The sequence below is a fragment of the Nicotiana tabacum genome, chromosome 7 (assembly GCF_000715075.1).
Source record: "Nicotiana tabacum cultivar K326 chromosome 7, ASM71507v2, whole genome shotgun sequence".
In the NCBI taxonomy this organism is placed as follows: Eukaryota; Viridiplantae; Streptophyta; class Magnoliopsida; order Solanales; family Solanaceae; genus Nicotiana; species Nicotiana tabacum.
The window spans coordinates 30,987,614-31,059,702 of NC_134086.1; the positions used below are offsets into that span (position 1 = coordinate 30,987,614).

The 72,089-nt window shown below is 38.6% G+C and overlaps 1 protein-coding gene and 1 non-coding gene across 4 annotated transcripts; both read right to left on the reverse strand.

The window, feature by feature from the left end:
- Positions 1 to 16,109: 16,109 nt before the first annotated feature.
- On the reverse strand, positions 16,110 to 23,650 carry LOC107766110 (PHD finger protein ING1). Of its 3 annotated transcripts, none has more exons than XM_075257034.1 (7): positions 23,504 to 23,650; positions 21,551 to 21,622; positions 20,752 to 20,943; positions 19,802 to 19,861; positions 19,617 to 19,694; positions 16,530 to 16,689; positions 16,110 to 16,443 (listed from the first exon to the last, which is right to left on the reverse strand). In XM_075257034.1, the coding sequence occupies exons 1-7, from the start codon at positions 23,529 to 23,531 to the stop codon at positions 16,434 to 16,436; spliced, it is 600 nt and encodes a 199-aa protein (XP_075113135.1). In that variant the 5' UTR covers positions 23,532 to 23,650; the 3' UTR covers positions 16,110 to 16,433. The 3 variants fall into 3 exon arrangements, with proteins under 3 accessions (XP_075113135.1, XP_075113133.1, XP_075113134.1); XM_075257032.1 differs by having other exon boundaries at positions 19,598 to 19,694; XM_075257033.1 differs by lacking the exon at positions 21,551 to 21,622 and having other exon boundaries at positions 19,598 to 19,694; positions 23,504 to 23,634.
- Positions 23,651 to 58,748: 35,098 nt separating this feature from the next.
- On the reverse strand, positions 58,749 to 58,820 carry TRNAN-GUU (transfer RNA asparagine (anticodon GUU)). Its single transcript has one exon. It is a non-coding gene; the product is annotated as a tRNA-Asn (tRNA).
- Positions 58,821 to 72,089: the final 13,269 nt, after the last annotated feature.

Below are 72,089 nucleotides of genomic sequence, written 5' to 3' on the forward strand. Positions count from 1 at the left end.
GGGATTCTGTAGCAAAATGAGAGGGGCAGGAGGCAATGATGAGCTTTTGATAGCTTATTTCGGCCAAAGTCTGAGCGGATCTGCACTGGAATGGTATACCAGGCAGGATTTCAGCAGGTGGTACACGTGGGATGATCTGGCGCAGGCTTTTGCAGGTCATTTCCAGTACAATCTAGAGATAGTCCCTGACCGTCTCACGTTATTGAGAACTGGGAAGAAACCCGGGGAAAGTTTTCGCGAGTTCGGGTTCCGCTGGAGAGAACAAGCAGCTAGAGTTGATCCTCCCATGAGAGAGGGAGAGATGGTGGACTATTTTTTGCAGACATTGGATCCAACCTACTTTGGTCACTTGGTGACGACGGTTGGAAAATCTTTCAACGAGGTGGTCAAAATTGGGGTCATGATAGAAGAAGGTTTGAGGTCGGACAAGATCTTGAACTATTCGGCGCTTAAGGCCACAACCCAGGCTATTCAAAGCGACACGGGAGGTGCGCTGAGAAGAAAGAAAGAAGAGGTTGCCACGATCGAGGCAGGCAGTTGGTCCAGGGCTGGCAGGCCGCACTACAACCAACCCAGGCCTCACAGGTCAAGCTACCCATACAACCCACCACAAAATTTCTATCCACCTCGAGAACCACATTGTTCCGTACACCAAGCCCAGGTATACACTCAGCCTCCGGTTCGCCCATAATGGCGCGCACCGGCTCCCCAGAACATATATGCACCACCACAAAACACCTACCCTCCACCAAGGGCATATAGAAACCCTTCAGGGGCAGGTTTCCGGGGAAATCCAGATGCTAGGAATGACAGGTTGCGGAAGCAAAGAACCTTCACCGAACTGGGAGAAACCTACACCGCTGTGTTCCACAAGCTGCGGCAATTGGGTTTGGTTAGTCCTGTCCATACTCGGGAACCAAATCCCCCGCCTCAGAATTTGGATCGTTCAATCAGTTGTGAATACTGTTCAGGGATGCTCGGGCACGATACCGAGAAGTGCTGGAAGTTAAGGCATGCCATACAGGATCTTATTGACACCAATAAGATCGAGGTCTAGACACCGGAGGCTCCTAACATCAACCAAAACCCACTGCCAGCGCACCACGAAACTCACATGATTGAGTTGGTGTGTGAGGGAGGAGAATTAAGAAAACCCTCACAAACAGTGATGATGATCCAAGCTGCCCCGAAAGAAGTCTTAACCAGTAGAGGAACAAGTGTACAGTCGCAGGGAGAAGGCGTCAAGCCGGTAGTAATATTGGGGAAGAGCCCGTCCGTCATAGCAAGCAAACCCGAGCCAAGCAAGTTGGTAATACCAGGGATCCTGCCCACACCGGCAGTCATGTTGAAAGGGGTATGTAGAGAACGGGTGACCATAAAGCCGGTGGTCCAACTGCCAATGCTTGACAGCAGGGCTGTGCCCTGGAAATATGAAAAAGCAGTGGTGACGTACCAAGGAAAACAGGTGGAAGAAGTCAGTTGTGAAGCGCAAGGGCTGACTCGATCAGGTCGATGTTTTGCTCCGGTGGAGTTAAGAAAAACCAACCCAGTGGCAACCAAGAAGCCAGTGTCAGAAGAAGAGGCTGAAGAATTCCTGAGGAAGATGAAAGTACAAGACTATTCTGTGGTTGAGCAGCTGAGAAAAACACCTGCCCAGATCTCACTATTGTCATTACTCCTCCATTCCGAGGAACATCGTCGGGCCCTGTTAAAGATATTGAACGAGGCCCATGTACCCAGTGAGATTTCTGTAAACCACCTGGAAACCATCGCCAGCAAGATTTTCGAGGTGAACAGAGTGACATTCTCAGATGATGACCTGCCGGTGGAAGGAACGGAGCACAATAAAGCTTTATACCTAGTTGTCAAATATGAAGACTCGGTGGTAACCCGAGTATTGGTGGATAACGGCTCAAGCGCCAATATTTGTCCATTATCCACCCTGGACCAGTTAAAGATTGACCGTGGAAGAATCCGGGAGAATAGCATCTGTGTCCGGGGGTTTGACGGAAACGGAACAGCCACTGTGGGGGACGTTGTACTTGAACTGACCATTGGTCCGGTCCTGTTTACCATGGAATTCCAAGTATTGGACGCCACGGTATCTTACAACTTGCTGTTAGGACGACCTTGGATTCATGCAGCTAAAGCGGTGCCTTCCACCCTACATCAGACAGTGAAGTTCGAGTGGGAAAGACAAGAGGTCGTGTTGCACGGCGAGGATACAACATGCACCATGAGCGGAACCATTGTGCCTTTCATAGAGACCACTGATGACAAAGGTCCTTGGGTCTACCAGATTTTCAATACAGGGTCGGCCAACAAAATTTCTGAAGGAGAAATCATCCCGCGCCCTAGGGTAGCTGCCGCAACAGTCATGATGGTATCAGAAATGCTGGGTAATGGATTTGTGCCGGGAAAAGGCCTGGGAGTTGAACTTCAAGGGATAGTCCAACCTGTTTCCCTTCCTAAGAATCTGGAAACCTTCGGGTTGGGGTTCAAACCAACCGCAGCAGACAGGAAGGAGGCGCGAAGAATGAAGAAGAGGGTCTGGTTTCTGCCTAAACCAGTGCCACGCCTCTCAAGGTCTTTTGTTAAAGCAAGTGCCAAGGGGTCAGCGATCCCAAAGATTCGAGGACCTTTGATCGGTATAAATGAAGACCTGAATCAGAGTTTTGAGAGGCTATTCACAGATGTCAGTATGGTGGAAGCTGGAGAAGGTTCCAGCAAAGCAGAGATACAATTTGTGGGGCCTGAGGCCAAGACCAACAATTGGACGGTTACTCCTCTTCCTGTCCGAGGTGAGTCTTGGTAGTAGGCTTTGATTAATGTTTTGTTTGTTTGTTTGTTTGATCGGATTATTCAAGGGTGTAATCCAAATTTTACTTTCGTTTTGTAAAAGTGTGAACCCTTTTATCCCGCAAATTTAATAAAGTTCTCTTCTTTTGTCTCATTTTAATTTTTGTCTTGTTCTTTTTCTTTCTGAACAGTTCTCTTTTTACTGGTTCTAATGACATGGCATGCACAGCGGATCTTCGACCTAGTCTAATAAATCAATCTGAAACCGACTCAATGATGCAAAAGGTCGTTTGTGACGATGAATCTGAATGTGACGAAGGTGAAGCCTTCGAAGAAATAAACAGAGAACTGTGCCAATTTGAAGAGAAACCCAAGCCTAACTTAAATGACACCGAGGCTGTGAATCTAGGAGACGCTAATAACGTCCAAGAGACCAAAATTAGCATCCACATTGAGCCGAATGTCAGAGCAGAATTGATCAAAACTCTCAGGGAATTCAAAGACGTTTTTGCCTGGTCATATGATGATATGCCTGGATTAAGCACCAATTTAGTGGTTCACAAATTACCCACTGACCCGGCATACCCTCCGGTCAAGCAAAAACTAAGGAAATTTAAAACAGAAATGAGCGTGAAGATCAAAGAAGAAGTGATTAAGCAATTGCAATCGAAGGTCATTCGGGTCACTCGGTATCCCGAGTGGTTGGCCAATGTGGTGCCAGTCCCAAAGAAGGATGGAAAAATTAGGGTGTGCGTTGATTACCGCAACCTCAACAAAGCAAGTCCCAAGGACAATTTTCCGCTTCCCAACATTCATATCCTGATCGACAATTGCGCTGGGCGCGAGATCGGATCCTTTGTGGATTGTTATGCGGGTTATCATCAGATCCTAATGGACGAGGAGGATGCTGAGAAGACAGCATTTATTACGCCATGGGGCACCTACTTCTATCGGGTGATGCCGTTCGGGTTAAAGAACGCTGGGGCAACATACATGCGAGCAATGACTGTGGTGTTTCATGACATGATACACAAGGAAATTGAGGTGTACGTCGATGATGTGATTATCAAATCTTAGCGTCAGGAGGACCATGTAGCAGACCTAAGGAGATTTTTCCAAAGACTCCGGAGGTATGATATCAAGCTTAACCCGGCCAAATGCGCATTCGGGGTTCCATCAGGAAAGTTGCTAGGATTCATCGTCAGTCGACGGGGGATTGAGTTAGACCCATCCAAAATTGAATCCATCCGAGATTTGCCACCGCCAAGGAACAAAACAGAGGTAATGAGTTTGCTGGGTAGACTCAATTATATCAGCAGGTTCATCGCTCAACTCACAGCAACTTGTGAGCCCATATTTCGGCTGCTGAGAAAAGACGCTGCAGTAGGTTGGACAGCAGAGTGTCAGGAGGCTTTCGACCAAATCAAAGGGTATCTGTCTAATCCACCCGTATTGGTCCCACCTAAGCCCGGGAAACCCCTAATCCTTTACCTGACGGTCTTGGAAAATTCATTTGGTTATGTGTTGGGGCAACATGACGACACAGGAAGGAAGGAGCAAGCCATCTACTATCTTAGCAAGAAATTCACAGTACATGAGGTCAAGTACACTCAACTCGAGAAAACGTGATGCGCCCTAACTTGGGTAGCTCAGAAGTTGAAGCACTACCTGTCTTCATATACTACTTATCTCATATCCCGCTTGGACCCATTGAAGTATATCTTTCAGAAACCTATGCCCACGGGAAGGTTGGCAAAATGGCAAATTCTGCTCACAGAGTTTGATATCATCTATGTGACGAGGACGGCCATGAAAGCCCAGGCGCTGGCAGACCATTTGGCAGAGAATCCCGTTGATGAAAAATACGAGCCCTTAAGAACGTATTTTCCTGACGAAGAGGTAATGCATACAAATGAGTTGGAATTTCCTGAGGAACCGGGTTGGAAGCTTTTCTTCGATGGAGCTGCAAACGCAAAAGGGGTTGGAATAGGAGCAGTACTCATTTCTGAAACAGGACGACATTATCCTGTTACGGCTCAACTCCGTTTTTATTGCACCAACAATATGGCCGAGTATGAGGCTTGCATTCTGGGTCTGCGCTTGGCTGCTAACATGGATGTCCAAGACGTCTTGGTCTTGGGAGACTCGGACCTCTTGGTACATCAAATTCAGGGTGAATGGGAAATACGAGATCTAAAGCTCATACCATACCGACAATGCTTGCATGATCTAAGCAAGCAATTTCGATCAGTAAAGTTCAAACACATCCCGAGAGTTCACAATGAGGTTGCGGATGCCTTGGCCACCTTGGCATCAATGTTGCACCACCCTGACAAAATGTATGTTGATCCTCTACACATCTAGGTCCGTGATCAGCATGCCTATTGCAATGCCATAGAAGAGGAAGCAGATGGCGAACCCTGGTTTCATGATATCAAGGAATACCTCAGGATGAGGATATATCCAGAGCATGCCTCTGGAGACCAAAAAAGAGCCCTCCGGCGGTTGTCGAATGGTTTCTTCCTCAGTGGGGGAATATTGTACAAAAGAACCCCGGATCTGGGATTGTTGAGATGCATAGATGCCAGGCAGGCAACAACGGCTATGGCAGAAGTACATGCCGGAGTTTGTGGGCCGCACATGAGCGGATATGTATTGGCAAGAAAGATCCTTCGAACAGGGTGTTATTGGATAACCATGGAACACGACTGTATCACTTTCGTGAGGAAATGCCATCAGTGCCAGATACATGGAGATTTGATTCATTCTCCGCCAACAGAGTTACATACGATGTCAGCACCCTGGCCGTTTGTAGCATGGGGCATGGATGTCATTGGGCCCATCGAGCCAGCAGCGTCCAACGGTCATAGGTTCATTCTAGTGACCATTGATTACTTCACCAAATGGGTTGAGGCTAAAACCTTCAAATCAGTAACCAAGAAGGCAGTGGTGGACTTTGTTCACTCCCATATCATCTGCAGATTTGGGATCCCAAAAGTGATCATCACGGATAACGGTGCGAATCTTAATAGCAGCTTGATGAGAGAGGTATGCCAACAATTCAAGATTACACACCGCAATTCCACCCCATATCGTCCTAAGGCAAATGGAGCAGTCGAAGCAGCCAATAAGAATATCAAGAAGATACTGCGAAAAATGGTGGAAGGGTCCAGACAATGGCACGAGAAATTACCCTTTGCTTTGTTGGGTTACCGCACTACCGTCCGGACTTCCATAGGCACAACTCCTTATTTGTTGGTGTATGGAACTGAGGCCGTGATACCAGCGGAGGTCGAAATTCCATCCCTCCGAATTGTCGCTGAAGCCGGAATTGATGATGATGAATGGATCAAAGCTCGCTTGGAACAGTTGAGCCTGATAGATGAGAAAAGATTGGCAGCAGTGTGCCATGGTCAGCTGTACCAGAAGAGAATGGCAAGAGCGTATAATAAAAAGGTGCGCCCCAGGAAGTTTGAAGTAGGGCAGCAGGTATTGAAGAAGATCCTCCCACATCAGGTCGAGGCAAAAGGCAAATTCGCCCCAAATTGGCAAGGGCCTTATATCGTGACCAGAGTCTTGGCCAATGGTGCTTTGTGTTTGACAGATGTCGAAGGTAGATGTGTCGACATGGCTATCAATTCAGATGCAGTCAAGAGATATTATGCGTAATTTCTTTAAATTATGGCAATTTTGGTTTATTTGTTTGTATTTGGCATTTGTTGAATAATGAGATGACGGAGGCAATTCTTTCTTCTATCCAAACACTTTTAACCCTCGCTTCCCCCTTTGAGCCTTAAGCAAATTCTTTCAATACCCCTCTTTTGGAATCACTAATGGGAAAGATACGAAAAAAAAGAAAAGAAAGGAAAAGAAAAGAAAAAGAAAAAGAAAAGGAAAAGAAAATGAAAAGAAAGAAAAGAAAAATCAAGGAATATAAAACCGTGGGAACTACGTTTGACCTGATTCCTCAAAGAGGATACGTAGGCGCCTCACGGCTCGGTCATAGTGTGCATCATAATAAATATAGGATGCATAATGTACATAGTATGCATCATAGCAAATATAGGATGCATAATGTACATAGTGTGCACAATATAGCACAATGTGCGTAACGCACGTAGCTCAACATAAGCATAAAAGATAAATTCCCCAAGCAAGAAAACTGGGGCAGAGGTTATGTTTTAAGTTCCAACAAAGGTTTGATTCCAAAAGTTGTAGCACATCACCCTTCAAATTGTTTTCGTTTTTATAGCCTTTCTTCAAACCCACACCAAAACCAACATCAACCTCCAAAAGGCCTCCCGATCAATGTTCGAGAGATGCCAAGTCCGGCGAATAAGGCCGAGAATAATACACTGATCCCCAGCAAAGAAGAGGATCGTAAGACTGGAAATGAGTTGATGGTCAAGGGAATCTCCAGAAAGGAGGGACGTATCTACAACACCCCGATTTCCCTAAAGAAATAAAAATGAGAGAGTCTTATCAGTGAAAACCTTCACAGGCACCGAGAGGCGATGTAAGATGAGGGATATGAAATGAGAGAGTCTTATTGGTGAAAACCTTCACATGCACCATGAGGCGCCGGGAGATGAGAGAAAAGAGAGAGTCTCATTAGTGAAAACCCCTCGAAGGGCACTATGAGGCGACGAGACAGATCAGCAAAGGTACCACATTCGAAACGAAATGAACACTCCTTTATCATCCCCAGCAAGTCAGACCATCGGGCAAAGCGATTGATACAAATAGACTGGGTCGGGAATCTATGGTGCACGTCATGATCACGGGGACCAGTTGTGTCCTCCAGATAAGTTCTTTTGATTGTCTCCTCCCACAAAAATATTGGTTCAGAAAGATTTTCTCCTTTCCATATCTTTTATTCTTTTCCTAAAATGTGTCTTGAAAGGATTTTTCAAAGCTTACTTCCAGAAACCGAAGGGGAATTCATCCCAATGCAGGATAATACAAACAGTCTTAAAGGCTGGTCCCAGGCAATGCAGTGATTGTGCCCGGAAATTTTGGAAGAAGTAAGCTCCAAAAGGGAGTGGTTTCGGGAGTTAGAAGCAGACTCCCACATCATGTGTTTAAAGAGAAAGCAGAAAGGGGGATAAATTGAAAACCAATCCCCAGCAGGCTAGAGACCCCCAACAGGCAACTTTGCCCGCCAACCAATTATGGGGACAAAGAGCAAGAAAAGGGGAAGAGAGAAAAATGGCTCGCCAGAAAGGCACCCTCTACCACCACGATTAAAACTGACTAAATCCTTTTGTCTGTTGCAGGAGAGCAAAGAATTGATGATGGCAGCAAGATGCAACGCCATGGAAGTCACCAAAAACCGGGGCAGAAAATTTTCTGCCGATTGTCGAAAATTTTCTCGAAAAAAACGGGGAAACAATTTGAATACATTTAAGTTCTAGGTCGCCCACCAGTATAATGCGGGAATACTTTTAAGTTCTAGGTCGCCCACCAGTATAATGCGGGAATACATTTAAGTTCTAGGTCGCCCACCAGTATAATGCGGGAATACATTTTAAGTTCTAGGTCGCCCACCAGTATAATGCGGGAATACATTTTAAGTTCTAGGTCGCCCACCAGTATAATGCGGGAATACTTTTAAGTTCTAGGTCGCCCACCAGTATAATGCGGGAATACTTTTAAGTTCTAGGTCGCCCACCAGTATAATGCGGGAATACATTTAAGTTCTAGGTCGCCCACCAGTATAATGCGGGAATATATTTTAAGTTCTAGGTCGCCCACCAGTATAATGCGGGAATACTTTTAAGTTCTAGGTCGCCCACCAGTATAATGCGGGAATACATTTTAAGTTCTAGGTCGCCCACCAGTATAATGCGGGAATACTTTTAAGTTCTAGGTCGCCCACCAGTATAATGCGGGAATACATTTTAAGTTCTAGGTCGCCCACCAGTATAATGCGGGAATACTTTTAAGTTCTAGGTCGCCCACCAGTATAATGCGGGAATACTTTTAAGTTCTAGGTCGCCCACCAGTATAATGCGGGAATACATTTAAGTTCTAGGTCGCCCACCAGTATAATGCGGGAATACATTTAAGTTCTAGGTCGCCCACCAGTATAATGCGGGAATACATTTAAGTTCTAGGTCGCCCACCAGTATAATGCGGGAATACATTTAAGTTCTAGGTCGCCCACCAGTATAATGCGGGAATACATTTAAGTTCTAGGTCGCCCACCAGTATAATGCGGGAATACATTTAAGTTCTAGGTCGCCCACCAGTATAATGCGGGAATACATTTAAGTTCTAGGTCGCCCACCAGTATAATGCGGGAATACATTTAAGTTCTAGGTCGCCCACCAGTATAATGCGGGAATACATTTAAGTTCTAGGTCGCCCACCAGTATAATGCGGGAATACATTTTAAGTTCTAGGTCGCCCACCAGTATAATGCGGGAATACATTTAAGTTCTAGGTCGCCCACCAGTATAATGCGGGAATACATTTAAGTTCTAGGTCGCCCACCAGTATAATGCGGGAATGCATTTTAAGTTCTAGGTCGCCCACCAGTATAATGCGGGAATAAATTTTAGCTCTAGAGTTTGGAATCAGTAGCCCCACCTGAAGACGGAAGGTTACAACAGAGATCCCCAAACGGGAAACAATAAAATCCCCAGCACCAAGAAACAGACAACTGCAGAGGCAAGCGCGCAATTTAAAAGGAAAAGGGAATGCGTCTCAAAAGAAGCGTCTCAAAAGAAGCAGTTTGGGAACGCTATGGCATGCCCAACATAACAATTCTGATGAAAAGCCATACCGCTGAAGAAACCATTGAAAGATTTAAGGAAGAAAGCCATGTTCCCAGCAAATCAAGCAAAGTGATGAGAACTGACATTCAGAAAAGGTGAAGGACCAGCATCATCTCCAAGTTCACAAAATAAAGGCGTCAGAGGAAAGCATTAGCCGACAAGAAAGCAAGACAACAAGAACAAGCGGGAGATAGATGAGATCTCATACTCTAGCTTAACTTCTTGTTTTTCCTTTTAGAGCGATGTAACAGGGAGATCGGTTGAGCAGTAGCATCCTACAGCAGCATACAACAGCGCACAACAGCAGCAAGCATTACAGTCACATGGTAGTCCCAGCTACCAAAATTTCCCGAACTGCATTGACCTGATTCCTGTTCAGCCCAGGATATGTAGGAAACCTCTGAAGCAAAGGTTCGGTCAAATCTTTTTCAAAAAATGCTTCACACGGAGTATTCGGACGGGCAAAAATCGTTCGCTTTATCTTTGCGCGAAAACCCTTCGTGTCTTCGTGCAAAGAGGGGCAGCTGTAAGCACGTGATTTTTGCTTCACGAACAATCGCTCCAAAAGAAAATAAAAATAGTGGCAAAAGGCTTCGCTGTACAATTTTTCGATCTTTCCGTGACATGTGTTGTTAGTCGTTTGTGAGTCTGTCCATTTTGCATCTAGTCATTATCAAACAAAAATACAAAAAATATATGTGGCGTTGAAAGAAAATTCAAAAATATAAATATATGTGCGTCGTTCGTTTTAGGTTGTGATTTAACTTACTTAAACATTTTTATTTGGTATGATAATTATGTTGAAGTGCTATATTGTTATTTGTTTTAATTTCATTTGTTTTATTAGTTATTTTTATTTTTCTTTAAATTGGAAAACAAAAGAAAGTTGAAATCAATTTGGGCCCAAAAAATAAGACAAAAACAGGCCCAAACCAACGATCTGACCCGGTCCAAACCAGGCCTGCCCTGACCACCTCCCGAAACGACGCCGCATCATGCGTCTGATCTGGGCCGTTCAAACTCTCGATCCAACGGCTCAGGACCTCTATTAGTAACCCGTTTCAAAACCCGACCCAGGAACCAATCCGATCCAACCCCTCACTTAAACCAAACGACCCCGTTTAACTACCAAACGACCCCGTCTCATTTCTCAGCATCAGATCCAAGCCGTTGAGATCATCTGATCTAACGGCTCAGATCCAATCCCTTCCCCATATATAAACTCAACCCTTCACCCCACGCCCCCTATCCGAACCCCACCCCTCACTCGTCTCCTTCCCCAAGCTGAAACCCCAAACCCTAGCAAGCCGCCCTGGTTTCCCTTCCACCAAAACCCGGCGGCATGAACGCCGGTGGCTACCTCCCGAACACCCTAAGACCCCCTCACTCCCCTGAACACGAATCCACTAACGACGAACCTCGAATCACCTCCTATCGTCTCGAATCTGGATTTGAAGATTCGAGACAAAACTCGATCTATGCCAAACCACCCCATCTTCATACCAGACACTCCCCTGACCTTCCTCGCGACCAAGCTTGGTTTGGTCCGAATCTACCCACAACTCCTAAAAATCCAGATCTGAAAATCCAGAACTTGAAACACATGCACCTGGGGAATCCGGCCGGTCTTGACAAGGGTTTGAGGTCTAATAGACCTTAATCAAGGTGTTCTCACGTGAGAACACCCTGATTAAAGTTTGTTCGGCCTCAAGAGTTCGAAGTTGAGTCAGATTTGGGTCATTTTGATTTCAAACTCTTTTGGTAAGTTTTCCTTTCTTTTGTTTTAGTTCTAATTAAGTTGTCAGCATATTTCGTTGTGTTTGTTTGTCATTTTGTTATTTTTCAGTCGGATTTCTTCCATCTCTGTTAAAGGCCTTTTTATTTGGTCAATTGTCTTCTGTTTGTGTTCTGAATATACCCTGTGATATACGTGCTCATCAATTAGATTAGTCGTCAAACGAGTTTAATTCATATAAGTTCCCAGTGTTTGAACAAATTTGTCTGAAGTCATTCGGGACTCTATACGTGTTGTTTATATGAACGATTGATTGTTATGTGTTACGATTAATATAGTCGAGTCGATATATGTCGTCAATTAGTTTCAATCGTTAATGGTAACAACTTGATTCGTATTGCTTATTTCTGCTGTGATCGTATTTGAGTCCCATTAGAAACTGAATTGTATTGCCTATTGATTTTGTTCAAATCGAATTAAAGAACATCTAGGGGAAAGGTTATAATGGCAGATTCAGACTTTGATTTTAAAACACGATGCCATTTGGTTTAGACCGTGGGCAGCATGTGTATGGTTAGCTTTAAGGAATTAAAATAATTGGACAGCATGTGCTGTCAGATTATATTCCTACTGCCCATACTTTGGTTAAATAAACAAGTGATTAGTACATTTTAATATCAAAAGAGAGAGGGGCTGTCAGGGATTTGATGGGAGTTTTGTTTATTTAAAAGAAGTGAGTGGAAAAACAACGAGGGGTGGGGGCAATTTTGAGTTGTAAAACAGACTGTAAAGTGTTAAGGTTAGGCTATAAAAGAGGCAGACCTTCCATTAGAAAGGGGGTTCATTTTTTTTGAGTCTTGAGAGATTCTGTGAGTAAGAAAACTGAAAAAGGAAAAACAGGAATAAATTTCAGAACATTGTGAATGAGTATTGTCTAGAAGAAACTGTGTAAGAGTCCAGTTTGATCAGGTTGTCTTTGTGGTTTTGCTTTTCTGTCGTTTGCCAAGCTTTCTTGTGGTCATTGGATTTCTGTTGCTGTTACATTCAACATTCTGGGCTGTTATTTCCTACTCTGTTTTTTCTGGGATTGTTTATTTGTTGCTCGACTCCTTGCTGAGCTTCATCATTGTTGGCTGGTCGTTGTTGCTGTGTTGTTGCTGTGAATCTGCTGTGCTGTTGTTTGCTGTGTACTATTCAGCTGATCCTTTTCCTTCTTCTTTTGTTCCTCTATACCAGGTACACAACTAATACTGTCCATGTAATTTGAAAGTCGAGCATGAATACAAAAGGGAAGATTTGAAGACATCTATGTCCACATGTAGTTGCTATATAGATGATTATATAGTGTGTAATGGTTTACAATCTTGTTTGGGTATTGGAGTTGGTCCTTTCATATAGTGAATACAAAAAATGTAGTATGGTTTAATATCATATGTTGGTTAGGTTAACAGACAAAAGGATTGGCAGTATACTAGGCTATGTCTTGGAAATTAGTTGTGTCTTGTAATTAGCATTCTCTTTTAATGCATGTCAAAGAATAAAACTATCCGCCTTAGTTAATTTTCATTCTCTTTTGATAAACTGCCTCGTTATAATTATCAAACCACACCCTTATAACAATTAGCACAAGTCCGCGCCCCTCAACCTTATGAAGGTCGAGCCCAGGTCAAAACAGACCAAACAGACCCGCCTCGGATAAACAGTGGCCCAGGTCTGACCCATCCCGCATGAGCTGGATTTGGGCCCATAATGTTCGATCAGCTGTCCGTATGCATGGTCATGTTTCCTTATTCTGTAAAAGCATTTCGGATCCTGCTGTAAATAATCTGCAAGCATGTAAATAATTAAGAGATTTTCTTTTATTTTAGAGACGAACTTAATAGGAAATATAGTCATTATAGGTTTATCCTTTAAAATAAAAATGAGACGAGCCCCGACAAACAAAAATGTAGAAGCTGCGGGTCCCTCTAAATGTATATATTAAATACTTAGATTCCGGGACGGGCCGTTTAGCAAATTTCACGGCCCTTCCCAAAATAATAACGCGATAGTCTCTTTAGGTGCGTGTTTAATAATCTACTTTCTTAAAACTTGGGATGTGCATTTCATGCGACCCAGATCCAAATCCCAAAACATCAAATAAAATATGTTCCAGATCGTGGGTGCATTTCATGTGACGCAGTCCAAGGACATGTTTTAAGCGATGTTCACATCCTTTTGAAATAATAACAATAAAGCGGTAAAAAGTTAAAATTGGCACATTGGTTCATAATGGTATTTAAAATCAGATAAATAAGCCGAATATGACAGTTGAGCGACCGTGCTAGAACCACGGAACTCGGGAATGCCTAACACCTTCTCCCGGGTTAACAGAATTCCTTATCCGGATTTCTGGTGCGCAGACTGTAATATGGAGTCATTCTTTTCCTCGATTCGGGATTAAAATTGGTGACTTGGGACACCCTAAATCTCCCAAGTGGCGACTCTGAAATTAATAAACCAATCCCATTTCGTTTGTCCTTTGATTGGAAAAACTCCCTTGCACCCTTTCTGGTGCGGAGAAAGGAGGTGTGACAATGGCAAGACATAGAAATTTTATCACTTTGGGTGGTTATAATTTCTTTCAAACTCCATTAGAATTACAATCAAAATTTATCGTCTTTACTTGTATTTAAAATCAAATTATAAACTTTCAAGAATTTAAAAGAGAAAAATAAGATAAAATACTTACCTTAAATTCAGAATTTATTCCCAAAGCTTGGAAATCTCTTGTCTTTTCACTTTTGCAGGTAGAAAACGTACATCTCTACTGCCTTTAATATATCTAATTGCGGAGGCTCATCAATGGACAACGTGGTGGAATTTTAAAGGAAGACAGTGGCCAGCTTCCATGATTAAGCCTCTATTTATACCGTTGCATTGGCAAAGCCAATGTATCAATTGTCCAATATAATATCCAAGAAACCAGAATTAGTTCATCTTGATTTCAGCCATGGGTGGTACCATCAAGCTCTCAAAGACGAGTATTAATATAGGCTAAATTTCAATAGATAATTAGAGACTCGTGCTCATAATGTGTTATAAAATAATAATAAAAGAAGAAGAGTATTGCAGAGCAAAGTAGAGAGAGGGAATTCTTATTGATATGAGATGATTTACAATGGAATAGAACCTCTATTTATAGGGAGAGGGTGACTTAGCCACCAAGTAATAAATCCTAGAATCTCCCTAAATATAGACATTCACCATAAATAAAATTCTATTTATAACAATAATTGTATTATTATCTTATTTTCTTTTATTACTGATGTTGTTTCTTTTACTTTGGTTATCTTTACTATTTTTTTGTCAATACTTTTCTTTTCTCCAGTACTTTCGTCTTAATTGTTTTTACTCTTGTATTTTTCAGACCTGTTTTAAAAAATATTTTTCTTGAGCTGAGAGTCTATCAGAAACAACCTCTCTATCTTACAGAAATTAGCGGTAAAGTTTGTATATATTCCACTCTCCCCAGATTTCACTTGTGGGATCACAGTAAATATGTAGTTATAGTATTTGATTTGTTAAAAGGCTATACCAAAATCAAACATAATCAAAATTGGTACGGTTCGGTGTTCCTCTTTTAAGCTTTTGTTTTATTCTATTTCAAATTGTTTTGTTCAGTTTGTTCCATTTCAATTTTACCGAATTATGAACATTCCTGGTAATAATTTGAACAGGAATGTTTTGTAAACACCTAAATTCACTTTGCAGTAATAAAAAGATGGCGCCAAAGCAGCAAATTGGATATCCTTATTCAGAGGAACTAAAATATACATAAAGGGAGGAAATTATACAGAATATAAAAGAGCAGATGGAGAAGCATGCCCAAAACAAGATGGAGGCATGGTTTAGGCTAAAGAAAATAGTTCTCTATAAAAACAATGTAATTCTTGATTTTTTGTAGATTTTAAATTTATCATATTATATTTGATTTCTAAGTCCGTATATACAATCCCGCGAATGGCATAATATTAATCATATTCCAAATAGTCAAACTAGTAAAGGATTACCTCAATAACTGCAAAATTGGAAAGGAATGAACTACTTGCCAATGTTTGATGGTATCATAAATCTCCACTCACAAAATTAGAAAGTACTTAAAAGATTTTTTCTTTTATATAAGACATGCATGATTATACGAAGCCAAACACAAGCAAAATTGAACAGTTTCTAGGCATGGTTTTTTCACAAATCAAGGCTATCTTTTTGTTATGCATCTTCTTCTTTTGCTTTTCACAAGCAAAATGTAATATATTTACCGGGCAAAAGTATGAGATTTATGCATGAATGCCCCCTATACTATGGGTTCATTCTACATCTAAAGACAATGATACAGGGTACCATAATATTGCTCCAACAACTAATATCAATTGGTCATTTCATGTCAATTGGTCTAAAACTCTGTTTTTTTTTTTTTTTGCCATTTTTGGTGGAACTTTAAGGGTTTAAGGTATTCAATGATAAAGATAAGTGCGTTGAAGAATTAACCCAAATAGCCGTTTACCTAATCTCTTAAACTAAAAATAGCCGGCGGATATATAATATATGTATCATTTCATGTCAATTGGTCTAAAACTATGTTTTTTTGGCCAGTTTTGGTGGAATTCTAAGGAAAAAAGCTTTTGAGGTATTCAATGAAAAAGATACGTGTGTTAAGGATGCACTTAGTCCTGCCCGTGCAACTGTTTGTCAATGGACTGTCAAGGAAGATGGTATTTATTTGACTGATGGTCAAGGTGTAGGTTACAAATATGTTGATTGGTAAAAGACAATAGTTTATTTGTTCGTTATAGTTCATACAATCAAGAGTAAATTTTTTGTTGACTTATTGTACTTCCCTCCTACAATTAGAATGCAAGAGTGACTTGTTAATAATGGCTACACATAACAAAATTACAGAAGTACAGTATCTACATAAATTTTTCCGGTGGTAAAACGTCTTAAATCAGTATACTGAATTATTTTCTTCTACTACTATCATCTGCCTTTCCGCTTCTTTTGTGTTCCTGCACAATCCGCGCAAAACCATTTTCCCTTTGGCTGTTCTTTAAGGCCAACACAGCCGTAGTGGAACCACTCTATTTTGCACTGTAGAAGGAGTAATCAAATTTTAGCAAATGTTCAATCTAATCAAGTTAAAAAAGAGGATTGATGAAACTTGGCTGAGTACATACATTAGGATTGTCGCACGCAACCATTTCACCATAGCTAACTTGATTGCAGAAACAATATGTTGGTTCATTTGGATCAACAGGTAGATCCAAATCCATTCCACTTGGTGTTGCCGCTGCTGCTGCTGTGGCTGTAGCTGCCGCTGCTGTTGCAAGACGTGTTCTGCGGAAGAAATTATTCCCTTTAACACAAGTTTAGTCTGTACTACACAAGGACAGATATATACAATCACACAGACATTTATCATTCAGGCCACAGAAACTGAACCTTCATGGCGAAAAATGTGGAAACTTGGAAAACTAACACCAAAAGTGAATTAAGCTGGTTCAGTGCCCAAGGGAAGCCATTTTGTCCAAATTAATGCATCAGACAATTTTTTCTGCTTACACTTAATAAAACTGCATCTTTTAGAATGTTCCCCTTTCTAGTTTCTGCAGCAAAAAATCTGACATGACTTTTTGTATTAATTTGCTCCAATGTGAATACTGCTTTTCCAACTAATATCTCACATTTTGTAGAAAACAAAGTAAACAAAAAGAAACCTTAGCCAATTTCTCACTTCCCAATAAAATATTACTTCATATAAAATAAAAATAAAGTGAAACTTGTTTCATGATTAGTGGCAGAAATACAGTGTTCAATAGAAATTCACACTAACACACTCTTGGACAAGCCAACATTCGGAATAAATATCTTCTCTCAACTATTACAAACTCAAAATCATAGAAAACTCATTCCGTCGTATAAAAGGTAAGAATTATAATCCCAAGAGTTGCACCCAGGGCTTTGGTTTAACTGAAAAGGCAGTACAGCATGGATAAGCCACCTATTTGCAATAATGAGTATCTAGCGACCCCCGACCAGTGAGCAATCGGAATTACAGTTCCTTATATCAACGCTTAAGACACCTATTTCCCGTCCTCATGAACGAACTTCTTTAACATCCTAACAGAAGACCATAAATCCTATATAGAGAAGGACCTAAGCACCCAATAATTTACGACTCTGCCTAACAGCCTATATCATTGTCAGCCTGAACTTTTACAAGAATCAACGACTCAAGGGTACAAGGCAAGATAACGCGGTATACCTCATTATTTACGTCAATATATTGCTCATTGTGAAAACAGAGAAAATAAATAGAAAAGAGAACTCATCTTGAATCTCTGTGAATAGCATATTTTGCACTTAGTCAACTGGGAGGACGTGACGTCCCCAACAAAATTTTGGGGGGGAGGGGGGTTGAGGAGCACGCTCTATGGAGGAAGGGGATAGCAGAAAAGGATGGAATTGTTGACATGGGATGGAGGACTGAAAATATCATAATTCCTTTTATATGTGGACTTTGGAGGAATATTATGAAAGGAAGCGGAGATTTCATCAGCAACATAACCTTCAGGGTAGGGGATGAAAGCAGATCAACTTTGAAGTTACAAGTGGTCAGGGCCAACTTAACCCTAAAGGGCTTTAGTCCCCAAAAGTTTAGATTTCAAAATTGCTCAAATTATATATAAGTATATAATATGCAATTTTTATTAGTAAAGAATGAGTCTTTTTTAATTTTGTTGTCAAACTTTCACAAACCATTAAGCACAAATTTCCAAAGCTTATGCTACTATTTTAAAATATGATTGAAGTAATTACAGTTGAAAGTTGTAGCCAATAAACATTGCAGTTAAATCCTACTTCTTTTGTCTAATTCACTTAAACTTGAATCAATCTTCTTTGCAACTTTGACTTTGTACTATTTTCCTTCAATTCTTTGAGTGCCATTGCAAATATTCAAGGTCAAACTAATTAGAATATCAAACTATTAGATTTGTAAAACCAGTCTTAACACTAAACCTTTCTTAAAGCATAATAGTCACTATGATATTCATGGTTTCAACTTATATTTTGGAATTAAAAGTGCTAAGAGAAATTTTAGAAGTAGAGGATAATATTCTAATTGACATACTCAATCAGGTGAAGTCTTTGTTCTTCTTTTCATAAATATTTTATTGCTTATAGAATAATTTAAACATTTTCGGTATTATCTCAGTTGAAAGAAAATTTAAAACATTAAGATCAATAAGATCTTGGTTAAGATCAACACTATCTCAAGAAAGATTTCAAGATTTGGATATAGTCAATCAAAAAAGAAATTGATTATAAAAAATCAAAAAATCATTACTTTACATTTTAAGAAGTTAAAAGGATACACTCCAAATAAAATATACAAAAAAGTTATTGAACAAACTTAAGGCCTCCTAAGATTTTGGCTTTAGACCACATATTCTATAGGGTCGCCGCCCCTGCAAGTGGTGTAGGAAGTGACTTTGAGACATCGCCGAACATTTACAGTATCTCAAGCAGAAGGAGATGACAAGAGAAGATTCGAAGGGTACAAAAGGGAGAAGTTCTTTGGGCCGTAAGGGTTAGGAAGAACTTTCAGGACTAAGAAGTAGTTGGATTGCAAGACCTGGTTGAAATATCTTGCAGGCAAAGTACATTGGCAAAGTAGGCATCATAAGCAGTCAGCCAGTAGGCCAACATTACATTGGTCTTTACACAAAGTCGTAGAGGCTCCGACACCATATGAAAATAGAAAAAGAAACTTGTCTAGAATTGGTTGGTGAATAACATAAATGGAAGCTCCTAATAGTTTAGGTTACATGAAATAGGTAAATTTAAGCTGAAGAAATAAAAAAGTTCAGGCTAAATTAATTTTCCTAAGTAAATATAGTTTAGGCTAAGAAAATTTCCTGAATACTAAATTCCAAATTATGAGATGACCAAATAGAATAATCCATACTATTAACCAAGACATATTCTAACTTTTAGCAACATTGATCTCTTGACTTTCAACACATAATCAATTTATTCTTTTAGATGATTGAGGCTTCTTATTAGATTTCCATTTCAAATAGGAAATGATACTAATTAAATAAATAAAGAACAATCATCCACAAAGTGCAATAAGCATTAGAAATGGTGAAATATGGGGATCATTCCGTTGGATGGCTATTTAGATCAATACTGCAGGAAAAATGTAATAAGCATAGGAATAAGATAGAGATATATCACTTACTTCTTGCGCCCTCCCTTACCTTCACCAGACCTTCCGGACTTTCCATTATTTTCAACAGTGGTAGCAGGAGTTCCAGTAACAACAGCAACATCTCTTTCTGCATAAAAGAGAATCCATAAAGAGAAAGTTGTTCAACAGTCAGAGAAACGAGTAAGTTTGGACACTGTTCTTGGTGAAGAGATGATGAAGCTGATACAAACATACCTCTCCGGAGCTCTTCATCAAATTTTTTCAAGTACTGATCGAGCTGCTGAATGTGAGCGTCTACCTGTTTCAAGAATTTCTCACTAATTGTCATAAAGAGTTACTGATGACCGAATAATCAGCAAAAACTACAACTCTTATCACACCTCAATTCCAAACCACACAATGATCACTTGATTGAAAAAAATAAAAACAATAGTGCATGTCAGAAGTGAAGAAATATGCGTACAACCAATCATTTACTCCTTTTCGTATTCATCTTATCAAAATCATTTACTCCTTTTCGTTGTATCAGTTTGTATTCATGCCGGATATCCGTTCAATTAACACCTGCATAATCTTGTCTTGGGCCATATATTGGAGCATATTTTCAAGGAAGCTGAGATCTCAAAAATAGTCGGGATTCAGCAACCAAAACTAAGTTCACGTATGGGGTGATCAATAAAAATTCAACAGAAGCTCCTTAGACATAGCCCTTGGAATTCATACAAATTTTTTTAGGACATGATATTATGATCAGAATCATGATCATTTTTGTGTGTCCTTTAAAATGCCAAAATTGGAAAATTGCCCTATCCACCATACAGTCAAACAGGGACTTTGTCATAATTGCTACTCAGAATGACTGTCTGGTTAATGCCGTAATCTTTCTCTTTTGTTATTCAGGAACAAAGGGAATTTAGACAAAAACTTCTTCTACAGGTAAAAAATGAACAAAATATTTCAAAGATTAACACACTCACAAAACCATTTCTACATTTTATCCAATTCAAGCATCAAGAGAATAACCACTTGATCATCCATTTCCAACTTAACAAGGACGCTAAAAATAGGAGAATGACCAATTGAGCTTAGAGCAATTGCACCTAGAATAATTGAACTGAAGGAACTGTGACTATTGAACGAAACTGTTTGCTTGATGTAGAAAGAGGATGCAATTCCCAAAATACCTACCAGATCATATGCCTGAGAAGCTAATGCAACTTTCTCATCAGCAATTCGGATTGCATGCTTTTGCTCATCCAATGCATCATCAGAGAATTTGATTAGTGAAGAGTCTGGTGTCACGTTACCAGCCTTAATACGCTGTATCATATCCTCTATTTCTTTCTCACAACGTTGCTCATTTTGCCTCTGGACTCCTGTTCAGGGGAAAAGAAAAGCACTTTCTTGGTAATAATGCCATACACTAGGCAACAAAGAAACAACATACACCACTAACCTACTGTGCTCGTGTCGGGCTACTAACACAGCAATGCTAAATAATACTGAGAATCTTACAAAATCACCCTATATTCCCTTCTCCAATCAGGAGTATACTTATGATCATCTTTGCATTGTAAAACAGAACAAAGGGGCGATATGGCTAATTGCTGAACCAGTTGAACACTGGCAATCAGAATGGTACTGTTTTGTTCTGCAACTTAACGATGATATACCACTGAAGCTTCTACTAAACTAGGTAATGGCAGTAGTAGACGTTCCATCAGATATGGTGCAAAGGGACTACATGAAGGACTACACGCTACAATAAGCTGCCTGTCAGCATTGTGCCAAAGATGGCTCCTTATTCCACTTAAAATCCATAAACTTTCCAGACTCAGAATGCTAGTGGATTATCAATCTACTAGATATTGTACAATTGTACTTAATTAAGCACAATACAATGGAAAGTTGGAAAGCAGCTCACTTGCATAAGAGAACTTTAATAGTCCAATAGTATATAAAGCTTTGCACTATAAGTAATACCTTGCAGACTTTTATCTAAATCACGCAATAAGGCATATTTCCTCCGTAAATGGTTCGGAAGAGCTTCTATATCTGAGACAATGTCATCAATATAGCAACTTGTTAGAAATCAATGCAGAATTACACAGAGGAACTAATTCATCCATAATTAGTAATGCATCACACTTGCATAGACAATACTGAATATCATGCTCGAAACTAGAATAGGTTCAGCGTTTCGCCTCGCTTAGGCAACATTTCAATTCAGGCCACCAGGAAAGTAAGGCATGCATCATATCACTAATGGGTTATGTCATGAAGTGGGCACTACTAAATAATAACTACTTCACTAAGTTACAAACTTTAAAAAAAAATCCATTTCCTTTTTATATATAATTATTTTATTGTGCTAATAGTTTATCACTTTTTATGACGGTGGTGTCCGCCCCCGCTTGTGCATACCTCGACTATTCCACCGGGTACCTGCTATCTTCCACCAATACAAGTTGCGTTTAAAGTTATTATTCTAGATTACTTTTTAATTTTTGGAATTTTCTTCTCGCCGCTATATTTGCGCCTTACACATAAAGCCCCAACAGACATTAGCAGCATATATGCTTAAGTTATTTGGAAAACTAAATTTATCAATCCAATTATTGTCCTTACTTACACATTGGGAATGTATAGTAACATTAAATAAAAAATTGTTAAATCTGAAAAAATGGAAACCTTTAAGCTCTGTCGGAAACAGCCTCTCTACTAGAGCTGTCAAAACGGGCTAGCCCAGTCCAACCCAGTCCAAGTCTCGTGGGCTTTTAAATTTGATGGGTTAGGGTGGGCTGGCCCTCCATCTAGATGGGCCTTAAAATGACCAGCCCAGCCTAGCCCTAAGAGGGTCGCGGGCTAGGACGGGCCGGCCCTTCAATTCTTTTAGAAAAAAATATTTTTTCAATTTTTAGATATTTTTTCGTGACCTAATCTCTTAATCATATGAACGACTTCTGTTTATTTAGGTGTACAAGAATCTTAATATTTGACAAGGAATCTCGTAATTGAAACGCAAATTCTCTATATCTCTTCTTTTTTTAACATTACATGAATATTTTTTAGTACTTTTCTTTCACTTTCCTTAGGTTCAGGAATTGCTTTAATAAGTTTATATGTTAATGGTTTTTATTTAGGTTTAACATTATTTGTTGATTTCATCATTATAATCCATAAATTTTAAAAATTCGTGAAATTTGCTAGTGTTATCAATTTTCTTTAGGTATTAAAACTTGACCATTTCTATACTGAAGAACAATTTAATAATTAATAATATATTAAAGTAACCAGACTGATTATTGGCCACTCAAAGTAATATTTTCTTTTGAAAAATATTATTATTGGCCACTTAAAACTTTCCTAGTTCGTTGTTAATTAAGCAAAAGAAAAACTAATCTTGTCATACTACATGCATGTCAAAAATATAAATTCTAGTTGACATGGAAGGGTAAATGAGCAATCTAAGGTTGAAAAATGGGGATTATAGTTAATATTTTTTTAGTTTTTACTTTTTTTAAATATTTAAATGAATTTAATTAATTTTTGGCCCATGGGCCAGCCCAGACCCAACCTCGGTCAAGCCTCAAGGGCCAGCGGGATGACTTGGGCCGCGCTTATAAGCCTCAATTTTAAATGGGCTAAAAAAATCCCAACCCAGCCCTATCCAAGTAGCGGGTTTTGACGGCTCTACTCTCTACCCTCAAGGTAGGGGTAAGGTCCAGACCCCACTCGTGGAATTGTCTAAGGTCCAGACCCCACTCGTGGAATTGTACTGGATTTGTTGTTTTTGTTGTTTTAAGCTCTACATTAAAGAAAATACAAAATAACGCTACATTCGATAAATCTATAATACAGAAATAGGAACAGATAACAATTATACAAAAAAAAAAGTATGGTAAATAAAACTTTAAAACTAAAATTCAGACTTACTGGCTTGAAATTCATCGATGAATGACATTTTCCGGAGAAACTTTATATTTTAGAGGAAAATTTGACGATTCGGTTAATTGCATGAGAATCTTCCCGCCAGCGACGATTTGTTCGTTTTGAGTTTCAAGCCCTAATATAGGATCCGATTCCGATTAATACTAGGACATTTATGCCCCTAAAGTTTCTTTATTTTTACTTTGGGGTAATTTCACTTTAGTCCTCATGAGATTTCTGGAATTTGTAAATCTGCCCTATATGGAATTTTTATTTTCAAAGAGAGATTTGTGTTTTTGCCAAAATTGGGGATTTTGTTTGTAATATTTAATGAATCTCTAGTATACTATTTGGCATTTAGGGAGAAATGCCCTTTACTTGTAAAATTTTGCATTTTTCCTCATTTAATTTTATTATTATTATTATTATTATTATTATTATTATTATTATTATTATTATTATTATTATTATTATTATTATTATTATTATTATTATTATTATTATTATTATTATTATTATTATTATTATTATTATTATTATTATTATTATTATTATTATTATTATTATTATTATTATTATTATTATTATTATTATTATTATTATTATTATTATTATTATTATTATTATTATTATTATTATTATTATTATTATTATTATTATTATTATTATTATTATTATTATTATTATTATTATTATTATTATTATTATTATTATTATTATTATTATTATTATTATTATTATTATTATTATTATTATTATTATTATTATTATTATTATTATTATTATTATTATTATTATTATTATTATTATTATTATTATTATTATTATTATTATTATTATTATTATTATTATTATTATTATTATTATTATTATTATTATTATTATTATTATTATTATTATTATTATTATTATTATTATTATTATTATTATTATTATTATTATTATTATTATTATTATTATTATTATTATTATTATTATTATTATTATTATTATTATTATTATTATTATTATTATTATTATTATTATTATTATTATTATTATTATTATTATTATTATTATTATTATTATTATTATTATTATTATTATTATTATTATTATTATTATTATTATTATTATTATTATTATTATTATTATTATTATTATTATTATTATTATTATTATTATTATTATTATTATTATTATTATTATTATTATTATTATTATTATTATTATTATTATTATTATTATTATTATTATTATTATTATTATTATTATTGAGGAAGCGGAAGGACTTCGTAAATGAAGATTCAAATCTCCACCCACGATGTGACGACCCGGTCGGTCGTCTTAAGAATTAACGCCCCTATCCCCTATTAACTGCTTTTTCCAAGTTTTTTTCTGCTATTTTGATTTGACGGGATGTTCGGTTTTAAGTTTCGGAGAGTTTTGGGATACTTAGTCCCTAAATGAGAGCTTAAGTGTTGGAAAGTTGACCGTAGTCGGGATAGTATGAAGACGGCCTCAGAATGGAAATCTGATGGTTCCGTTAGATCCGATGGGTAATTTTGGGGTTGGGAGCTTGTTCGGATTGTGTTTTGGAGGTCCGTGCTAATTTAGGCTTGAAATGCCGAAAGTTGAATTTTGGAAGTTTCCGGTTTGATAGTGAGATTTTGATCCGAGGGTCGGAATGGAATTTCGAGAGTTGCAGTAGTTCCGTTATGTCATTTGGGATGTGTGTGCAAAATTTCAGGTCATTCGGACGTGGTTTGGTTGGGTTTTTGATCAAAAGCGAAATTCGGAAGATTTTAGAAACTTAGGCTTGAATCCGATGTGTTTTGGTTGATTTGGTATTGTTTGAAGTGTTTTGAAGATTGGTACAAGTTTGAATAAGATTTTAGGATATTTTGATGCCTTTGGTTGAGGTCCCGGGGGCCTCAAGATGAATTCGGATGGTTAACGGAGAAAATTTTGGAGTTGAAGTTGCTGCAACAGCTGGTCTTCTAGTATTTTCGCATCTGCGGCTTGGGGACCGCAGATGCGACGCCGCAGAAGCGGCTTTGTGTCAATTCCTCAGGAACCGCAGTGCGGTGAAGGGCTCGCAGAAGCGGAACCGCTCATACGGTTAGAGGTCCGCAGATGCAGAAGTTAGCATTTTAATGAAAGTCATAGATGCGACGTTGTGTCCGTAGAAGCGGGACCGCAGATGCAGTCCCAGGGCCGTAAATGCGGAAATCGCTGTGCAGAACATATAAATAGTTGCCTTCTCGAATTTGAGGGATTCTTTCACCATTTTCATCCGGGTTTGAAGCTTTTGAGAGAGATTTTTGAGGAAAACAAAGGGGAATCACTTGGAGGTAACGTCCTTGACTTCATAACTCATTTTTATGTGATTAAAGACCTAATTAGTGGTGAGAAATCTGGGAAAAATAGGTAATTAGGGCTTGAGTTTAAGAGGCCTTTAATATAGGATTTGAAAGGTCATTTAGACTCCGATTTCAGTGTTCTTATTATGTATAGACTCGTGAGAGTACGGGGTTTCTAAAAATATAAATTTCACCCGATTCCGAGATGTGGTCCCGAGCGGCATTTTGGTCATTTTACATAATTTCACGTATTAGCTTAGAATTTAATTGTAGAATCAGTTACTTGAAGTGTTATTTACATTATGACATTGAATTGAATAGATTTGGGCCATTTGGAGTCGAGTACTCGTGGCAAGAGCATGGTTTTGGATTGATTTTGAGTCGGTTCGAGGTAAGTGGCTTTCTAACCTTGTGTGTGGGACCTTCCCCTTAGGATATGATATATTTGATAATTGAAATGCCTTGTACATGAGGTGACGGGTTCGTACTTGAGCTAATTGTTGAAAATCCGATTTTACTTTAAGTATTTCAATTGAGTTCCTTTTTCCTGCTTTACTCTACTTGCGAATTTAGCATGTTGTAGTTTAGAAAAACATGTTTAGTTGACTTAATTGCCTATTTGCTTAAATTGCTTTAATTGCATTACGTGAAGCATGTTAGGCTAGAATTAACTATTTACTTGGTACAGAATTTGCATTTAATTGAGTATTCTTGTGTTGTTTCTATGTGTTTTTAATTTGGGACTACGGGACGGCATCCCAGGAGATCCCATGTACGTATTATGATCTGAACTGAGGTGCAGGATACCAAGAGATCCCTAGCATATATTGAGGATACCAAGAGATCCTCAGGATACCAAGAGATCTCTAGCATATATTGAGGATACCGAGAGATTCTCGGGATACCAAGAGATCCCTAGCATATATTGAGGATACCGAAAGATCCTCGGGATACCAATAGATCCCTAGCATATATTGAGGATACCGAGAGATCCTCGGGATACCAAGAGATCCCTGGTATATATTGAGGGTACTAAGAGATCCTCGAGATACTGAGAGATCCCCAGTTACTTCTTTGTGGTTTGCCTTCATCTCTGTTTCCGTTATTGTACTCTTATTATCCTGTGTAGATTCTTACTGTAGATTCTCAATTGTACTGCTTATCTTATCCTGTCATCTTTATAATTATTTAATCTCAGTAGGGCCCTGACTTTCCTCGTCACTACCCAACTGAGGTTAGGCTTGGCACTTACTGATTACCGTTGTGGTGTACTCATGCCCCTTCTGCGCATGTTTTTCATGTACATATCCAGGTACCGCTACTCAGGCCTATCATCCTTGAGGAGGCGACTGCTCTAGAGACTTCGAGGTACATCTGCCACGTCCGCAGACCGAGAAGTTTCTTTCTATTTCTGCTTTTAGTATTTTAGCCCATCTGTATTTGTTTTCTGTTCTTATTAGACATTCCGGAATTAGAGCCATGTAGTATTGATCTTAGCTTGTGATTTGTGGGTTTTCGGGTCTTGGATTTATGTTTTGGTATTAAGAGTTAAGCATGGTGTATGCTGAGCGGCACATTTAAACACTGTTACTGCTTTATTTCTGTTTTAAATTGTTTACTTCTGCAAAATTTTGGGTTTTTCTTTCGCAAACTAGGCTTACCTAGTCGTAGAGACTAGGTGCCATCACGATGGTTCACGGAGGGCGAACCGGGGTCATGACAAGTTGGTATCAGAGCTCTAGGTTCATAGGAGTCACGGATCACAAGACGGTTTATTAGAGTCCTGCTGATCGATACGGAGACGTCTGTACTTATCTACGAAAGGCTATGTAACCGTTAGGAAAAATTTCACTTCATTTAATTTCCTTGTCGTGCGATATTTTGACATCACAATTCTAAACTTTTGTCTTCTATTCTATCACAGATGGCGAGGACACGTGCTACTCAAGATGATCAGGCACCCGCGCCCCCTACTGCAGCCGTCAGAGGCTGGGGCCGGGGTAGAGGCCGAGGACGTGCACATGGTGCAGCCAAAGCACCTACGCGAGCTGTTGCCGAGGTACCACCAACAGTTCCAGCCGGAGTCTAGGCACCTGACACGCCTACTGCTACTACTACTCCAGCTCTTCAGGAGACTCTGGCACAGTTCATGAGCATGTACACCACTTTGGCTCAGGCAGGGTTGCTTCCCCTTGCAGTAGCCACATCCTAGGCCGGGAGAGGAGCACAGACTCCCACCGCCCGCACTCCTGAGCAGTGAGTGCATGTTGAGCAGGTCCCTGAGATTATTCTTATACCGTCTGCAGTGCCAGTTCAGCCCGAGGACAGGGCAGCGGCTTCCGAAGATGAGCAGTTGAGGCTTGAGAGGTTCAAGAAGTACAAGCCTCCTATATTTAGTGGTCTCGCATCGTAGGATGCTCTGGGATTTCTTGTTGAGAGCTACCGCATTCTCCGTACCATGGGTATATCAGGATCGAGCGGGGTTTCCTTCACTACCTTCCAGCTTCGAGGAGCCGCCTATGAGTGGTGGCGCACCTATGAGTTAGACAGTCCGGATGAGGCTGCTTCACTAACTTGGACTCAGTTTTCAGATCTGTTCCTAAGAGAGTATGTTCCTTAGAGCCTCAGGGATGCACGGCGCGCAGAGTTTGAGCATTTACACCAGGGCGCTATGACTGTCTTAGAGTATGCTGTCCGTTACACTAGTTTGGCTAGGCATGCACCAGCCTTGGTTTCTACTATTCGCGAGAGAGTTCGCTGGTTTATTGAGGGCCTTATTCCTAGCATCAGGTCTAGCATGGCTCGTGAGTTGGAGATGGATATTTCTTATCAGCAGGTGGTGAGCATTGCTAGGAGGATTGAGGGTATGCACACTAGGGAGAGAGAGGAGAGGGAGTCCAAGAGGTCTCGAAAGTTGGGCCATTATTCTGGTGCCCGTACCCCAGTTGCAGGTCATCATGGTAGGGGTTATATGAGTCGTCATGTTCATTCAGCTCTTCCAGCAGCCAGTAGTGCTCCAGCTCCTCCTAGACCTCAGGAGCATTATTATGCACCACCGGTATCTAGCGCGCCTCCTACGCGGGGTGCTTTCAGAGGTCAGTCCAGCAGACTTGGACCTAGCCAATCACAACCACCACGCCCTCCCAGAGTTTGTTTTGAGTGTGGTGACACACGTCATATGGTGTGGGATTGCCCCAGACTTGGGAGGGGTGCACCTCCACAGACTTCTCAGTTCACAGCGTGCCCCGCAGAGTTCTTAGGCTATGGTTACAGCTCTAGTTGCTACCCCACCTGCTCAACCAGCTAGAGGTGGAGGTCGGGGAGGTAGAGGTCACCCTAGAGAGGGAGGCCAGGCCAGATACTATGCCCTTCCGGCTCGTATCGAGGCTGTTGCCTTTGATTCTGTCATCACAGGTATTATATTAGTTTGCCACAGAGATCCATTGGTTCTATTCGATCCAGGTTCTACTTACTATTATGTGTCTTCTTATTTTGCTCCGCATTTGGGTGTATCTCGGGATTCTTTGAGTTCCCCTGCTTATGTTTCTACTCCTGTGGGAGACTCTCTTGTTGTGGACCATGTTTATCGATCGTGTTTGGTTGCTCTTAGTGGTTTTGAGACCAGAGTCGATCTATTATTACTCAGCATGGTTGATTTTGATATTATCTTGGGCATGGACTAGTTGTCGCTCCTTTATGCTATTCTTGATTGTCACGGCAAAACTGTGATGCTGGCTATGCCAAGTGTACCACATGTTGAGTGGAGGGGTACTTTAGATTACACTCCCAGTAGAGTTATTTCTTTTCTTAAAGCTCAACGTATGGTTAATAAGGGGTGTGACACGTATTTAGCTTATGTGAGAGACGTCAATATTGACACCCCTTCAGTTGATTCAGTTCCAGTAGTACGGGATTTTCCCGATGTGTTTCCAGCGGATCTTCCAGGCATGCCGCCTGATAGAGATATTGATTTTGGCATTGATCTATTGCTGGGAACTCAGCCCATTTCTATTCCTCCATATCGTATGGCTCCTCCTATGCTGAATGAGTTGAAGGATCAGTTACAGGAATTGCTTGATAAGGGTTTTATTCGGCCCAGTGTATCACCTTGGGGTGCTCCTGTCTTGTTTGTGAAGAAAAAGGATGGTTCTATGCGTATGTGTATTGATTATCGCCAGTTAAACAAGGTTACAGTGAAGAACTGTTATCCTTTGCCTCGTATTGATGATCTGTTTGACCAACTTCAGGGCGCACGGGTATTTTCTAATATTGACTTGCGCTCAGGTGACCATCAGTTGAAGATTCGGGAGCCAGATATCCCGAAGACTGCTTTCAGGACTCGGTATGGTCATTACGAGTTCCTTGTTATGTCATTTGGGCTGACCAATGCCCCAGCAGCCTTTATGCATTTGATGCACAGTGTGCCGGCCGTATCTTGACTCGTTCATCATTGTCTTTATTGATGATATTCTGGTGTATTCCCAGAGTTAGGAAGATCATGAGCAGTACTTGAGGACTGTGCTTTAGACTTTGAGAGAGAAGAAGTTATATGCTAAATTCTCGAAATATGAGTTTTAGTTGGATTCAGTGGCATTCTTAGGCCACATGGTATCGAGTGAAGGTATTCATGTGGAAATGAAGAAGATAGAGGCTGTGTAGAGTTGGCCCAGACCATCCTCAGCTATAGAGATCCGTAGTTTCCTTAGTTTGGCGGGTTACTACCGTCGTTTTGTGGAGGGGTTTTCATCGATTGCAGCCCCTATGACCAGGTTGACCCAGAAGGGTGCTCCGTTTCAGTGGACGGAGGAGTGTGAGGCGAGCTTTCAGAAGCTTAAGACAGCTTTGACCACAACCCCAATTTTGATACTGCCTATAGGTTCGGGGTCTTATACGGTCTATTGTGATGCCTCTAGGGTTGGCCTCGGAGGGGTGTTGATGCAGGGTAGTATGGTGATTGCCTACGCATCCAGACAGTTGAAGATACATGAGAAGAACTACCCTGTTCACAACCTTGAGTTAGCTGCCATTGTTCACGCCTTGAAGATTTGGCGCCATTACTTATACGGTGTGCCTTGTGAGATTTATACTGACCATCGGAGCTTGCAGCACCTGTTCAAGCAAATGGATCTAAATTTGCGCTAGAGGAGGTGGTTAGAGTTGCTGAAGGACTATGATATTACTTTTTTGTATCACCCGGGCAAGGCCAATGTAGTGGCTGATTCCTTGAGTCGTCGGGCGGAGAGTTTGGGGAGTTTGGCATATTTACCAGCATAGAAGAGGCCTACAGCGATGAACGTTCAGACCTTAGCCAGCCAGTTTATGAGATTGGATCTTTCGGAACCTAGTCGGGTTCTAGCTTGCGTGGTTTTTTGGTCTTCCTTATTTGATCGTATTAGGGAGCGACAATATGATGACCCTCATTTGCGTGTCCTCAAGGACAAAGTTCATTACAGTGATGCTAGGGATGTGACTATTGGTGATGATGGGGTATTGAGGATGTAGGGTCGGATTTGTGTACCCAATGTTTATGGGCTTCGAGAGTTGATTCTAGAGGAGGCCCATAGCTCACAGTATTCCATTCATCCGGGTGCCGCGAAGATGTATCAGGATTTGAGACAACACTATTGGTAGAGGCGAATGAAGAAAAATATAGTTGGATTCATTGCTTGGTGTCTCAACTGTCAGCTGGTGAAGTATGAGCACCAAAGACCGAGTGGGTTGCTTCAACAGAAAGAGATCCCGGAGTGGAAGTGGGAGCGGATCACCATGGACTTTGTAGTTGGGCTCCACGGACTTTGAGAAAGTTCGATGCTATTTGGGTGATTGTGGATCGGCTGACCAAGTCCTCTCATTTCATTCCTATGTGTACTGCTTATTCTTCGGAGCGGTTGACGTAGATTTATATTCGGGAGATTGTTCGTCTGCATGGTATTCCGGTTTCCATCATTTCAGATAGAGGTACTCAGTTCACATCACGATTCTGGAAGGCCGTTCAGCATGAGTTGGGTACTCGGGTGGAGTTGAGTACATTATTTCACCCTCAAACTGATGGACAGTCTGAGCGCACTATTCAGATTCTTAAGGATATGCTCTGTGCGTGTGTGATTGAATTTGGAGGGTCTTGGGATCAATTCTTGCCATTGGCGGAGTTTGCTTACAACAACAGTTATCAGTCCAGCATTCAGATGGCACCGTACGGGGCTTTATATGGTAGGCAGTGTAGATCTCCGGTGGGTTGGTTTGAGACGGGTGAGGCTAGACTATTGGGCACAGACTTAGTTCAAGATGTTTTGGAAAAGATTAAGGTTATTCAGGATAGACTCCGTACAGCCCAGTCCATACAGAAGAGTTACGCGGACCGGAAGGTTCGTGATATTTCCTATATGGTTGGAGAGCGGGTTCTGCTTCGGGTTTCGCTTATGAAGGGCATTATGAGATTCGGGAAGAAAAGGAAATTGAGTCCGAGATTTATTGGCCCTTTTGAGATATTGAGGCGTGTTGGGGAGGTTGCTTATGAGCTTGCCTTACCTCTCAGCTTGGTAGGAGTTCATCCGGTATTTCATGTTTCGATGATCCGGAGGTATCATGGCGATCTGTCGCATGTGTTGGATTTCAATTCAGACCAGTTGGACAAGGATCTATCTTATATTGAGAAGCCGGTGGCAATATTGGATATGTAGGTTAGAAAGTTGAGGTCAAAGAACATTGCATCAGTGAATGTCCAATGGCGGGGTCGGCCGGTCGAGGAGGCGACCTAGGAGACCGAGCAGGATATGCGCAGCCGTTACCCTCATCTTTTCACTACTTCAGATATGTCTCTATGCTCGTTCGAGGACGAACAAATGTTTAAGTGTAGGAGGATGTGATGACCCGGCCAGTCGTCTTAAGAATTAACGCCCCGATCCCCTATTAACTGCTTTTCCCAAGTTTATTTATGCTATTTTGATTTGCCGGGATGTTCGATTTTAAGTTTCGGAGAGTTTTGGGACACTTAGTCCCTAAATGAGAGCTTAAGTGTTGGAAAGTTGACCGTAGTCGGGACAGTATGAAGACGGCCTTGGAATGGAAATTCTATGGTTCCGTTAGCTCCATTGGGTGATTTTGAGGTTGGGAGCATGTTCGGATTATGTTTTGGAGGTCCGTAGCTAATTTAGGCTTGAAATGCCGAAAGTTGAATTTTGGAAGTTCCCGGTTTGATAGTGAGATTTTGATCCGAGGGTCGGAATGGAATTCTGAGAGTTGCAATAGTTCTGTTATGTCATTTGGGATGTGTGTGCAAAATTTCAGCTCATTCGAACGTGGTTTGGTTGGGTTTTTGATCAAAAGCGGAATTCGGAAGATTTTAGAAACTTAGTCTTGAATCCGATGTGTTTTCATTGATTTGGTATTGTTTGAAGTGGTTTGAAGATTGGTACAAGTTAGAGCAAGGTTTTAGGATATGTTGATACCTTTGGTTGAGGTCCCGAGGGCCTCGGGATGAATTCGGATGGTTAACGGAGGAAATTTTGGAGTTGAAGTTGCTGCAGCAGTTGGTCTTCTGGTATTTTCGCATCTGCGGTTTGGGGATCGCAGATCCGGCGCTGCAGAAGCGGCTAAAGGGCCGCAGAAGCGGCTTTGTGTCAATTCCTCAGGAAATGCAGATGCGGTGAAGGGCTCGCAGAAGCGGAACCGCTCCTGCGGTTAGAGGTCCACAGATGCAGAAGCTGTCATTTTAATGAAAGTCGCAGATGCGATGTTGTGTCCGCTGAAGCGGGACCGCAGATGCGGTCCTAGGGCCGCAAATGCGGAAATCGCTGGGCAGAACATATAAATAGTTTCCTTCGCGAATTTGAGGGATTCTTTCACCATTTTCATCCGGGTTTGAAGCTTTTGAGAGAGATTTTTGAGGAAAACAAAGGAAAATCACTTGGAGGTAACGTCCTTGACTTCATAACTCGTTTTTATGTGATTAAAGACCTAATTAGTGGTGAGAAATCTGAGAAAAATGGGTAATTAGGGCTTGAGTTTAAGAGACCTTTAATTGAGAATTTAAGGGGTCATTTGGACTCCGATTTCAGTGTTCTTATTATGCATAGACTCGTGAGAGTATGAGGTTTCTGAAAATGTAAATTTCACCTGATTCTGAGACGTGGGCCCGAGGGGCATTTTGGTCTTTTTACATAATTTCAGGTATTAGCTTAGAATTTAATTGTAGAACCTGTTACTTGAAGTGTTATTTACATTATGAAATTGAATTGAATAGATTTGTGCCATTTGAAGTCGAGTACTCCTGGCAAGAGCGTGGTTTCAGATTGATTTTGAGCCGGTTCGAGGTAAGTGACTTGTCTAACCTTGTGTGGGGGACCTTCCCCTTAGGATATGATATATTTGGTATTTGAAATGCCTTGTACGTGAGGTGACGAGTGCGTACTTGAGCTAATTGTTGAAAATTCGGTTTTACTTTAAGTATTTCAATTGAGTTCCTTTTTCCTGCCTTACTCTACTTGCGAATTTAGCATGTTGTAGTTTAGAAAAGCATGTTTAGTTGACTTAATTGCCTATTTGCTTAAACTGCTTTAATTTCAGTACGTGAAGCATGTTAGGCTAGAATTAACTGTTTACTTGGTACGAAATTTGCATTTAATTGAGTATTCTTGTATTGTTTCTATGTGTTTTTAATTTGGGACTACGGGACGGCATCCCGGGAGATCCGTTGTACGTATTTATGATCTGGACTGATGTGCAAGATACCAAGAGATCCCTGGCACGTATATTGAGGATACTAAGAGATCCTCGGGATACCAAGAGATCCCTATCATATATTGAGGATACTGAGAGATGCTCGGGATACCAAGAGATCCCTAGCATATATTGAGAATACCGAGAGATCCTTGAGATACCAAGAGATCCCTAGCATATATTGAGGATACCGAGAGATCCTCGGGATACCAAGAGATCCCTAGCATATATTGAGGATACCGAGAGATCCTCGGAATACCAAGAGATCCCTGGTATATATTGGTACTAAGAGATCCTCGGGATACTGAGAGATCCCCGGTTACTTCCTTGTGGTTTGCCTTTATCTCTGTTTCCGTTATTGTACTCTTATTATCCTGTGTAGATTCTTACTGTAGATGCTCAATTGTACTGCTTATCTTATCCTGTCATCTTTATAATTATTTAATCTCACTAGGGCTCTGACCTTCCTCGTCAGTACCCAACCTAGGTTAGGCTTGGCACTTACTAAGTACCACTGTGGTGTACTCATGCCCCTTCTGCGCATGTTTTTCATGTACAGATCTAGGTACCGCTATTCAGGCTTATCATCCTTGAGAAGGCGACTACTCTAGAGACTTCGAGGTACATCTGCCGTATCTGCAGACCGAGAAGTCTTTTTCTATTCCTGCTTTTAGTATTTTAGCCCTTCTATATTTTTTTCTGTTCTTATTAGACATTCCGAAATTAGAGCCATGTATTATTGATCTTAGCTTGTGATTCGTGGGTTTCTGGGTCTTGGATTTATATTTTGATATTGAGAGTTAAGCGTGATGTATGCCGAGCGACATATTTAAACACTGTTACTGCTTTATTTCTGTTTTAAATTATTTACTTCCGCAAAATTTTGGGTTTTTCTTCCGCAAGTTAGGCTTACCTAGTCGTAGAAATTAGGTGCCGTCACGATGGTTCACGGAGGGCGAACCAGGGTCATGACACACGAGGTGGAAGCTTGGGTAGTATTTATAAAAATAAAAAAAATATATCCAATAATATTAAAGGTTCCTTTCATTCAACCCCACCTAATTATGATCACGATTAAAAGTTAAGTATGATTCATCAATTACACTTTCTGAAATTTAGTAAATAAAAAACAACCTTATAAAGTGTAATAAAATGTATAAGTGTTCTACTAGTAAAATCTATTAGCATTCATGTCACTTCGAATTCGACATGGTAAAATTCTTGATTTCATAAAATTTAAATCCGATATTATAATGGTGTTTCTTAAAAGAAAAATATTTAAAATATGTTTTGATAAAAATAATCTTCGATTCCCAAAAGTTTTTTCGATATATGTATTAGATTGTATATAACTTGAGGAACAAAAAAATAAAGAAATAATCTTTGAATAATTTTGTTTTCTCGTTATGTTCTTGTTTCTTGATGGCCGATGCACCTTACAAGGCAAAACACCAAATTCCAATCAACTTCATGATACAAGTGTAAGGTTGTAGAAGCAGAAATGAACTGGGGAAATAAACATTGCAGTTGACATTGCATTAGTTGTACTTTTCAGAGGAGTTAGTTACGAGTTAGTTAAAGTAAGTTAAAATAGTTAGTTGGGAAGTGCAATGTAGAGAGAATGGTATTAATATTGATGCTCAATAGTTGTGATATAAATACACTGTTGCATTGTAATTGGATTCATTCATAAAATAAGAACATTCTATTCTCTCTTCTATTCTCACATCTCTATCAGCCACTCTTCTCGATTTTGCCCTGAATTAGCTATCATCTTCTTCGAGCTTAGCTCCTAGATTAACATATTTCATTGCGATATTCATTGATTGCATCAATTGGTATCAGAGCAATCGATTCTCGGAATACTCAATAATACTCAACACAAAAATCAAGACAAACCAGCTGACAAAATGGAGGATAAACTGTCACAAATTAAGAGTAGTTACAAAAGGTAATGGATGGCATGATAAGTATTAGCGAGAGGAATTCGCAAGCTGATAAGAAATCGCTAGGTCTTAAAGAAGCTATTGGAATTATCACTCAAAGGGGAAAAGAATAAATTGTAGCTGAATCTTCGATTAACAGAGGGAAAGCAATGGAGGTCAGGAACAAAGAATCATATAGTGGTTCTGCTCATCAATGAAATGGTAACTTCTTTACTCGATTGTCAAAACTAGATTTTTCTCGATTTTATGGTGTATTTGCATATATGGCTATGTAAAGTCGATCAATACTTTTCTATGGATGAGGTTCCATTTGAACAAAGGGTAAAGGTGACATCTATTCACATGGATGGCGATGCCATTGCTTGGCATAGATCCTATGTGAAGTCTAGAACTTCCACTCTAGATTTATCATGGACTTAATATTTACTAGCTTTAAATGAAAGGTTTAGTGATAATTTTGAGGATTCTATGGAAGCTTTGAAGAATTTAAGCAAAACTGCTGGGATTAAGGAATATCAAGCAGAGTTTGATAGATTATTAATTGGTGTTGATTTGACAACTGAGAATGCTATTAGTTATTTTTTAGGGGGACTTAAACCAAAACTGAATAAGGTTGTAAAAATTCAAGCGCCCAGAACCTTAATGAAAATGTCACGACCCAAAACGATGAGCCTCGACGGGTGCCTGAGTCCTACCTATCAAACACCCCTAAGCATGCGTCTAGGATATGAACCTGTATAACATCTGTTGAATTACAAAGCTAACATACATGAAGGAAACCTGCCAACAAGGCATATGTACATATACATGCAGAATACAGAGGGCGAGCCGGCAAGGCTGCAATAGACAACTATACATCCAATAACTGAAAGCTGACAAGGCCACAAACAACCCAACTAGACATACTGTCTACATACCTCTAATGGAAACATAACTGTACAAAGACGGTACTGAGGCATGTCATTCCCATATATATATATATATCGTACCAAAATCAAAAGCAGCTCCGGATCAAGTGGAGCACGCCAACTCTCGTTGATCAGGGATCCTAAGAAAGGGGACCGTCAGCTTGCCTACCTGCACCCGCGAGCAGAAAACGCAGGCCCCGTGAAATAGGGCGTCAATATGAAAAATGTACTGGTATGTAAGGCATGGAAATTAGTACATAAAAGACATAGATGAAACATGGAATATAGAAATACGTCTTTAAATCTGAATAACTTTATAAATTCTAAAACATTTATAATGTCATACACGTGCGTATAAATGTCATGCCATGCATAGGTATGAGTTTACATTATATCATCAAGCCACTGATCCCATCATATCGTCTCGGCCACTCTGGGCAACATCATCAATATATACCAGCAGATTAGGTGGTGGTGCGTATATAACGCTGTAACCTTTTTTCATATATATATATATATATATATATATATATATATATATATATATATATATATATATATATATATACGTATATAACGTCATCTGGCCATGGGTCAATGCACATGTATAAATGGATGAAATGCATGAAAAATACGTAATAATCTCAATATTCCTTTCGGATAAGTTTTTTCAACTGCGTATTATTCTGAGACCCATGAATAGAAGATAGTAATAATTTACATGGGGAATCAAAAATATAGACACCCCTAATATTTCTATGAATAAAATAATTTATGAAAACCGTGCGTTTGCTCGTTTCTTCGATATAATTTGGACTATGCCAAAAGAAAGAGGGGATGACCTTAACATACATGGAGTAGGTAAAATTCCATATAATATTCCGTTGGAAACCTTGAGGATTGAAATTAGAATCCCAAAAATAGGATTAAGCTTCGAAATTTGCTTCTGCTTCAACGTTTCCTTTGAGCGAAATTTGAAACGAAATGTGCTTTTGAACTTGGCATTGAAATGTTTGAACCAAGAAAATGGACCTTTTCTTTGAAGTTATCTTGAATTATAAGGAATGGATCATATCTTGATTTTCAATCTTAACGTTTTTTCTTGTTTTTTTTGTCCAAAATGGAATGACAAGGTCTTATGTTAAACATTACTTGGATGTTTTAATTGTCCAAGATTAAGACACCTAGACATGGAATGACTTAAGAGTCATTCCTTTACTTGTGGCCTTCTGCCACGTTACTTTTTTTCGGGCAGAGTTTTAATCTTATCTCATTTTTTTAATAATTAACTAGGTAATGTCCCGCTACCCGATAATTAACCAATTACCCGCATAATTAAAAATTATCTAAAAATACTACTCTTTTTAATATACTTTATACATCATACTATCACGCCATATGGTACCTTGTATGGTACTAGTCCATAATTATCGGGTATTATAGCTCGACCCGTATTTTATCCCAAATTGGCCACTTTCAACGAAACTCGTTTTCTTTAATTCGTGTACCCTTTATCCTTTATGACACTTACTTATTGCTTGTTATAAATGGTATAAATATGTAAACCTCTGGATAATCTCATTCCCGAGTCTACGTCAATTAACTGAAGACGAAACTTTTATCGTACGAAAACGCGAGATGTAACATCCTTTCCCCCTTAGAAACATTCGTCTTTGAATGTTTAACTCTCCGAAATCTATATAACCTTGGCAGTGTCACCTTTGTAACAACACTACTACCAACTTTTTCCGTAGAAGCTTAATAACCCAACGCCACACAGGACCATAATTATAAATAACGACAATGGCCTCACACGACCAATGACAATAACTACACAAGAATCCGTACACATACCTTGAGGTTATGACGTCTCAGTCGGAACCTTCTCTGGAGGAGGAAATAAGTAGGGATATCTAGACTTCATGTCTTCCTCAGCCTCCCAAGTTATTTCTTCCACATTGTTGTTTCTCCAAAGTATTTTTATGGAGGCTACCTCCTTATTGCGTAGCTTGCGGATTTGTCGGTCTAGGATGGCAACCAGAATTTCCTCGTATGACAAGCCTTCTATAATTTGTACATCATCCGTGGGCACCACTCGGGTAGGATCGTCAATGTACCTCTGTAACATAGATACGTGAAAAACCGGATGGACAGACTCCAATTCCGAGGGCAATTCCAATTCATAAGCTACTTGGACCACTCTCCGAATGAACCTATAAGGCCCAATATACCATGGGCTAAGTTTACCTTTCTTGACAAATCTCATCACACCCTTCGCAGGTGACACTGTAAGAATACCCAGTCATCAACCCCGAACTCTATATCTCATCACCACATGTCAGAATATGACTTCTGACGGCTCTGAGCTGTCAATAGTTAATCCCGAATAAGCTTTACTTTTTCTATGGCTTGCTGAACCAGGTCTGGCCCATGTAATCCAGATTCTCTAACATCAAACCACCCTATAGGAGACCTACACTTTCGCCCGTAAAGAGCTTTGTATGGAGCCATCTGAATCCTAGAATGATAACTATCATTATATGCAAACTCAATAAGCAACAAGCTACCTTTGAAGTCCATTACACAAGCTTGTAACATATCCTTCAGTGTCAGAATAGTACACTCAGCCTGTCCATCTGTCTGGGGATGAAATGTTGTACTAAGACTTACTTGAGTCCCCAATCCTTTTTGGAAGGACCTCCAGAAGTTAGCTATAAATTGAGCTCCTCTATCCGAGATAATAGATACAAGGATACCATGCGGTCGTACTATCTCCTTAGTGTAAAGCCTTGTGTAATCCTCTAAGGAATATGTAGTTCTAACGGGCAGAAAATGGACCGACTTTGTAAGCCTATCAACAATCACCCATACCAAATCAAACTTATGCTGGGTACGAGGTAAGCCTACGATGAAATCCATATTGATTATTCCAATTTCCAAGTCGGAGTCTCCATAACCTGCAATAATCCACTAGGTTTTTGATGTTCAATCTTAACGTGTTGAAAGTTAGGGCACTGAGCAACAAACTCCACTATATCATTTTTCATTCCGTCCCACCAATATACCTCCATGATATCGTGATACATCTTTGTTTCTTTTTGATGGATAGTATAACGAGGATAATGAGTTTCTCCCATAACCTGCCGGCGCAGCCCTGCAACATTAGGGACATATAATCATCCCTGATATCTGAGGACCCCATCTTCTATAATTTCAAATGGTATCTTCTCCTTTTAAGGGGTGGTATCCCTATAATGAACTAATACAGGATCCTCGTACTGGCGTTCCTTTACTTCAGTTATTAACGAGGATATTGTCGTATCCTGAATAGAAATTCCAATATGACCTGAGTCTAGTAACCGAACTCCAAGACTAGCTAGCTGGTGAACCTCATAGGCTATTCTCCCTTTTCTTTCTGGCTATAAATATGACATGCCACTCATAGATCTACGGCTGAGGGCATCGGCTACTACGTTCGCTTTCCCCGGATGGCATGAAATATCAACGTCATAATCTTTAAGTAGCTCCAACCATCTTTTTGACATAAATTAAATATTTTTTCTTGAAGATATACTGGAGGCTCTTATGATCCGCATAGATATCAACATGAATGCCATACAAGTAGTGCCTCACATCTTTAGTGCATGAATCACCAGGGCTAACTCTTAATCGTGGGTCAGGTAGTTCTTCTCGTGCTTTCTTAGTTGTCTAGAAGCATAAGCTACAACCTTACCATGCTGCATCAGCACACGACCTAATCCAATGCCTGAAGCGTCACAATAGATAATATAACTATCTATCCCTTCTGGGAGCGGTAGAACTGGTGCTGAAGTTAATCTGTCCTTCAATGCCCAGAAACTCCGTTCGCAATGATTGGTCCATTGAAACTTAGTTCCCTTCTGAGTTAAGTTACATGGGTATCCTAATCTTTTATAATTCAGGAAATTTCCCTCTTCGGAGGCCCAAACATTATCCTTTATCCTTCACAATTACGCCATTATCCCACTATTAGGGCATCATTTTATCTATTCTAAATATTACTAGTCTTAGACTCCTTTGAGTTCATTCGGGCTATACTGAGCCTTCTATAACTTAGAGAAACCATCAGCTCTCTTATTGACTTATTCCCAAGGACTTATCCATTCTCGTCACCTTTTCACTCATCTTTTCTTATCCTTCCTCCTGTCTTCCTAAAACCTTGCTGCTCTACTGTACTTCAGCTTGCGACCTACACATATCTATTTATACTTATTCGTAACCTTTATTCAACTTACTTGAATCATAGATTTCCTTATATTATTCCAGAACATTAAGCGAGACACCACATACCACTTTGGTCGAAGGTGCTTAGAAGAGAAGAAAATTTCGTTATAAGTTTTCTGTAATAACCTGCCAAACGGAGAAGCTACGAACCTCCGTCAGTGTTGTGGGTATAGGCCAAGTCTTCAATGCCTCACTCTTTTGTGTATTCACCGGGATGCCTTCGCCCGAAATGATATGCCCAAGGAAAGCTACAGAGTTCACCCAGAATTCATATTTAGAGAATTTTGCATATAACTTCCCTTTTTGTAGAACTCTGAGCATAGTACGCAAGTGATCTGCATGCTCAGCCTCTGAACAAGATATACCAATATATATCATCGATAAATATGATTACGAATAGATCTTCAAAAGGGCCTGAACACACGGTTCATCAACTCCATGAATACTGCTGGGGCATTGGTCAAACCGAATGGTATAACACGAAACTCAAAGTGCTCGTATCTGGTCCTGAATGTTGTCTTTGGAATATCTTCCTCCTTAACCCTTACTTGGTGGTACCCGGACCTCAAGTCTATCTTTGAAAAACACTTGGCACTTGCAACTGATCAAATAAATCGTCAATCCTCGGGAACATGTACTTATTCTTGATCGTCACCTTATTCAACTGCCTATAATCAATACACATTCGTAAGGAATCATCCTTCTTTCTCTCAAACAACACAGGTGATCCCCACGGTGACGTACTAGGTCTGATAAAACCTTTTTCAAGCAAGCCCCTTAATTATTCCTTTAACTCTTTCAGCTCTGCGGGGGCCATTCTATAGGGAGGGAATATATATTGGATGAGCAACTGCTAGTAGGTCAATGACAAACTCAATTTCTCGCTCTGGCGGAAGACCCGAAAGATCATCGGTAAAAACATCAGGAAACTCATTAACTACAGGAAATGACTGAATGGTTAGTGACTCCACTTCCACATACCAAGCCCAAACTCAGTGATAAATATAGTCCTTTCTGATTATCTTCCTTGCCTTAAGATAGGAGATAAATTTACCTCTTGGCGACACGGTATTACCTTTCCATTCTAAAACAGGATCTCTTGGAAACTGAAATCAAACCATCTTTGATCTACACTTGATGTTAGCATAACTAAAGGCCAATCAATCCATACCTATTATAATATCAAGTCCTACCCAACCGAACACCACGTATCTTATCCTTGTTTATTATCAAATCTATCAAGGGTCATTTCGGGCCACATCCATATATATATATAAAATCTATCACGGGCCATTTCGAGCCACATCCATATATATATATAGGTAACAATATTAAAACATAACTTGCATAACTAATTTACAAAAAGGTTTATATACATAGGGGTCGACTAGGTCATAGACATGTCATACCCAAAACTATATACAAGATAATGTCTGGAAAACCTCTAAGTAGGCATAACCATAATATATACAAGTCGGGACGGGGCTCTCTACGTCCTCATAAAACAACCTAACATATTTAGAACCCTGACTTGGTAATATTCTAAGAAGAGGTGGAACTCACCAACCAAAAACTAACATTTGGAGGAAGTCTACAGTAGAGGGTCCTTGCCTTGTCCTATATAGGAACCTCGATCAAACACACTTCGAAGCAGAACCTTCATATCCTTATCGGTTACCTTCCTCCTATTGGCCGGACTACTATCCTCTTCCTCTGCATATCCCATAACATACACTGGCAAACCTTGATTGACGGAATCCTAAGACTGTGGACTATTTGGAACCTCAGAAGAGCTGGTGTCCGCAAATACCATGACATAATTTTGAGCCTGAGAGAAACCCGGCTGTGCCAATCCATGCATTACTCCCCTCATACCTGATCAACGGGTTGTGATAATGAAACTAAGGGCCTTGTCAAAGGCGGAACTCCTCTCACCCCATCTGCTGCCGGAGTGGTCAAAACAGCTCGAATAGATGACTCATATGGACCCTCGGATGGATCCTCCTCAATAGAAACCATAATCTCTGATGGGTCTGACTCCATAGTATAACTTATATCTCTTTCTAACACCTTTGTAGCCTTCTAACCCGTGCTAGCGGCTATAGTCTTTGGAGGCATCGCTAAAAATGTAACACGTCATTAGGAACATGAATGCTTATATTGCACGATCTAAGATAAGAAGGGAGGATAACACCCTATATGTCATGTAGCCTCCTGTCTATAAGTGTGGTGCACAACACACCCATAAACAAGACTCTACTAGACACGGTCTATAGACAACCCTAGGACAGAGCTGCTCTGATACCACTTTTGTCACGACCCAAACCGATGGGCCGTGACAGGTGCCTGAGTCATACCTGTCAAACACCCCTAAGCATGTGTCTAGGATATGAACCTGTATAACATCTGTTGAATTATGAAGGTAATATACAAGAAGGAAACTTGCCAACAAGGAATATGTACGTATATGTAAAGCTCCGTAAATTCTTTTAGTTAACTCCTACTAATTTTGAGCTTGAGAATGCTATGTAATTAAATCTGAGCTACATGATTATTCGAGTGGAACAAAGTTATTGGAATGCTTAGGGACAATATCGATAGTTAATCATTAAATTAGTGGATGTTACAAGGTCATCAAATGTATTTGGAGCATTTCAAGTTTCTATTCATAAGTGCTGAAATTATGAGAATTCAATGGTATGTAACCAACTTGAAGAGTTGGAATTTAATACGAAAAAAAGGATTTAAAATCCTAGTCTTCAGATGGCAACGAGAAAGGATTTAAAAATCTAGGAAAAGTGGTTGGCCAACAAATAGACAAGTGGGGGACAATGAAATTAATTAAATAACAAGGACAAGGAAATAATGGAAGTAATTATGAAAGACAAAAGCAAGTGGGAAATAGAATGATTAAAGTTGAAGACCAAAATGTTGCTTTTATGATGGAATAAATTAGAACCCAGTGAAGGCGTGCAACTCAGCACCCGAAATTTAGAATCCACAACTGAAGTTTTTTTAGGCATTTTGTTAAGGGAGAGATTATATTATATTTGACTTGGTTTTGGAGATTAGAGACAAGGAGCATCTATTTACCATTAATACATCTTCAAGGTAAGAATTAAAAGCCTTTCTTTGATAAATTTGATTCATTTATTACATCTCTTAAACCTCCAACATCGTGGGATTCATAGATTTTTGAAGATAATCTCAAGGACATTTCAAGAAACTCAAATCTTGAAACTTTTAGGGTTTGACAAAGAGGTAATTTATTCATTCCAATCTTATGTACCATACTCCACGAGCGTAGTAGAGTATATTTATGAAGTTAGATTTGTATTTAAATATCTATTCATAAAACCCTAGAAGCTAGTCTTGAGATTGAAAAGTTGGTTGGTAAGAATGATGAATAGTGATGGGTATTATTTGAACGATGTTATTTTGAGTTTATAGTGGAATGACTAGATTCCATAACAAGTTTAACGAATAAGCTGGAATTAAAATTCAAGGATTGTCATTCAAATAATCAAATGAGGAATTTTGTTAAACTTACAAGATTAGATTTAAGTGTTAGACACTTAGTTAGTTTAGTACGTATCGTTATGATTCGTTCTTGAATTATGTGAGTTCGTATATGTAGATCGTGACTCATTGGCATTATTGGATCATTTGTGATAAGGTTGGAAGCAATTTGAGGTACGTTGAAACTTACTACCCTCAGACCTTTTCTCCAAACTCATATCAAAACACGATTAAACTGAGTTTCAAAATGCGAGTCCTAGCTTGTGGGGACGAGTGAGTTAGGGATTTTAACATTCTTGCATCATAAAAGATTTAAGTGATATCAATATTATTTTCCTGAAATGTTGTATCTTAATTAAAGAAAAAACTAAATAAATAAGGAATAACACTTGTAGTATTTTGAAATGAAAATACATGAGTTGTAAAATATCTTGGATATAGCTATTATCAAATAGTTGATTTGGCTATAAGTATCATCATTGATAAATGTAAAGGTTTTGGGAGTTACTTAAATTCACCGAGATTGACCTTGGACATTTTTCCTCATTAGGTCATGAAACTACACGTGCCGGTGTAGGCGTAGAACCTACCTTACAGTTGGGGACTACGACAGAGTACTTCCCATTAGGGGTACTATTGTGCTACTTTATTAGCATGGCTGAGTCGATTCATGCGGCACAACGATGAGACGACCTGAGCAAGTAGGGTATATGATACTTGCCGCTAGGTACATAACCTAGTTGACCTTCTTTCGTGTCGGTGATGGATAGTACTCCCGGTAAATGAAAAATCTAACATGATTTTGCAAAGATCAATGATAACGGAAGACTTTGAAATATGTTTTACCATATTATTTTATTGTACCTTTTAAATTGTTAATTGATATGAATACTTCTTTCTTGATATCAATTATTATTGCATATCTTATGTCTTCTTAAATATCGTCCTATTTTCTTTTTGGGGAATAGTTCATGATTCGTACTAGGCATGTGGAGCTTAGGCCTTTTGGCCCCATTTCTATTTTCTATTTTCAGGGACTGGACCTGAGCAACTTGGACCGCGTGGATATGACAGCTCTATATTTCCCGTTGACGTTATTTGGTGAGACTCCACGCTTGTATTTGTGGAGGACTTTATTATATTAATATCCCTTTGAGCCACCGGGTTATGCCTTGGCTGACTATTCAAGTTCGTGTCAGAAAGGTTCCATAGACAACAATAGTATTCATTTGGGTTGTAATCCTATGGTTACTTACATGGCGTGCATGAACGAAATTTTCTTTTATCTTTATGAAGCTTTGCCTTCAAAGGAAAATATTTACTTAAAGACATTATTCATGTTTTGTGTATATTTTAAAATGATTGAAATTGAAGAGCCTTTCGCATCATCGTATTAAGCATATAGATGTGTATTAATCTATAGGATGGTTCACTTGGGTCGGGTAGAATACCGAGTGCTGGTCAAATAGTTTTAGGGCGTGACAAACTTAGTATCAGAGCCCTAGGTTCTAATTCGAGTCCTAGGAAGTTTATGGAATCGTGTCTGGTAGAGTTCTCTTTTTTGGTATGTTGTGCACCATACTTCTATATCGAGAAGGCTATATGGACATTATAATAATACTTCACTCTTTCTTCTAATTCTAGAATTGTGCGATAGAACTAAGAAATATTTTCTAACTCGTGCACTATATCAATTGGCAGAAGATGGTGAACACCCGTGGCGGTAATATGAATTGAGAAGTTGCTCCTATACCTGATGTGGCTTCGGAAGGGGTACTCGCTAGACCTAGGGTCCGACCTCCGAAGGCTGCAAGAGCACGGACTGTGCCAGTTCCAATGGCTCCAAGGATGGTCCAGGAGCTCGAGGAAGAAGTTGATGAGGCACCTGCTCCACCTCCACAACCAAATCACTTGGAAAAGACCCTCACTGATATTAAAAAGGCTATGGATACTTTTGGTGACCTCATGGCTATGCAGACCCAACAGAACCTTCAAGTGGGGATTCAGGCACTCCAACTAGGAGGGATGAGAGCACCAACGATTGAGGACATGGCACATTTGGCCATGAAATTTGTGAGACTTGAGCCGCCAATTTTCACTGGTACAGATCCCATTGTAGACCCTCAGGACTTCTTAGAGGAAGTTGAGAAAGCTACTACTTTGCTGAGAGTTAAAGACTACCTAAAGTTACTACTTTGCTGGGAGTTAAAGACTACCGAGTGGTTCAATTGACAACCTACCAGTTGAAAGACATTGCTGACCTCTGGTTCAAAGGGGTAGAGAAAAGTCAATCGGAGGATGCACCTCCAATAATTTGGGCAGAATTTAAGAAGATCTTCATTAAGAAACGGTTACCACCAGGAGTGAGAGCCGCCCTTGCGATATTGTTTGAGACCTTAAAGAAGGATACCATGATTGTCCTTGTGTATAACATCAAATTCGAGAAGTTATCCCGTTATTCTCCCCACCTCATCCCCACCGAGGATGAAAAGATTGATCGCTTTGCTCGTGGCTTGATTTCAGGCATCAGAAAAGATACAGCTAGTGGGAGAAGGAACACTACCTTTACTAACTTTGTAGATCTAGAAATGGATCTCGAAAGGATTCATCAGGAGGAGAGGGCCAACAGGGAGCAGAACAAAAAGCCTTGGAATTTTGGCACTTTCAGTGCAGTGCCTAGTTTGGGCAAGGGGCAGAACAACAGAGGATCATCTGGACCACCCAGTCTAGGATGCAGACAACTTTTAGTAGCCATCCAGTGGTATATAGTTCCGAACAAGGAGGCCAGTCTAGGTCCGTTCAGAGTGAGCACCATACTGCACAGTAGGGTTAGAGTAGTGTGGGTTCTCATCAGCATCAGCCTAGTGTTACCAGGGGACCCCGTGGTCCGTACTATGGATGCGGGTTGACGGGTCACATCCGAAAGTTTTGCCCTAACGGGCAATAGGGTTCGAGAGCTCACTCGACACCTTTTATGGCTACTACTTCAGCTGCACCACCCCCACATAGGGGTAATAGGGCCCACAACGGACGCAATGCAGGAAAGGTTGCCATAGACAGCTGCTACTTCTCAGGGAACTCATCTTTGTTTCTATGCCATGCCTACTCGCCCTACTGTAGAGGCTTCAGATGCTGTTATCACAACTATACTTAGAGTTTGTGCTCTAAATGCTTATGCTCTTATGGATCCTGGATCTATTTTTTCCTATATTACTTCGTACTTTGCTTTGGATTTTGGCATAGAGCCAGAACAACTATTTGAACCATTTTTTATGTCGACTTCGGTAGGAGATCCTGCTATTGCCTCCCGCATTTACAAGGGTTGTGTGATCATAATCCAAGATCGAGAGACTACTATAGACCTTATTGAACTAGAAATGGTTGACTTTGATGTGATTATGGGGATGAATTGGTTATACAAGTGTTACACCATTCTTGATTGTCGTGCTAAAGTGGTCAAGTTTGAGTTTCCTAATGAGCCAGTTCGTGAATGGAAAGGCAATATTGCTGAGCCTCGAGGTAAATTTATTTCATACCTTAAGTCGAAGAAGAAGATCACGAAGGGATGTCTCTATCATTTAGTCAGAGTCATTGACACAACTGCGGAGGTAACAATATTTAGTCTATGCCAGTTGTTAATAAGTTTCCTGATGAGCTTCTGGGTATCCCACCAGATTGGATTTCGACTTTGGGATAGATGTGGTGCCAGATACTCAGTCGATATCTATTCCCCCATACCGAATGGCTCCAGCCGAATTAAGAGAATTGAAAGAGCAATTGAAAGATTTACTGGATAAAGGATTTATTAGACCTAGTGTATCACCTTAAGGTGCGCAAGTGCTATTTGTGAAAAAGAAAGATGGTCCTTCAGGATGTGTATTGACTACAGGCAACTTAACAAAGTGACCATCAAGAATAGGTACCCACTACCTCGGATAGACGACTTGTTTGACCGGTTGCAAGGAGCAAAGTTCTTCTCAAAGATTGATTTAAGGTCGGGGTATCATCAGTTGAAGATTCGAGAAAAGGATATTCCCAAAATAGACTTTTGGACCCGCTACGAGCATTATGAATTTTTGGTGATGTTATTTGGACTAACAAATTCACCCACGGCCTTTATGGATCTAATGAATTGGGTTTTCAAACCAGTTCTTGATAGATTCGTGATTGTTTTCATTGATGACATATTAGTCTATTCGCAAAGTCAAGAGGAGCATGCCAATCATTTGAGAATAGTGTTGCGGACGCTCTTGGAGAATGAGTTATATGCCAAATTCTCTAAGTGTGAATTTTGGCTCGAATTCGTGGCATTCTTGGGTCATATAGTATCTCGTAAAGGTATTAAGGTTTATCCTCAAAAGATTGAAGCGGTTAAGAGTTGGCCTCGGCCAACTACACCGACAGAGATTCGCAGTTTTTTGGGATTATCGGGTTGCTATCAACAGTTTGTTGAAGGATTTTCTACTCTTGCATCTCCGTTAACCAAGTTGACGTAGAAAGTAGCGAAGTTTCAGTGGTCGGATGCTTGTGATAGAAGTTTTCAAGAGTTGAAGGCTAGATTGACTATGTTGACATTGCCAACAGGTTTGGGTGACTTTGTGGTTTACTGTGATGCCTCTAGAGTTGGGTTGGGTTGTGTCTTGCTGCAGAAAGGTAAGGTTATCTCTTATGCTTCTAGACAGTTGAAGATCCATGAGAAGAATTATCCAACCCATGACTTGGAACTTGCCGTGGTTGTTTTTGCTTTGAAAATCTGACGACATTACTTGTATGGTAAGCATTGTGAATTATACACCAACCATAAAAGCTTGCAATATATATTCAAGCATAGGGAATTAAACTTGAGGCAAATGAGATGGTTAGAACTATTGAAGGATTATGATTTAAGCATTCATTACCATCCGGGAAAGGCGAATGTGGTAGCCGACGCGCTAAGCCAAAAGTTAGGAGGTACCTTAGCACATTTACCGATAAGTAAAGAGCTTGTCGCTTGTGCCATAGCACGTTCCTCTCTTATTGAGCGTGTCAAGGCTAAGCAATTTGAAGATCCAAATTTGGTCAATATTCTAAATAGTGTAAAATTTAAAGAAATCCTTGCATTTTCTCTTGATGAGGATGGGGTGTTGAAGATGAACGGTCGCTTGTGCGTGCCAGACGTTGATGGGCTTCGTAATGAAATTATGGATGAGGCACACAATTCGTGATATTCTATACATCCAGGATCCACAAAAATGTACAAAGACTTGCGGGAGATCTATTGGTGGAATCGGATGAAGGAAAACATTTCAGACTTCGTGGCTAGATGTTTAAATTGCCAGCAAGTAAAGGCTGAGCATCAAGGACCTGGTGGGTTGGCTCAGAATATTGAGATTCCACTTAGGAAGTGGGAGATGATTAATATGGACTTTGTTGTGGGTTTGCCTCGCACTCGCTTGAAGCATGACTCTATTTGGGTGATTGTAGACCAACTTACAAAGTCGGCGCATTTCTTAGTAAAGATGACTGACACGGTACCACAATATGCTAAGTTGTACTTGAAAGAAATTGTCCGACTTCATGGGATTCCAACTTCCCTTATATCTGATAGAGTGGCCCAATTTACTGCTCATTTTTTGTTGTCCTTTCAAGAAGGATTAGGTACAGGTGTCAATTTGAGTACCGCTTTTCATCCACAGATTGACAGACAAGCTGAAAGAACTATTCAGACACTTGAGGATATGTTGCGGGCTTGTGTCCTTGATTTTGGTGGGAATTGGGATGAACACTTACCTCTGATCAAATTTTCCTACAATAGTAGCTATCATGCTAGTATCCAGATGGCTCCATATGAAACTTTGTACGGACTACGTTGTAGATCTCCTATTGGATGGTTTGAGCCGATAGAGGTAGGACTACTTGGACCCGATCTTGTACAGGACGCCTTAGAGAAGGTGGCATTGATTCAACAAAGCTTAAGACTGCACGAAGTCAACAAAAAAGCTATACAGATGTACATCAACGTAAGTTGGAGTTCAAGGAGGGTGATCAAGTGTTCTTGAAAGTATCACCAATGAAGGGCGTTATGAGATTTGGGAAGAAGGGCAAGCTAAGTCCTAGATTCATTGGCCCATATAGTATCTTGAAAAGGATTGGGGAAGTAGCCTATAAGCTGGAGTTACCTGCATCATTGACTTTGGTTCATCCTGTTTTTCATGTATCGACGCTACGAGGGTATGTGCATGATCATGCTCACATCGCCTCACCAGAAAGTAGTAGAAATAAATGACGGCTTAACTTATAACGAAGAACCTGTTGAGATTCTTGATAGGCAAGTCCGTAGGTTGAGGACTAAAGACATAGCTTCAGTTAAAGTGTTATGGCGTAATCATGACGTCGAGGAGGCTACTTAGGAGGCCGAGGAAGATATGAAAATCCGATATCCACACTTATTCGCAACTTCAGGTATGCCATTTTTTTAAAATTTTGAGTTTAGAGTTTATTATAATTTACTTCCGTGGGGCAAGTGATTGATTAATTTATCTATTGCACATGGTTGTTAGACTTGTCTTATGTTGATAAATTTAATTCTTGTGATGTTGGGAAAGGCTAAGTACTGATGTCCGGAGATATATGAAATTGTAGATACATTCATTAAGGTAGTTGTGTTGAGTTGAGCCATGTAAGGCCTTTTATATTGTATTCTTATAACTCGTTGTGAGGTTGGAATTTTGGGATAAGCCTATTAACGAAGGAAACTCTGCTGAAATTTTTTTTAAAAAAATTTGGAGAGTTAGTCAAATTTCGAAGTCTTAAAGAGTTAAAGAGTAATCAAAAGGCTCGGAGATTACGTTTTTAGACTTTAACACGACAAGAAATTTACATTCGAGGACGAATGTTTCTAAGTGGGGGAGAATGTAAAGCCCCGTAAATTCTTTTAGGTAACTCTTACTAATTTTGAGCTTGAGAATGCTATGTAATTAAATCTGAGCTACATGATTATTTGAGTGGAACAAAGTTATTGGAATGCTTAGGGATAATATCGATAGTTAATCATTGAATTAGTGGATGTTACAAGGTCATCTAATGCATTTGGAGCATTTCAAGTTTCTATTCATAAGTGCTAAAATTTTGAGAATTCAATGGTATGTAACCAACTTGAAGAGTTGGAATTTAATAAGGAAAACAAGGATTTAAAATCCTAGTCTTCAGATGGCAACGAGAAAAGATTTAGAAAACTAGGAAAAGTGGTTGGCCAACAAAGAGACAAGTGAGGGACAATGGGATTAATTAAATAACAAGGATAAGGAAATAATGAAAGTAAGTATGAAAGACAAAAGCAAGTGGGAAATAGAATGATTAAAGTTGAAGACCAAAATGTTGCTTTTGTGATGGAATAAATTAGAACCCAGTGAAGGCGTGCAACTCAGCACCCGAAATTTAGAATCCACAGTTGAAGTTTTTGTAGGCATTTTGTAAAGGGAGAGATTATATTATATTTGACTTGGTCTTGGAGATTAGAGAGAAGGAGCATATATTTACCATTAATACATCTTCAAGGTAAGAATTAAATGCCTTTTTTTTGATAAATTTGATTTATTTATTACATCTCTTAACCCTCCAACATCGTGGGATTCATAGATTTTTGAAGATAATCTCAAGGACATTTCAAGAAACTCAAATCTTGAAACTTTTGGGGTTTGACAAAGAGGTAATTTCTTCACTCCAATCTTATGTACCATACTCCACGGGCGTAGTAGAGTATATTTATGAAGTTAGATTTGTATTTAAACATCTATTCATAAAACCCTAGAAGCTAGTCTTGAAATTGAAAAGTTGGTTGGTAATAATGATGAATAGTGATGGGTGTTGTTTGAACGATGTTATTTTGAGTTTATAGTGGAATGACTAGATCCATAACAAGTTTAATGAATAAGTTGGAGTTAAAATTCAAGGATTGTCATTCAAATAATCAAATGAGGAATTTTGTTAAACTTACAAGATTAGATTTAAGCGATAGACACTTAGTTGGTTTAGTAGGTATCGTTGTGATTCGTTCTTGAATTATGTGAGTTCGTATATGTAGATCATGACTCATTGGCGTTATTGGATCATTTGTGATAAGGTTGGAAGCAATTTGAGGTACGTTGAAACTTACTACCCTCAGAACGTTTCTCCAAACTCATATCGAAACACGATTAAACTGAGTTTCAATATGCGAGTCGTAGCTTGTGGGGACGAGTGAGTTGGGATTTTACCATTCTTGCGTCATAAAAGATTTAAGTGATATGAATATTATTTTCCTGAAATGTTGTATCTTAATTAAAGAAAAAAACTAAATAAATAAGGAATAGCACTTGTAGTATTTTGAAATGAAAATACATGAGTTGTAAAATATCTTGGATATAGCTATTCTCAAATAGTTGATTTGGCTATAAATATCATCATTGATAAATGTAAAGGTTTTGGGAGTTACTTAAATTCACCGAGATTGACCTTGGACATTTTTCCTCATTAGGTCATGAAACTACACGTACCGGTGTAGGCGTAAAACCTACCTTACCGTTGGGAACTACGGCAGAGTACTTCCCATTAGGGGTACTATTGTGCTACTTTATTAGCATGGCTGAGTCGATTCGTGCGGCACAACGATGAGACGACCTGAGCAAGTAGGGTATATGTTACTTGCCGCTAGGTACATAACCTAGTTGACCTTTTTTCGTGTCGGTGATGGTATAGTGCTCCCGGTAAATGAAAAATCTAACATGATTTTGCAAAGATCAATGATAAAGGAAGACTTTGAAATATGTTTGACCATATTATTTTATTTGTACTTTTAAAATTGTTAATTGATATGAATACTTCTTTCTTAATATCAATTATTATTGCATATTTTATGTCTTCTTAAATATCGTCCTATTTTCTTTTTGGGGAAAGGTTCATGATTCGTACTAGGCATGTGGAGCTTAGGTCTTTCGGCCACATTTTTATTTACTATTTTCAGGGACTGGACCTGAGCAACTTAGACCGCGTGATAGGGCAGCTCTACATTTCCCATTGACATTATTTGGTGAGACTCCACGCTTGTATTTGTGGAGGACTTTATTATATTAATATCCCTTTGATCCACCGGGTTATGCCTTGGTTGACTATTCCAGTTCGTGTCATAGAGGTTCCATAGACAACAATAGTATTCATTTTGGGTTGTAATCCTATGGTTACTTACATGTCGTGCATGAACGAAATTTTCTTTTATCTTTATGAAGCTTTGCCTTCAAAGGAAAACATTTACTTAAAATGATTGAAATTGAAAGGAAAACATTTACTTAAAATGATTGTTCATGTTTTGCATATATCTTAAAATGATTGAAATTGAAGAGCCTTTCGCATCCTCCTATTAAGCATATAGATGTGTATTAATCTATAGGATGGTTCACTCGGGTCGGGTAGAATACTGGGTGCCGATCACATAGTTTTAGGGCGTGATAGTATACATGCAGAATACAGTGGGCGAGCTGGCAAGACTGCAATAGACAACTATACATCCAATAACTGAAAGCCGACAATGCCACATACAACCCAACTAGACATACTGTCTACAGACCTCTAATGGAAACATAACTGTACAAAGACGGGACTGAGCCACGTAATTCCCATATATATATATAAATATATCGTACCAAAATCAAATGCAGCTCCGGATCAAGTGGAGCACGCCAACTCTCGCTAATCAGGGATCCTAAGAAGGGAGACTGTCAGCTTGCCTACCTGCACCTGCGGGCATGAAATGCAGGTCCCGTGAAATAGGGCGTCAGTACGAAAAATGTATTGAGTATGTAAGGCATGAAAATTAGTACATAAAAGACATAGATGAAACATGGAATATAGAAACACGTCTTTAAATCTGAATAACTTTATAAATTCTAAAACACTTATAATATCATGCACGTGCGTATAAATGTCGTGCCATCCATAGGTATGGGTGTACATTATATCATCAAGCCACCGAGGGCATCTCATCATATCTTCTCGGCCACTGTGGGCAATATCATCAACATATACCAGCTGATCAGATGGTGGTGCGTATATAATGCCGTAACCTTTTCCCATATCCCATATACATATATTTACATATATATGCATATATAACGCCATCTGTTCATGGGTCAATGCACATGTATAAATGGGTGAATTGTATGAAAAATACGTAATAATCTCAATATTCCTTCTGGATAAGCTTTTTCAACTGCGTATTATTCTGAGATACATGAATATAAGATAGTAATAATTCACATGGGGAATCAAAAATATAGACACCCCTAATATTTCTATGAATAGAGTAATTTATGGAAACTGTGTGTTTTCTCGTTTCTTTGGTATAATTTGGACCATGCCAAAAGAAAGAGGGGATGGCCTTAACATACCTGGAGTAGGAAAAACTCCGTATAATATTTTGTCGGAAACCTTCGTGGATTGAACTTAGAACCCCAAAAATTGGATTAAGCTTCGAAATTTGCTTCTGCTTCAACGTTTCCTTTGAGCTAAATTTGAAACGAAATTTGCTTCTGAACTTGGTGTTGAAATGATTGAACCAAGAAAATGGACCTTTTCTCCGAAGTTATCTTGAATTATAAAGAATGGATCATATCTTTGGTTTTCAATCTTAAAGTTTTTTCTTGGTTTTTTTGTCCAAAATGGAATGACAAGGTTTTATGTTAAACATTACTTGGATGTTTTAATTGTCCAAGATTAAGACACCTAGATATGGAATGATTTAAGAGTCATTCCTTTACTTGTGGCCTTGTGCCACATTACTTTTCTTGGGGTGGGGTTTTAATCTTATCTCATTTTTAATAATTAACTAGCTAATGTCCTGCTACCCGATAATTAAGCAATTACCCGCATAATTAAAAATTATCTGAAATTACCTAAAAATACTACTCATTTTTAATATACTTTATACATCATACTATCACGGACATATGGTACCTTGTATGGTACTAGTCCATAATTATCGGGTATTATCGCTCAACCCGTATTTTATCCCAAATTGGCCATTTTCAACGAAACTTGTTTTCTTTAATTCATTTACCCTTTATCCTTTATGATACTTACTTATTGCTTGTTATAAATGGTATAAATATGTAAACCTCAGGATAATCTCATTCCTGAGTCTACGTCAATTAACTGAAGACGAAACTTTTATCATACAAAAATGCGAGATGTAACAGAAAGCCTATAAGATTGCCAGATTACAGGAGGAAGTCTTTGATGCCCATGCCAAAACATATGGGTTGAAACATGTTTCCAGACCTTCTCACTCCAACTCTAATCCTATCTTACCTACTCCAACTTCTTTCAGATTACAGAACTACCAAAAACCCTTTGCACCAAACTCCACTCACCAAAGAAATGTTGATATCAACCCAAACAAATCAAACATATTAGGAAGAAGGCTAACAACTGCTGAAATAGATGAAAAAGGGGCCAAGGTCTCTGCTTCTTTTGTGATGAAAAATATGAGATGGGGCATAAATGCAAGTCTAGGAAGCAGTTTGTTATGGTGGAGGTGATAGAAGAGTAAATAACCACAGCAATAGAGGTAGATGATAAGGTATTGATCCAAGAAATTGTGGAACATGTTAATGAATTCATGACTATATCCCTGCAAGCTTTTACTGGGGTGTGTGGTTATCAAACAATCAGAGTCACTGGTTATCATGAAAAGAGGCCCTTGCAAGTTCAGATTGATACGGGGAGTACACATAACTTTATTGATCATGAAGTTGCTAAGAAACTAGGGTGCTAATTTAGTCCTATAGTAGAACAATCTATTAGTGTAGCTAATGGTAGAAAGGTACAAACTGTTATTGTGTGTGAGAACCTACAATGGTTACTGCAAGGGATACCATTCTCATCATATTTCCTATTGTTACCATTAGGAAGTGTGGATATGGTATCGGGAGTGCAATGGCTCAGTACTTTGGAAAGAATCTTGTTTGATTTCAGGAACAGAACCATTGAATATGTACACTAAGGCAAGAAGCATGTACTGAGAAGTGCTAACAACCAACTAAAATCAACTAAGATAGTTCCTTACCTAAACTAAATGATTTAGAGGCTCAGTTCTTCATGATGTCATTGGTGGACATGGATGTTGATGGAATGTAATGCCATAACATACAAGCTACACAGGAAGCTGTATTTACACCAGCTTTATCTGCTCTCATCAAGCAGTATTTAGGTATTTTTGAAGTGCCTACAACCTTATCCCTTCATAGAGGCTCTTTTGATCACAGAATTCCCTTGATAGAGTCTGCAAGTCCTGTGAACAAAAGGCCATATAGATATTTTGGAATAACAAAGGATGTCATTGAGAAGATAGTTCAAGAAATGATGGACCAATAGGTAATTCCATATAGTACCAGTCCTTATGCCTCACCTATTGTGATGGTAGGAACGAAGGATGGTAGTTGGAGACTATGCATTGATTATAGTAAATTGAATCATATGATAGTTAAGGACAAGTTTTCTATACCCATTATTGAGGATTTGGTTGATAAATTTGGGGATGCATTTGTGTTCTCTAAGATAGATCTTAGAGCATGATACCACCAGCTAAGAATGGCAAGAGAGGACACCCATAAAATAGCTTTCAGAACTCATGAAGGTCACTATAAGTTCTTATTTATGCCTTTTGGGTTAACTAGTACTCCTTCATCATTCCGAAGTCTTATGAATTCTGTTTTTAAACCCTTATTAAGGAAGTTAGTCCTAGTATTTGTTTATGACATTTTGATTTATATTAGAAGCATGTTTGCTCATGTTGATCATGTGAAGGATATCTTTGAACTGATGAAGCACTATCAATTATATGCTAAGATGACTAAGTGTGCATTTGTTGTGTTTAAGGTGGAGTACTTGGGCCATTTCATCAGTGTTGAAAGGGTTTCAACTGATCCCAAGAAAATATTGGTTGTACAGAGTTGATCTGTCCATTGTAATATCAAACAATTGAGAGGATTCCTTGGTCGTGCTGGATACTAAAGGAGATGTGTTACACCCCAACCTTGAAAGGTGCAACCGACACATGACGCTCGAAGGCTCGTGCGAACCAATGCATGCTCTTTTGACTTTTTGGTCATGAGTTCTGGGACATTGAGGACTCCAAATGATAATCACCAAAGTTTAGAATGAGTACAACCGATCAACAAGGACAACATTGGCATTTTATACATATTACAAATGTTCTTAACAAAACAGTAACTGCCTCCTTTTATACAACTAGACTCTAGCCTGTAAGCGTCCAAGAGTACCAAAAGACATACACATACACAACTAGGTTGGCGAATGACGGTAGTGGAGACTATTTCCTTCTGGCTAATGAAGATACTACTCCAGTCTTTCCAGCGAATCCTTCTTATCCCTAAGAATGGAACGAACCAAGTTAACCTATACGAGAGTGAGGAATAAAAACCAACAATCAACTTACTACTTTTTATGTCCCATGATTCTGCTAGTTTAGAAACAAAGGAGAAGGATATGGGACGCTAGGTCAGAAAAACGATAACTAAAAAATCTCCCCAAGTAGGATTCGAACCTACGAATAATCGGTTAACAGCCGACCGCTCTACCACTGAGCTATTGAGGAACAACGGACTTAATGTTGGAAGCTGACTCTCGTTCTTTGGACCAACCTATGATCGAATAAAAATGAGTTCGTCACTCTTTTTCACATACACTGGGAGAAAAAATTACAATAGTAAGCCCTTCCCCGACCGGAGAGCCTACATGACAAGGAGGTGGCGATCAACCATCCACTCTGGAGATTCATATTGGTCAATATATCTCCGCATCCTGCCAGTTCGCGAAGTAGTTTTACTCTACCGAGGGGAAACAAAGGTTGGAACTCTTCTTGCCAAAAACAAGGGACCTACTTCTCATCCTAGGAGTTAGCAGGTATGAAAGAGTCCCCTCTCCTATACTTTAAAGCCTGATGGCTTTCCAGTCCTCTCGTACTAGGGTTGACTCATCGCAGTTCTCCCTTTAACACCAACGGTAGATAGGAACCGAACTGGACATGGCCTCACCATATCCAGAATATTTATAACATCTGCCTCCATACCTATTAAATTCTGAATAGCTACTCCAAAGGAGAGGAGAGCAACAACCAAAAACTGAATCGTGCACCTATTGGGGATGGGCATCACCGGGTCTATCTGTACCTGTTGGCATTAACACAACGCCTAAAAGAAGGAGCGCCAGTACAGATAATGTAATGAGTATATAAAACAAGAAACACAAGTAAATTAGAGTCATAGCATAAGAGGTATGAGTACATGATTCCAACCTGAACACCGAAGACAACCAATTGGGGGCATGAACCAAACTATGAGGAACTATGAACCATTGATCATAAATGCATGCAAACTTTTTGTGAAATTAAGCCTATCCCATCGGGGTCACGTATTATTTGATACTATATATATACACACATATATTTTCGGCTGCTCTTCAGGGCAAATTTTTATCTCTCCATACCTGGCCTCAAAGAGGTCTCGGTCGTACCCGGCCTCAGGAGGTCTCGGATATATCCAGTCTCAACAGAACTCGCCGTAACCGGCCTCAAGAGGACTCGATAGCCTTGATAGCTAGGGATTCTAGTTCATTTTACACTCTTTTTTACTTGAGTTTTGATTAAACATGTATACAAAATAGTCCCAAAGACTTACATATTGTACTTTATTGCAGGGTTTGGTAAAAAAGGTGACAATTAGTCAAAACCAGCTCAAAAAGGAGTGAAACATGCACAAGTACCAAGAACAAGTCAAAGCACAGCTGCAACAGGCCCACCGCGGCCGCAAGCCATTTAGTGCGGTCCGCAGTGAGGAGATTTAGAGAGCTGCACTTTTGGAGCCTAAGGTAATGCGGACCGCGAAGGAGTTCATGTGGTCGCAGTGGCCACTTTGCGGCCACAACCCATTTTGTCCGGTCCGCAAAGATGGGGGTTCAGAGAGTTAGGAGTTTGGAGATTAAGGCCAATGCGGTCCGCGGTCCTTTTTGTGCGGACCGCAGTTGAAGCCACCTTGGTCGCGGTGCATTTTATGCGGCCCGCGATGGCCAGATTCAGAGGATGATTAATCAAGCCAAGAAGCCTCATTGCGGTCCGCGATGCATTTAATGCGGACCGCACTACCTCGTCAGGGGTATTTTTGTCCAGAAAATTCGGCCTAGTATAAATACTTTCTTTTCACATTTTTAGGGCATCTTTTGTAATCTAACTTTCAGCAGAGCACGTGAACGGCTGTATTAGGCTATTTTGAGTAATTTCTAACTAGATTAACACTGAATCTTCTTTATCTTAGTTTGTAATTAAACCTAACCAAACAAGCAACTCCGAAGCAAATGGAGCGCACCAACATCTTCCGCTGAGATGATAGCCTACTTGGAAGGCTCTCAACCTGTCTATCGGGACCTGCGGGTATGAAACGCAGCATCTCCAGGCAAAAGGGACGTCAGTACGAATAATGTACCGAGTATGTAAGGCATATAAATAAGTACATAAGAGACATGGAAGAAATATAGAGTACATGACTCATCCTGCAAGTCTGAATAACTTTGTAAATCATAAATTACTTTTAGTGTCATGCATATGCATATGAATGTCATGTTGTGCATAGGTACATGTTTCATAACATTATCAGCCTCTGAGGGCATCCCATCATATTATATCGGCCACTGTGGGCAAAATCATCATCGTATACCAGCTGATCAGGTGGTGGTGCGTATATAACGCCATAACCTTTCCCATATCCCATAACCTTTTCCATATCCCATATACATATATATACATACATATATACGCGTATATAACGCCGTTTGAATACATACATATATACGCGTATATAACGTCGTTTGAATCATATTTTAGCCACTGTGGGCAATATCATCATCATATACCAGCTGATCAGGTGGTGGTGCGTATATAACGCCGTAACCTTTTCCCATATCCCATATACATATATTTATATATATACGCGTATATAACGCCATCTGGTCATGGGTTAATGCAACATGTATAAATGAGTGAAATGCATGAAAAATACATAATAATATCGATATTCCTTCCGGATAAACTTTTCCAACTGCGTATTATTCTGAGACCCATGAACAGAAGATAATGATAGTTCTCATGGGGAATCAAGAATATAGACACCCCTACTATTTCTATGAATAGAGTAATTTATAGAAACAATGTATTTGCTCGTTTCTTTCGTATAATCTGGACTATGCCAAAAGAAAGAAGGGAGGACCTTAACATACCTGGGTCGATTATCTTGAAAAAGATTACACTGTACTCCCTTATCCGAAATTACTCTCAGTTCATTCATTAAAACTCTTGAAATTTGATTTTGCGTACATACGATTGATGTCAAATTGTATGTGTGAATGATAATGATACCTTCTTCCATTTATGTTTTTAATCTTCCAAATTACCTTTGCATACCTTTAGGAGTGGTTGGTTCGTGAATTTATAATACAACTGGGACAATATCAAGGGAATTATCCGTTTGGATTAAGAATGTGCCTGTAGTTAAAATTTTAATGGGATGGAGAATGATTAAACAAAGATTTTTGGTAAAAGGAATCTCATTCTTACTATGCTAAAGTTCACGCCTATTTTTGTGTCCAAATTGAAAGCCTTGAATTCTTTATGACTAAGTGCTTAAACAATCTTAAATTCCTTAATATTTTGCCACCTTTCCTTAATATTTCGTTACCCGATAATTAACCAATTACCCGCAAAATTAAGAATTTTTTTAAATTATTTAAAATTCTACTAATTTTTAATATACTTTATACATCATACTATCACGGTCCTATGGTACTTTGTATGATACTAGTCCATAAATATAGGGTATTATAGTTCGGACCGTATTTTATCCCAAATTGACAACCTTCAACAAAATTCATTTTCTTTGATCCGTGTACCTTTTATCCTTCATGTCACTTACTTATCGCTTGTTGTAAATAGCATAAATATGCTAACCTCGAGATAATCTCATTTTCGAGATTTTATCAATTTACTTATGGCGTATTTCTATGTACAAAAATGTGGGGCGTAACAGCTAGACCCATTAGCTAGGGTTGTGGCTTAACCCTAGTGTAGGTATTTGATGGGTCTTTTGATTTAAGGCTTAGATGTTTATGGGTAGTTGATATTTGGACTGATTTGTGTTTTCGATGTTGAATTAGTGGTTGCAAACACTAATTTGTGCCTATTTGACTTGGGTTCTTCTTGAGAAAGAGAACTTGAGTCTAGGAAAATCAGTCCAACAAGGAATTGGGGTGTATCAAGAGATTGATAACCCCAATTAAAGAGTTAAACCTAAAGATAATAATACCCGACTTGAGCCTATATTGTTTGCACAATTTTAACATCCAATTGGTCTTGAAAAAGTCAATTAGGGCAAAGTCACTCGAGCTACTGAGAGGTATATAGTGAGTAATTCCGTGCATTGGCTATATCACAATCCCCAGCATAACGTCTTTGCCTTAGGCTTTAGATCCCGTCAAGTATTCACCTAGGAGAAAGTCACTTCCCTAGTGCCTCTTTAACTATTTAGATCATCCTACAAGCAATCATTCTTAGTTTAATTTAGCTTATCATTAACATAAATATTAGAAGTAATTTCCAACCAAAAGATGATTGGAAGAGTAATTAAGAGCAATACGCATCTCTAGTTTAGATAGGAATCCTATTCCCGCTTCTAGCTCCCTGTGGATTCGATCCCGACCATCTCGGGTAAAAGCTGCTTCGACCGCTCTTGCCACTTTACAGTGGTGTAGGGTTAGCTCCGATCAAGCATCACATTACATATCATCGTACCCGGCCACACATGGGCTCGGTAATATCTCACATCATGTTTCATCATACCCAACTGATAAGTGGTTGTACAATAAGTAATGTACCCGGCCGACTATAGCGCAACTCAATAAAATAAAATAGATACATATATATTGTTTTAATGCAATAGCAATTTCAAGAGCTAGCAACCTTGAACTTCAGAATAAATCATACTTTTCCACCACAGGATACCAACTGGAAACAGTGTAGACTTTGAAAGACATGATACCAGCAAATTGCACAGGAACAAGAATAAAATCATTGAAAGGACTTAGAACTACCAAACCTTACCGTACAAGAGTCACTTAGAAAGAAGGAGAGACTTGCACTAACTCATGCCAAGACAGAAGGTTGCCCTACATACCTTGTTGGAGATCTAATTACACTTCTATGGTGGTTAGCTTCGCCTCTAATGAATCTTCAGAATCGATTCCACTAGATGATAATCGACACGTCGACGACTCCAAGATGTTCGAGTTAAATCTTGCTAAATCCAGATTCACCTTCGACTTTGCCTTGATTTGCTAGGAAATTTTAAAAAGGCGTCGAGAGTATTTTTGAGAGGACTTGTTTTGATAATACTTCTGGAATGAAAGAGAAATATCCTCACTGTCATTTTTATACCGTTGCCAAGCATAGGAATTTCTGCCACGTCCACATGAAAAATGGATCGCCCCCCTCCGGTTGCAACGCTCAGTGAGACATGTGGCACAGACCCACTGAAATGTGTGACCACTTTCTGGCTTCGAACGTGTCTCTAGCTGATTGGCCGCACTAGGATTTGCACTTACCATACTTTATTTAATTGTGGGGTGTAACAAGATTCATCAAAGGGTTTGGTATTATATGCAGGCCATTGCATGATCAACTTGAGAAGAAAGGATTCTCTTGGACTGAAGAATGTACTGAAGCCTTTAACAAGTTGAAACAAGCACTAGTTTCTGCACTTGTTTTAGCGATGCCTGATTATTCTAACTCATTTATTATGGAGACTGATGCTAGTGCGAAGGGTGTTGGAGCAGTTCTGATGCAGCAAGGGCATCCTACAATTACATCAGTAAGTCTTTAGCTACTAGACACCAGGCAATGTCAGTTTATGATAGAGAACTTTGGCACCCATTTTTTCTGTTACCAAATGGTCTCACTACCTGCTAGGAAGACCATTTATTGTGAAGACAGATCAGAAGCCACTGAAACATCTATTGGATCAGAATATTCATACTGATTTTCAAGTTGTTGGTAGATCAAAACTCATGGCTTTTGATTTCTTTATTGAATACAAAAAAGGGGTAGAAAAAAAAAGCTGCAGATGCCTTGTCCAGGAAACCAGATGCTGAATTGTTAGATATTTCCCTGCTAACTCCAAATGATTGTTTGTTTCTTCAGATTCAGAATACTTGGCTCACTGATCCAACATTGAAAATGGTGATCACTAAGCTCCAATAATAACCTTACAAATTATATACATGGTGCAATAATCAGTTAAGGTGGAAAGGCAGACTTGTGGTTGGTGATAATGTACAGTTACGAACAGTGGCGGACCCAGGATTTTTATCAAGCGGGTCAAAAAAAAACATTAGAGGTCATATGTGACTAGCTGGTTTTGAACTCAGGACCATGTGGAAAATTTGAACCCTCTTTACCAACAGGCTAGGCATTTTACTTGTTTTAAGTGGGTTCAAAATTATATTTATACCTTTACTTGTCTGAAAACAGCAAAAATATACCTATATATACAGTGTTATTTTCCGATGAAGCGGGTTCATATGAACCCACTTGACTCCACGTGGGTCTGCCCCTGGTTACGAAACATCATCATTGAACTGTGGCATGAAACTCCTCAAGGAATTAACTCTGTATGGATATTACCATTAAGAGATTGCAATCTTTGTTCATTTGGATAACTCTCATCCAGGATACCAGGATTTATATCAGCAAATGTGATGTATGTCAGAGCTACAAATATGATGCTGCTGCATCTCCTGGATTGCTACAACTTTTGCCAATCCCTGAAAGAGTTTGGACTGATATATGCTTGGATTTTATTGAAGGTTTACCTAAATCCAATGGCAAGGAAGTGATTTTGGTTGTGGTGCATAGATTAAGTAAGTATGGCCACTTTATGGCCTTGTCCTACCCATATACTGCCCAATCTGTAGCTCAATGTTTCTTGGATAACATCTTTGAACTTCATGGAATGCCTGTCACTTTAACAAGTGATATCATGTCTTCCTCAGTAGCTTTTGGTAAGAGCTTTTCACACTGCAAGGTGTCCAATTGCAGATGTCGACTGCTTACCACCCTTAAATTGATTGTCAGATAGAGGTTTTGAAAAGAACTTTGAAAACTTACTTAAGGTATTTTTGCTCTGATAAATCCCATGAATGGTCATCTTACTTGGCCTTAGCAGAATAGTGGTATAATACTTCTTATTACACAACAATCAGATGCACTCCTTATGAGGTCTTGTATGGCCAGAAAACTCCCATTCATTTTCCTTATCTAGCTGGTGAGGCCACTTCTGAAATGGTAGACATGTCCTTGGAAGCTAGAGAAGCAGTGATTCAGCTGCTGAAATTCCATATCACAGCTCATTAAAGGATGAAGGACACTGCAAATAAGCATAAGACAGACATGTCTTTTAAAGAGGGTGATTGGGTCTACTTGAACCTTTAACCTTACACACAAGTTTCAGCTGCTATCAAACCTTTCAACAAGTTAGCAGCTAAGTATTTTGGTCCCTATCTTATTGTTGAAAGGATTGGTGTTGTTGCCTATAGGTTACAACTTCCTCCTGATGTTCTAATTCATCCTAACTTTCATGTCTCTCAACTTAAGAAGTGTCTTGAGGTCCCTACTACTATTAACCATCCACCATACCAGTTTTCCATCTTTGAAATCCCTACTGCCCTATACCTGAGTCAGTTTTGGAGAGGAGAATAGTTAAGAGAGGCAACAAAGTTGTATGTCAAGTGTTAGTCAAGTGGACAGGCATTGATGCTGCACAAGCTACTTGGGAGTATTTGTCTGAATTACAACACAAATTTCCAACATTCCATCCTTGAGGACAAGTATCATCTTTAAGCGAGGGGTAATGATGCAAGTGTAAGTTTGTTGAAGCAGAAATGGACTGGGAAAATGAACATTGCAGTTGCCATTGCGTTAGTTGTAGTTGTCAGAGGAGTTATTTACAGTTAGTTACGAGTTAGTTAAAGTTAGTTAAAACAGTTAGTTGGGAAGTGCACTGCAAAGAGAATGATATTAACATTGTTGCTCAATAGTTGTGATATAAATACATTGCTACATTGTAATTGGATTCATTCATGGAATAAGAACATTCTATTCTGTCTTCTCTTCTCACATTTTTATCAGCTACTTTTCTCGGTTTTGCCCTGAATTGGCTATCATCTTCTTCGAGCTTAGCTCCTAGATTAACAAATTCCATCGCGATCTTCACTGATTGCATCACTTCATGAATTCTGTTCTTTTTATTTGTATTCTCCTCCGAATACATTAATAGCTATAGCAGATCAAGAAATGTTCTAAATGAAAAAAAAGGAGCAAAACTTTAGTATTTCCTTATAACATCTTTTGCTCTAGTGAGATGATAAGAGTGAACATAGCCATTACTATTTAGGCGAAACTTCTCTTGACCCTTTAAATATTTATTATTTTCTAATGCTGGAACTTACCTTTTCTAGTATTTTTTTTTGGTTTCAAATTTGGTGTACAATATTCATATTGGAGCCCCGATTAAGTTGGATTTGTGCCTACTAAGGCCCAGTAAATAAGGTAACGCTCATTACAACTATTTTTTTCATTCTCATTACTTGATTCTAAAATTTTTAATTAAATATGGAAGGATAACTACCACAACCTTTCAATTCTCTAGTTACTCCTGCACAAACAACAACAGTTATGGATCTAATTGAGGAGCGCTTGACTCTCCTTATAACATGTATTGTTTTCTCGTGTGGGTTGAGTAGTTTGTAGTATAAGTAGGGGGAGCTACACATTGGCTGCTCCAAAAACTTTTGAAAGCTTTTCTTAAATAGAAATTCAATTAAATTTGCGCAATTATTTTCTTTGTGTTTATATTATATACTTGATTTTTGGCGCCGGTCGAATCAGACCTTATATAAAGGTTAATTTTAAATAGATTTCGCATTGGATAAATTTATCATTTTTTTATTTTCATGTTTATTTTGAAGTGACTCGCCTCCATATTCTCCAAAATTTTGTGGAAGGAGCTGAAGGAGGTCCCCTTTCACATAAGACTTGCCTAATGCCTATCTTCCAGCTAAACTTCAACAAATCCATTTCCACTACTATACTATTTCACTTCCTCCCAAAATAAGCTCACTGACTCACTCTAAAAAGACACAACTAAAAACAATCATATTATACCTAACAACTTATCATTACTAAGATCTTATCAATGTACTAAAAGAACAAAGAAAGTAGTTCATATCATCTCTATAATTATCATTGTCGGCATTGTTGTAAAAGTCGTAGTATCAAACAAAAACAGGAACAACATTTGGAATGGTAAGTAAGAAGTACTAGTTTAAACATAAACCATAATGGTGCCACCTACTAGCTAACACTCCCTCCGTTTCAATTTATGTGAACCTATTTGACTGGGCGCGGAGTATAAGAAAAGAGAGAAGACTTTTGAACTTGTAGTGTAAAATGAGGCACATATATTTTGTGTGGCTATAAATCATTGCATAAAGGTAAATTGTTTCCAAATAAGAAAAGGGGTCGTTCTTTTTGGCACGGACCAAAAAAGAAATAGGTTCATATAAATTGAAACGGAGGAAATAGTAACTTTTAATCACACATATATAGGGTAAAGAGAAAAGAAAACACATTTGCATATACATGAGCTTTTATTTTGGGGTATTTGAAAATTTAAAGTCTCTTATACTTACTATAAATAGTTTCTCACGTGTATATCAAGTCATATAGTACACTTATAAAATACTACTAATAAGTATTATAACTAAAAAATATTATACATGAAAGTAAAAAATACAAATTTCAGCTGTATACATTGCACCAATAGTGATAAAGGATGGCGGGAAATTAAGAATTTCATTTTCCACCCGGCAGCTATTAAGAGAAATACAAAGTTAGAGAATACAATACCTTCTATACCGTAAAAATCAAGATCAAAAGCCAAGAGCTATCTAACCTTTTCTATCCAATTCAGTAGCCTTGAGAAATCTTCTCATATAAATATATGCAGTTGGAACTGGCTATTAAATTGCACTATTCATTGTTTCCTACAAGAATATAGTTTTACTAATAGTTTGAAGGTACTGGAAAATGTAGACATAGACAGAAAATCCCTAGCTACCATTTCAAGAATCTCTTTTCTTGTGTATGCTTTATCCGAAATACGGTTGGTCGGCTGCAACCCTGAATATAATAAAACACTATTTAGTCATATCAAAGGCATGCAATTGTTGTTAAACTCTAAACATGCATATGTGTCAGAAACCATATTATAAAGACCTTAAGAAACTGCAAGAATTATTTCATCACAAATCAAAATTTTTAACCTTGAAAGCATGCAAGCAGTATGACCCAAACTACATTAGTTCTGTCCATTGAAAAAAAAAACCACTGACAAAACCATTTAAACTTACCATATCAATACTGTAAGACAACTTTTAAAACCAAAAACAAAAATTGCATAATCTAGAACTACTATTTCCAATGATCTGATTTACTTTAAACTTCAGTTGACGATGAAGATCCTCTTTTATTGAAGTCATTAAACAATTGACTATATTTTGACATTTTCAAATGCTATTGAGTCTAAAATATATCAAGCGTTTATTTCCTATTGAGTGAACGTTCAAGAATTACTGCAAACTTGTTCTATAACTTTTTTTTTTTTTTTTTTTTTTTGCTGTATGGTGACAGTGCCCTCTATAGATCAGAAAAATCCAATACAACAAAAAGGAGATTGTACATATACAAGCCTCCAAGTTAAAACGGACCTATCGATTGAGAGTGTACTTAACTGTTCCAGTTAAGTACATGTGAATAGAGGGGAAGCGAGTACTTGAGGTTTATGCGTTCGAATGCCACTAAATTCATGAAGTATTTGAGTTACTGGGTTCGGAATTTATATTTACAAATATTTAATATATTTTTAAGACATATAAAAAGTCGAAGCAAAAATTATTGAGTTTGACCAAACCTCTAGCATGCTAGCTCCACCCTATTGCATGAGAAGTTCACCTCCTGAAAAATAATACTAACAAAGATTATGCTTCCCCTAAACCTTGAAATAACTCGAGAATACACTTGAAATAGAAGATATATCTTTTTGAAAGCTAAATGATATTTAAATGAAATTTCTACCATTTTTAACATATTTAAACATCATTTTAGGTGGGTTATTTTATAGTTTCCCATTATATAAAACAAATTAAGTATCTGTCTTGGTAAATCTGGTATATAAAGAAAAATAAATGACAGGTTAGATCTACTCTAGCACTAATACCAAATTCATATGGATAAGAAAATTATGCAACTAAGTTTTAGTCACTTTCTTAAATTTTCGCTAAGCTTTATTTTTGTTGGTGGGCTTAGAATCAGTGGCATGGCAGGGGCGGACTTTAGGGGCAAGGGTTCACCCAAATCTCCTTTGCCGAAAAATTACATTGTACATATAAGGCAAAATTTATTTTGTGTCTCTATATATTATATTTTGAATCTCTTTTATCATAATTCAAAAGCATAGTCAAAACCCTTGTGATGTTGCTAGTTCAATTCCCACTGATGATCCTTTATTTTTTTAATTATTTCTTTTTTGAACCCCTTAACAGAAATTCTGTCTCACCACTTAACGAGTGACTTTAAGACTTTCAATAAGAGTTAGATCATCACAAGATATGATTTAATATGTATGAAGAATCTTATTTTGGTTATGATAAATAATAATACTATACTATCATTTAAGCTTGTCGCGATTCAAGTTAATTAGGAGGTAAACACTAAAAATTATTCCAATAATTATGGACATCAGTCAGAATATTGGAGTAACGTAAATATTACCTAATTCTAGAAGATAACATTATTCATATTTGTTTAATTCTCAATTTAATGTTTAAGTTTTTATATATCTAGGGAGTACAATACTTCTAAGTTCTAAGAAAGAGATTGGATCAAAACGTGAGCTCCCAATTCAGACACTATTTTTGTTGTGTTCTAAATATAATTTCAAACAAAGGCGCAAAAGTAGAGGGAAAGGTCATGGTTATCATCGGCATGAAAATTCCGAAGTTGGGGAAATAACCATACCGTCTAGAAAGCTCTCTGGTTGACTTTTTTTTTTCTCGATAGTAGATTGATTCCTCTAGTGAATCTGATTTACTCCACAACCCAAACAACGATCCAATCTGCTAATGCGATGGAATTGTTGTCAAGTATGAAGTGTTGTCATTGTTTGTTTGGTTGTGACTGTTGGCTTGAGGAGCAAGCTTTTTCATAACAGGTTATGAAGCGTTGGCTTCTCTTTGTAGGCATTATTTGTTTTAAATTAGGTATTTAAGAAGGGTATTTTGGTAATTCCAACTTTTAAGTTAGGGGTTTCATATTTTTAATATAACTAGTCGCGCGTGAGTCCTATATCAAATAGTATAATATTTTTTTTCAAAATTATATTAGTATTATTTAAAAATATATCTGAGTTATAAAATGAAATTAAAGGAAAAAATTCAAGTTCATGAAAATAATTTTTTAATATTGTTAACTTGGTAAAGAATAAATCATAATACTTCATAGAAGTCCACATGTGCCAGATTGAATTACTTCAAATATTATTGAAGTTCACTGAACTTTGTACTATATCCTAGTTGTTTGTTATCGACATAGATGTATGAGTTGTGAAAAACAGATTTAATTCTAAAACAATCATTTTATAAATTTAATCAACATAAAAGAGATAAAATTATAATGTACCTACATAAAAAATTAATTTTGTGTTATATATATTAGATGTTCGATAGACAACACTTTTCATAATATGATTTCTTTATGAAATTAAAAAAAATAAAGGAATTCATAAGAAAAACTTTCACTTCATAAATATGTGTGTATGCACACCTTAGTCCATCTCACTTCTTTATTTGATACTTTCATGAAATGGTAAAAAAAAGAAAAAATTCTTCTATTCAAATAAGAACTTGAAATGAAATGCAAGGCAACTAAAAACAAAAACAAAAAGAAGAAGAAGAAGAATAAATAACATCTATAATTGTGGTGTCTGACCATTGAACTGTATTTCCAATATCTAAATTTTTCCTATTCTTTTTCCTTTTCCAACATTTTTCTTCTTTTCTTTTCCTACTATTTTTTAAACTCCCTCTCAATGAAAGTCCATCTAAACTCTGTTACAAAATCCATTTAAAGGAGCAGTAATTTCTTTGGGAAAGAGACAACTTGTGGTCTGTGGATCTTCTAACATATATCACATCAGTGAAAAGAATAGGAAAAAGTTAAAAGGGAAAGAATGGCCAAAAAAATAAGAGAAGAGTAATTGTCGGTTTAATCGTTGTTTACAAACTTACCCTTATGCTTTAAGGGTTATAAAGTAAAAGTTCTTGTGCAACAATCACCTGAATACATTTACATATGCACGAGCGATAATTAAACGGTACTTATCTTGTTTCTTACCAAATGCCTTTTAGTGGCCATTGATTCGAAACTAAGCAATAACATGTTGAGAAGCCTGCCACTTCCGTTCTCTCAAGATTTCACTGTAGCTCTTATATTTTCGAATTCAAGAGTACTTCAACGTGCCTAGCTCCTTTGTATGTAAAGACATGCCAGTTCCATATGGTATATATTTCCACTCCACCTACATATCACCCACGAAAACAAATCCAAATTACGCACAAACTCTATTTATTTTTGAATAATCAGTACAATTATATAATTATCCATCCAAAAGAGTACCAAAACTATGTTCAATTAATGACACAACTCCAAAAG

What these genes read in the sequence shown, in the direction of transcription:
- LOC107766110 (XM_075257032.1), bottom strand. Translation starts at nt 23,531, where the DNA reads ATGTCATTCATCGATGAATTTCAAGCCA. An exon ending in CATCGATGAATTTCAAGCCA is followed by an intron (nt 21,623 to 23,503) that starts GTAAGTCTGAAT and finishes ACATTGTCTCAG; the next exon opens with ATATAGAAGCTCTTCCGAAC. An exon ending in TTGCGTGCGACAATCCTAAT is followed by an intron (nt 16,444 to 16,529) that starts GTATGTACTCAG and finishes CTCCTTCTACAG; the next exon opens with TGCAAAATAGAGTGGTTCCA.